Source organism: Chiloscyllium plagiosum, unplaced genomic scaffold (genome assembly GCF_037043375.1).
Source record: "Chiloscyllium plagiosum isolate Xiang-an unplaced genomic scaffold, Cpla_swu_hap1 HiC_scaffold_51, whole genome shotgun sequence".
Lineage (NCBI taxonomy): Eukaryota > Metazoa > Chordata > Chondrichthyes > Orectolobiformes > Hemiscylliidae > Chiloscyllium > Chiloscyllium plagiosum.
The window spans coordinates 37,077,431-37,149,519 of record NW_028270189.1 but is presented as its reverse complement, the minus strand read 5'-3'; the positions used below and the strand labels follow the sequence as shown (position 1 = coordinate 37,149,519).

The window sequence follows — 72,089 nt, the reverse complement described above, 5'->3', positions numbered from 1 at the left end:
TACCTCTGCTTAAACTCTGCTCCTCCTTATTAACCTCTCTATCACCCAATTTGCTGAATCTATATTCCTCACGTCAGAAATCAGGTCGTGGAAACGAATGTCTCAGTGAAACCCAATGACAGCCCATATGTCCTGTGTGTGTGAATGGGGATTTGATAGACAACACCCTCCAGCCCACACTTTTCATTCACTTTCCAGAGACAGGGCTCAAGTAGCTTCCTGGGGACTACAACTCCCACAATCCCTGAGGCAGGGACCACACGTGAGTGGGGAAACCCGGCACTGTCCATGTACAGAATGTGGGTGGGCTTTGGAGCATGTGCTTTGGGGTACCTAGCGGAAAGTACTTCACACTGTGATTGGCTGGAGGAGTAACATATCAGCTTTTAGTATTGATCTGCCGGGGAGTTAAGGTGTCACCACACCCACGTGGGACCAAGTTCCATCCCCAATGCCTCATAATGCTGGGAATCGACCAATGGGAAACCAAGGAGGATCTAACCCATTCTCCCAGACTGAAGGTTCCTCTTCTGTCCAGGATCTGCCACCTCCCTGTCTGTTTCCTTTTGTTTCATTCTGCTGTTACATTATTGACTTGCAGCAACTGAAGGGAAAGGAAGTGAACCCAGAAAGGGTGCAGAGTCTAACCAGGGACGGGAAGTGGTGGCATGGATCTGTTTATCAGTTACTCCATGAGAATGGGGAGGGTGTACATTAGGGGGTAGCAGAGTCAGAATGGAGGGAGAGAGTAAGTGGGCTGCAGGGTTACAGCTTTAGGGAAAGACTGGGAAAAAGATATTCCAGAGAAACTAAAATTGCCTGTTCTGAATTTCTAACCTGTACATATTCCTTTATATAGGGTGCTAGATTGTGAAGATTCACAGACTGAAATCTCAAAATCATGTGCAGACCGTGATTAAGTTAATCAGCATTTGACGAACCAAAGACTGAGAGTCAATCGGCCAAAATCCTGCAACACTCTCCCTCACAGCATTGTCGGTCTATCTGCGCCAAATGAACTGCAAATGGTTCGAGACAGCAGTTCACTACCATCTTGTCAAGGGTAACTAGAGATGGGGAATAAATGCTGGCTGAGCCAGTGATGCCCATATCCTGGAAATGGTTTCTATCTCTATTTACTGAAACCTGATTGTTACTGCAGGATGATGATGGATGATGAGTGCATGCATCACATTACCCCTGCCTACACCCACACAGTAACACCGCAACGGCACTGGAACAAAAGGCAATGAAGCTAAAGGAGGACTTAGATATAGTTCTTAAAGGTAAAGGCATCAAAGGGGATTGGAGCACAGCAGGAACAGGAGACTGAGCTGGATGGTCAGCTGTTTCCCATTGAATGGTGGCGCAGGATTGAAAAGCCGAAAGCCCCCCTCCTGCCCCTATCTCCCAGGTCTGTATGTAACCATGGAACCCGGGTAGGAAGGAGTGGGCAGGACAGGGACTCTCCAGGAGATTGCACTTCCACATCAGTTTTCAGTGAGGGATGGTTTGATGGACTTTGTTTAACATTTGTCTTTAATGCAAAGTTTGTAAATTTGGTTTTAAAACATGTACGAGTTTATTCCACGATAAATGAAACAAAAAGAAAAGAAACAAAACGATCTGAATATAACAGTTTTAAAATTTCAACGCCGTATAAAACAAAATCCCGACGACTCCCGGACACCATCACTTTCCAGTTTCTCAAACTCCAGGAGATATTCCCCCCCCGTCGGAACCTTTGGTTTGATTTAACTGCTTTTCAGTTCTCGTTGTGTGAGCTGTGGAGTTTTCTTTTTTCCCCATTTCTCCGACCCAGAAGTGTTATCACAGCAACCTTCCCACCATCAAAATCATCATTTCGCCATAAAAGCAGTAAACCACCTGAATAACCAATTGAATATTTATAAACAAAGCCCATTATGGGCAAAGCAAACCACTACAAGTGGCAGAGTGGGAAAGGACGTAATCAAAGTAGAGTTGGAGGTGAGGGGGCAGCGCTGGAGATAAAGGGGTGCCCACCTCTATCTAAAGGCATCAAGAGCACTGATACACACCACATGCTCCTTCTCCAAGGACACCCTGCTGTGTAGCCTTTATCCTCAATCATAGAGTAGAATCCCTACAGTGTGGAAGGAGAGCATTGGCCCATCAAATCCCACCAACCATCCGAAGAGCATCCCACCCAGAGCAATCCAGAGTAACACTGCATTTCCCATGGCTGATCCACTAGTCTACACAATCCTCGACACTATGGGCAATTTAGCACGACCGATCCACCTAACCTGCACATCTTTAGTCTGTGGGAGGAAACCAGGGCACCGGGAGGGGACCCACACTATCATGGGGAGAATGTGGGAACTCCACACAGGCCGTTGGCCAACCCTGGACTCCGACCTTATACCTGATGTTGTGAAGCAGCAGTGCTACAATCACAATTTAAATCAAAATAGATGGCCCCTTCTCATTGTCACATTGCTGTTTGTGGAGACTCACTGCCCAGATAGACATCTCAAAGTTCAGAAAGTGGCAATATAAATTCAGTCAACTCCAGCCCAGTTAATGTGATTAACAACCACAACATCAATACTCCAACAGTGTCATCATGAACACAGTCCAGTCCTGACTCTGATGGACAGTAACATCAGAATCAGAGTCCTGCAGTGATGTGTGAACTCTACCCCACACGGAGCAGGTGGATGACCACTTCCCTGTGTCCACTCACTGGGCTCTCAGTCGTGTTGAAGACTCAGCAAATCCCTTGTCACGCAGTGACGATCCTACCCAGTGTGAACGCGCTGGGGTCTCAGGGGACAGGATGAATAATTGAATCCTCTCTTCCACACTGAGCATCTGAATGGCCTCTCCCCTGTGTGGGCTCGCTGGGGTCTCAGGGGGTGGGATGAATCACTGAATCCCCTCTCACACACTGATCATCTGAATGGCCTGTCCCGTGTGGGCTCAGTGGTGTCTCGGGGGGTGATGCATTTGAGTGAATCTCTCCCCACACGCTGGGAGCAAGTGAATGGCCTTTCCCCAGAGTGAGCTCTCTGGGGTCACTGCAGGTAGTGCATTTGAGTGAATGTCTCCCCACACTGTGAGAAAGTGAATGGCCTTTCCCCAGAGTGAGCTCGGTGTTTCAGCATTTCAGAGGACCTAGTGTATCCTTTCCCACACACTGAGCAGGTGAATGGCCTCTCCCCAGTGGGAATGCACCGATGTCTCTGCAGGTGAGAGATTTGAATGAATTATTTCTCACACATGGAGCAGGTGAAGGGTCGATATCCTCTGTGCCCTCTCTGGTGCCTCAGCAGATTGTAAGATTGAGTAAATCCCTTCCCATACGTGGGGCAGGTGAATGGCCTCTCCCCAGTGTGACTGTGTCAGTGTGTGTCCTGCTGGGAGGGGTAAGCGAATTCCTTCCCACAGTCCCCACATTTACATACCCTAGCCCTGGTCCCGTCCCATTGGTGTCTTCGCAAATCACATGACCGGTTAAATATTCAACTGCATGCAGAGCAGAGGAATTATTTCTCTGGGCTAGGCATGCTGCTTTCCCTTTCCATATTACCGATAAGGATCAGGACCTGCGGAATTGGACGACTCTGCAGTTGATGTGATGTTAAAGCTGAGTTTCCCATGTGGAACTTTCTCTCTGTAAAAAAAAAGTTTCTCCATATCATTAATACAACTCCCAACACCAGCTCTCCCTTCAGTTCTCCTGAATTTCTAATTTTGGACTAATGCAATGACCTCAGTAATGTGCCTTTCTCTCACTTGTTTCTGAAAGTAAATTAGGACCATTTTGAATAACTTTACAAGAAGGACCCACACCTATTCTATCATGTACGAGTTCTAATCCATGGGAAGTTTGTTGCCAGCTCCGATGACAGTCATAATGCTCCGACCACTTCACCGGAGCCAGTGCAAGTTAATTCTAACAATTATCAATAGATTTTATCTAAACAGGATGCCCCCACAATGGACACTCAATGCCCGTAAGTTGTCATTTTTCTTAAAGCCGCTCATGTGTCCGGCAATCTGGCAATACAATTGAAGATATTTTATACAGTAACCTTACAGTCTCAATTGCCAGTTCCAGTCCATGAAGCAGCCAGTAACATGCCGCAGTGAATTGAATTCTAACAGCAGCATTGCCCTGGCAGGAGAGATTGCAGAGCATGAAACTGTCTTCTCTGGAGTATCTAAAATGAAACACTTGAAATGAACAAAATTCTTCAGGAGCTCGATGGAATAAATACAGCAAGGATGTGCTCCCTGGCTGGTGTGTCTGGAATGAAATAAGCGCTAACGGTGTTATCTTTACCCAGCACCCCCTTCAGCTGCATAAATGTTTAGGATTTAGTTGCTGCTCTTATTCCATGCTCTTGATCACCCCTGTTTGTAACTGCTGTAATGTTGGTGGCTGTGCAAATTGATAACATTTGATTCAATCCATCCCAAAACCTTTCTGTATCTGTGTCTCACTTTTGTTCACCAAGACCCTCATTCAATCTGACCTCTTTGCAAACCCTGCCCTGATATTTCCTTAGAGGGCTCAGAATTAATTGTTCACAGAATTATTACTGTGCAAAAGGAGGCTGATTGGCTTATCAGTTCTCCAAAGGATCACCTCACTGAATGCTATTCTTCTGCCTTTACCCCATAAACCTTCCCATTCATCCTCTTCCAATGACTGTTCAATTCTATCCTCTTCATTGTACCTGACTCCACCACACTCTTTGGTAGTGCATTCCTGACCATAAACGTTCTCTGCATGAAAACATTTTGTCTCATGTCCCATGTGCTTCTTTTGTCAATCCCTTTACAGCGGTGCCTCCTCATTATTGATTCTTTCATGCATGTGAACAGTTTGTCTTGATCCACTCTCACTAGATCCCTTTTGGAGATATCTTTACCCACCATACCCTGGGATAGTGTCTACATCTCTCCCGGTCACAGGAGAGCAGTGCGAGACCATTCAGGTGCTCTCATTCTGGGATTGGGTTCAGGACATTATTCAGCCTCACTGTACTCCAGTGAATACACAACAGGGAGAGGCCATTCACCTGCTCTCAGTGTGGGAAGAAATTCACTCAGATATCCAGCTTGATGAAACACCGGCGAGTTCACAGGTAACCACAGTGATCGGATTTATTTTGTTTGTTCATGGGATCATGGCATCACTTCCTGGGGCAGCATTTGTCATCCATTCTAACTGCACAGAAGATGGTTCAGAGGCAACCCCATTATTCAGGGTCTGGATTCACATGCCGGCTGGACCAGGTCAGAAGTAACAGTTTCCTAGACTCAGTGACATTAAGAGTTGATTTATGATCTATTATCCTATTTTGGAAATGGTAATGAATAATGTTTGCAGTTGAATTAAAAGTGCAAGACCAAAATGGGTTTTAGCGCTGAAAATGTGTTGCTGGAAAAGCGCAGCAGGTCAGGCAGCATCCAAGGAACAGGAGAATCGACGTTTCGGGCATGAGCCCTTCTTCATTCCTGAAGAAGGGCTCATGCCCGAAACGTCGATTCTCCTGCTCCTTGGATGCTGCCTGACCTGCTGTGCTTTTCCAGCAACACATTTTCAGCTCTGATCTCCAGCATTTGCAGTCCTCACTTTTTCCAAAATGGGTTTTATTCTAATTGAGCATGCCCTCCTGTTTGCTCAGTTGTTATTGACAATCTCATCCCCCTCTCACAGACAACCTGTTCCAGATAGTGTTACAGAAAAGGAAGAATGGTCAGCTGCAGCTGGTCACCTGACCCCAAAGGTTCACTCTCCACAGATGCTACCAAATCTGCTGAATTTCTCCAGCAATTTCTGTTTTTGTGTCTGATTTACCAGCATTTGCAGATCGTTAGTTTTTCAATGTTGATCTTGTCTGTTGCAGAGGAGTTTATTGATGAGTTTGGAGAGTTTTGAACATTGCAAGTTAGGCCAGAAATCAGCCATGATCTATTGAATGGCAGAGCAGGGTTGAGGGGTTGAATAGCCTCCTCCTGTTCCAATGAAATTTGCCCATCTGCAGCTTTCGGCAACATTTCCCCTCACTGCTCACTTCACTTCCATGTCTAACACACTGTTACTGACTGAACAAACCTGTGTTTGAGCTAAACCTGCTAATGTTCAGTGGCTCCCTCTCCTGCCATCCGGGTTTAACTCTCATCATGGAATGTTGTCTCGTATTACTGCGGGAATGCCCACAAAGGACCCAACCTGGAGTCTGTATCCCCTGGGATCCACAAACCCGGTTTATTTCCTTCTTCCTATTTCATTCTGGCTATTGAACTCTCGGTTTCAATCCAATCTCCTGTCATGCTCTTCAACATGCCCATGTGGGTGGGCTATAGGCAGCTGGGATTTAATGATGGGAAATGGGGATTAGGCAGAAGCACGAGAAGAGGCGACAGCAAAGACAGTTCTCATTGTAACGGCAGAGTTTCTCCATGACCCAGTGAGTGGTGAGGCACCTGAGATTGTGGGGGAGGAAGATTCAATCAGGGATTTGGGAAAACACTCAGATACTGACCTGTCCACCTGATTGTTAACTCAGATAGATAGACAGAAAGAAAGATGCACATTTAGGTAGCAACTTTGATGACCTGGGGCATTGAACCATGCTCCAGACCCAATGATCTCCACATCAAATCTCTGAACACAAAAACACAAAGCTTCCTACTTGTAAAAGGCTGTCTCTCAGCCTCCTCTTTTCTTGAGAAAAGAGTTTTGAGCTGTTCAGCATTTCCTGGTGTTTATAATCTCTATGCTCCTGTAAGTTTCGTGACTGAACTTTTATTTTCCTGTTCCTGTGAGTGACGGCAGCAGCAGAAACAGGTCCTGACCTGTGAGTGGTTTTGGTTGGAATATTTGTATTTACAAATTCATTCTCAGCCTCACCTACAGTGAGAAATTGATGTAAACAGAAGGAAAGGAGTGAGTGAGCACCCACAGGAACACAAAGGCAGCATGTGTACCTGAGCTGAATGAACCGGGCATCAGGAAAATGTGATGACAATCACAACTCGTTCGAATCCCTGAGGTGCAGAAAGAGGCTACTCAGCTCATCGAGTCAGCAATGACCTGCTCTCCCACCCTATCCCTATTACCCCACATTTACCATGGCTAACCCAACCCACCTAACCTGCACACTCCAGACCATGTTAGCACAGCCAATAGAGCAAAACTGCACATCTTGGGAGAGTCACAAATTACATCAAAATGCTTGGAATTGTGGATGAATTCTCACAAATACTTGACTGATGCAAATACTGTGTTTTCGAAAATAAAATCTGGGGGAAACTGCAGCCAGAAAGATTTCTGATTATCTCTGGAGGAAGAGAATTCAAAACTCGTGCCATTGACCCAGGGGACACAGTGAAGTCACAGAGACTTGGGAACCATCAGAAATGTAACAGGTTGTGAGGAAGGTGGAGGTGAGACAAAGACAAAAAGACAGTCTGTCACACGGGAGAAGGCAGGAGAGATTAAACAGCAGAAATGGTATTGCCTCAAGGCCACGGGGAATGGAGTTAGGGCTGGGAAACAAATAAGGAAACAAGGTATGCAGCTGTCAATGAAAACAAAAACAGAAAAAAAAGGCCGAATTCAGAGTCTGAAATTATTGCTCATTGGTGAGTACAGAATACTGTAAAGCCTGGGTAGTTCTATTACAGCCATCACAGGCAAGGACTGATTTGGGATAGTCAACATGGCGTTGTGCATTGGAAATCTTGTCTCACAAACTGGATTGAGTTTTTTGAAGAAGTAACAAAGAGGATTGATGAGAGCAGAGCAATAGATGTGATCTATATGGACTTCAGTAAGGCATTCGATAAGGTTGCCCATGGGAGACTAATTAGCAAGGTTAGATTTCATGGAATACAGGGAGAACTAACCATTTGGATATAGAACTGGCTCAAAGGTAGAAGACAGAGGGTGGTGGTGGAGGGTTGATTTTCAGACTGGAGGCCTCTGACCAGTGGAGTGCCACAGGAATCGGTGTTGATTCCTCTACTTTTTGTTATTTACATAAATGATTTGGGTGCGAGCATAAGAGGTACAATTAGTAAGTTTGCAGATAAGAGCAACATTGGAGGTGTAGTGGAGAGCGAAGAGGGTTACCTCAGATTACAGCAGGATATGGACCAGATGGGCCAATGGGCTGAGAAGTAGTGATGGAGTCAGATAAATGCGAGGTGCTGCATTTTGGGAAAGCAATTCTGAGCAGGACTTATTCACTTAATGATAAGGTCCTAGGGAGTGTTGCTGAACAAAGAGACCTTGGAGTGCAGGTTAATAGCTCCTTGAAAGTGGAGTCGCAGGTAGATAGGATAGTGAAGAAGACTTTTGGTATGCTTTCCTTTCTTGGTCAGAGTATTGAGTACAGGAGTTAGGAGGTCATATTGTGGCTGTACAGGACATTGGTTAGACCACTGTTAGAATATTGTGTGTAATTCTGGTTGCCTTCCTATCGGAAAGATGTTGTGAAACTTGAAAGGGTTCAGAAAAGATTTACAAGGATGTTGCCAGGGTTGGAGGATTTTAGCTATAGGGAGAGGCTGAACAGGCTGGGTCTGTATTCCATGGATTGTCGGAGGCTGAGGGTTGACCTTCCAGGTGTTTACAAAATTATGAGGGGCATGGATAGGATAAATAGACAAAGTCTTTTCCCTGGGGTTGGGGAGTCCAGAACTAGAGGGCATAGGTTTAGGGTGAGAGGGGAAAGATATAAAAGAGACCTAAGGGGCAACTTTTTTATGCAGAGGGTGGTATGTGCATGGAATGAGCTGCCAGAGGAAGTGTTAGAAGCTGGTACAATTGCAACACTTAAATGCATTTGGATGGGTATATGAATAGGAAAGGTTTGGTGGGACTCGATTGGGTTGGGTTATCTGGTCAGCACAGACGAGTTGGACCCAAGGGTCTGTTTCCATGCTGGACATCTCTATGTCTCTATGACTGTATGTATAGAGAGAGGGCCAGCATTGGGTGGGATGACCCACCGCCCTGTAAAGTCCAGAAGGCCGTGTCTATGGCACCGCCTGGCATCAAAACTCAAACTTGGACAGACAGGAGGGGGCAACAAAGGGAACTGACAGAAACTAAACCTGAACTGTTTACCTGGCTGAATGACAGATGTTGGTGAATGAACACCCAGCCTGATAGAGAAATGGTAATAATGGGTCTTATTGGGAGAATATGGATGAATTAATTGAAGTACACAATCTCACTGATGAGGATGTCAGGCTAAAACCTTTCAGGCCAAGATGCCCTGACGTGTACAGCAGAATCTGTCCCTGCAATGAGAGGGTGGGGGTGTGAGCCGATCAGTGGCTTCAGGCATTTACAGATATTACAGGGACACACTGGGGAGGGGACAGGCTGAATGGGCTAAAATAACCTTAGTGACTCAGGGCCGCAAGGGTAATATCAACGATCGTACAGAGAGGAAGCTTGAGGTGTATAAGGACCACGGGGGATTACCAAACCTCAACCTGTGGTGATGAAATGTGTTTGATGTATTTAAAAGATGACATGGGACCCCATGTAATTGTAATTATAAACATGGGACTCCCAGTGGGAGATAATTCTAAACAAATTCTGAATTGGGCCATGAGAGCTGAGGCAAACTCAGAAACACAAGGGAATAGCTGCAGTACAGGGAGAGGAACCAGACTCGCAATGTTGCAAGGGAAGCAGAAAAGCGCATATAGACAAGGAACGTAGGCAGAGAGAGGGAGATAGGTGTTCACATTGTGTGTGGCCTGTGTCCACGTGTGCACATGCATAGCCCATGAATATTTATTGACACGCTGTTAGGGCTCGACCAACACATGATGTTAACACAGGCGCATCTATATCAGTTACTGATATGGATTTACCCCTCACCCTTTCAATTACTAAAATGAGAGCAGTCGGAGTGGGAACTGAGGAAGCTGGATGAAGCTGGAGGAAGCTATCCTGATGTAGATCAGGAATATAACAAAATACATTCAGATATGGGAGTGTGAAACTGAGGAAAGGACCATTCTGGGAGTTGCCATTTTAGAACAATTAGGAGCAACTATTGATGTAGAGACCTGGACTATAACATAGGGACGCTCCAGCCAGTAATGGGACAGGAAGAAAATAAGAGGCGACATCACCAAAGTAGCTGAATTGCAGGGAGAGTGGGACAGTCAGGGAATCTTGGGAGTTACAGCTAGGACCCACTCAGCGGTGTGGGTAACCCAAACAGGAATGTGGGTTATTATCTGTAGATCCTGTAAAGATTGAGGGCCCTCTCACTCCCCACACAAACAGAATCCCATTAAAGCTGGGGCTGAGGAGGCAGTAATTGTGACAGTAACAGATTGAGAGAAGTAGAGAATCATCAGACTGACAGTATCCCTTACTAATTGACAGAAGCCGGATAGCTGTCTGAGGAAACAGTGCACCTTGATCCAGTTACCTCAGGGATCCCACAATATTCCAGTATATCCCACCGGTATATGGCTGATGGAGTTAGTCAAATTGATCTTACCAACACCTTATCACCTCAGTTGGTGAGATAGAACATCTCTGGATATTAAACAGAGTATTGGGTCAGGTCATCCAGGCTGGGCTTAAAATTAACTCACAGAGAGTGCAACTGGGGAGGTAGGGATATCATACTGGGGAGATCAAATCATGAAGCGTGAGGGGACAGTCCCAGCAGAACCAAAAACTATGATATTAAAACTGTCCACCCGCACACCGTGAAGGGCGTAAGGCAAACCTTAGGATTGTTTAACTACTGTGGGAATTTTGTAAGTAATATCCAGAATTGGTAGAGCCATCTAAAGCCCTGAAAGAAGCACTGGATGAGCCAGGGGACAGGGAGGAAACATGTACACAGCATGCCTTTGACATTGTTCATGACCATGTGTTGGCCTGGGCTCAGTGAGGGTACATCACCCTCTGGGGGCCACATAAATCATGAGGAACAGGTCAGAGACTTAGTGGAAACAGCTAAATTTCCCAGTGAAGCAACAATGATGAAGATTAGAGCTCACAAAAGTAGAAACTCCACACCAACAGAGCAGTGAGTATGCGTGTAAGGCAGGTAAAATACTGACTGAAACAGTGCAGACATTTGGGGAAGTGGCAGTGACAGTAGCTACAGAAGCGAGAAAGGAAAGTTTAAAGACATTCTTAGAAACAGTCACAGAACTGGAGAAACAGGAACAGGAAAAGGATGGGGCAATAATAGGACACGACAGAGTCTGGATGATCCAGCAGTGCCACTACACTGTATAAGACAAACATTATTAAAAACATATCATAGGCTGAACCATATTGGGCAGGATACATGCAATATCAGATGACCTACTACCGGGGTGACCTGGAACAGGGAGAGGTTTTGTCGAAGGTGTGTAGTCTGTACACTGTGTGAGCCAGAGAAAGCAATCAGGGTAAAGTGGATCGAGCAGCTGAGACCCAGAAGGACATGGGAATAATTAAGATGGATTTTACATACACCTCCATCCCAAGCCCAGGGAAGGAAATCCTGCTGGATCTTAATAAATAGGTTTACGCAGTGAGTGAAAGCATTCCCCTGCAGATTCTGACCAAGGGACACATAGTTAAACACATCTGTTCCCTGTTTGATACTGAACAGAAATCCCATCTCCCACACCACCCCCAGTGCTCAGGTACAGCAGAAGGAATGAAGCAGACACAGACAGCTAGTATGACTAAGGCCTTTACAGAGACAGGCAGGGATGGGTTAGAGTACTCCCCATCATCCCAATGAAACTGAGGGCAACCCCAGCAAAGGAAACAGGACTGTTTACCTTTGAATTAGTGACTGAATGGACTATGCAGCTACCAGAGGGCGTGGCAGTGGGAGGGCTCGAGATGTGCAATGGTAAGGATAGGGTTAAACAATTTGTGAAAGAACTGGATAAGCAACTGCATGAGCTGAGAGGGGAAGTTGCAGAACGGTAGAGAATCAGAAACTGGAAAAGGGAGCAGAGAAACCTCCAAGCTGACATCCCAAACCCAGGAGATTGGGTCAGGGGGGATATATTACCGGAACGTATGAAGGAAATGCAGCAGAATGCTGGATTTGGTTGGGGGAGCCAGAGAGGGAACTCTCCCATCATGCGTTAGTAAGCTCTGAATAAACATTGGTCATGCTGCACAGCACAGAACTGAAGGCTCCTCTTTGATATTTCTCCCAACAACAGTTGTGCTGGGGCAAGTTGCCGGCTGGAGGTCTGTGGCTAGTGCTGTTCCACAAGGATCAGAACTGGGACATCTGTTGTTTGTAATGTATATAAATGATTAGTTTGAAAATGTAAACGATTTAATTAGCAAGTTTGTCGATGGTACATGGTACATGAAGAATGTTGTCAAAGGATACAGCAAGGAAGAGGGCAGGTGGAAGGTTATGTGGAGAAATTGCAGACAGATTTTAATTCAGATAAGTGTGAGGTGATACATTTTGGGAGGCTCATTGTAAGAGGAATGTGTACACTAAACGGAAGGGCCCTGAGCAGCATTGGGATACAGAGGGATCTTCAGGTGCAAGTTCACAGCTCCCTGAATGTGGTGAAGAAGGTGGATGGCAGGCTTGCCTTCTGCTGGATTAGTGGTGCTGGAAGAGCACAGCAGTTCAGGCAGCATCCGAGGAACAGTAAAATCGAAGTTTCGGGCAAAAGCCCTTCATCAGGAATAAAGCTTTCTTCTGTCAGGGGAGTGAATATAAAACTGGCATTAGGCCACCTTTGGAGTATTTTGTGCTGTTTGGATTACCACATTATAATGAGGATGTGGAGGCTTTGGAGAGAGTGGAAACAGGTTTACCAGGATGTTGCCTGGATTGGGAGAGGTTGGAAAATCTTGAATTGCTGTCTTTGGAAAGTCAGTGGCTGCGGAATAATCCGAGAGGCACAGACAGAGTGAATAATCTGAATCTTTTTCCATGGTGGAAATGATAAATTCTCGAGGCCATAGATTTTAGGGGAGAGGGGGCAAGTTCAAAGGAAATGAAAACCGAAAGAACAGCAGATGCTGTAAACCAGAAGTTTCTGGAAAAAAACTCAGCAGTTCTATCAGCACCTGTGAAGGGAAATCAGAGTTAACGTTTCTGTTGAAGTGTGACCAGAACCGAAACATTAACTGAGTTTTCTTCACAGATGCTGCATGACCTGGTGAGCATTTCCAACAACATCTTTGCAAGTTTAAAGGAAGCTGTGTCAGACAAGTTTCTTGAGCAGAAGGTGGTGAGTGACTAGAATGTACTCTCCTGGGAGTCGGTAAAAGCAGAAACAATCGCAACGTTCAAGAGGCATTTGGACAGGCACATAAGCGGGCATGGGTTGTCAGGGATATGGATCATATACAGGGAGATTGAATTAGTTTGGAATAGCATCATGATCCGCACAGACATAGTGGGCTGATTATTCCGGTGCTGTGCTGTTCTGTTTTCCAGGCGGTAGAATGTATGGAGTGACAGTTAATATTTTGAATGGAATATGTCTCTTCTTTAGAACATACAGTAAGTTGATGCATTTTGAGAGAAGCAATGTAGAAAGGGAATATATAATTTGAATGGCACAGAAACAGAGAGCGTGACAGCAGGAATGGGGAACAAAGTGTACAAATCATTAAGGGAGAGAGAACATAAATTGTTTTGAGGAAAACATATGGGATGCTCCGCTTCATTAATGGGGGAATGATAACAAACTCACGGAAAAAATGTGGTTTGGAGATGCCGGTGTTGGACTGGGGTGTACAAATTTAAAATTCACACAACACCAGGTTATAGTCCAATATATGGGCGGCACGGTGGCACAGTGGTTAGCACTGTTGCCTCACAGCGCCGGAGACCCGGGTTCAATTCCCGCCTCAGGCGACTGACTGTGTGGAGTTTGCACATTCTCCCCGTGTCTGCGTGGGTTTCCTCCGGGTGCTCCGGTTTCCTCCCACAATCCAAAGATGTGCAGGTCAGGTGAATTGGCTAAATTGCTCGTAGTGTTAGGTAAGGGGTAAATGTAGGGGTATGGGTGGGTTGCGCTTCGGCGGGTTGGTGTGGACTTGTTGGGCCGAAGGGCCTGTTTCCACACTGTAATCTAATCTAATCTAATAAACCTGATGAAGGAGCGTCGCACTGAAAGCTAGTGTGCTTCCAATTAAAGCTGTTGGACTATAACCTGGTGTTGTGTGATTTTTAACTTTATACATGGAAAAGATGCTAACCCTTGACAAAGCTCTAGTTAGGTCACAGACAATCATTGCATCCAATTCTGGTCAACAGATTTCTGATCAGAATGAGGAAGTTAAAATACCACAGAGGGGCCAGTTCCATAATTTGCTTCTCTTTCAGGACATGTGGATTCCACCATATCCCCAGACAGACGAATTGGCCCTTGCCAGACAAGACTGAGAGTCCTGGGTACAAGCCTGTTAAACTGCCTCCCGGTCCATTGTCTTACATCCCCTCCATATGAGCATAGGTAAGTGAATGCCCCATTAACTGAAGGAAGAACCCTTCTGCCTTAATCTCTTCCCATCAACACATAAACATGAACAATACGATAATCAGTTTCTGTAATCCATCACACATTATCACAGGACATCGTCATTCATCAAGCTTTGTAAGGTCATAATTACCTACTTTAAACTATCTATTGACAATCTCCCATGTGACTGATATGCCTTTGTCTAATTCCTATTAAATATACTGTCTCTGTGGGTAAGGCAGAGATTCAGGAAGAACAGCCTCTGCAAGTAGACACTCAGCTACTTTAGAGATGCTTTGAAACTCTCGCCGGCTGTCCAATAATAAAGCTACTGCCGTTGTGCAGAAAACTTGCGTCGTCTGGATTTGTGGAACAAAACAGACATCAACAATGAAGGATATGAGTGATCTTCAGAGTATAGAGTACAGACTTACTGGAGTAGTTCACTGATGAAGAAAATGCTGTCACTGGATTGATTTGAAGAAATTGCTATTTTCTTTGAAGTGAAGATGTAGAATATATTTTTGATAGAGCGTATAAGATTACAACAGACCTAGATATAGCAGACAAAAATATCTGTATTCGATAGGTGATGGCATAAGAATTAAGATCAGATGTAAGGTTTTGAGACAGCGGGAGTTGAAAAATGTGGTGCTGGAAAAACACAGCAGGCCAGGCAGCATCCGAGGAGCAGGAGAATCAATGTTTTGGGCATAAGCCCTTCTGCAGGAATGATACTAGTGCGCCAAGCGGGCTGAGATAAAAGGTAGGGGTGAGGGAATTTGGGGAGGGGTGCTGGGAATACGATAGGTGGAAGGAGGTGAGGGTGACGGTGATAGGCCGGAGAGGGGGTGGGGTCGGAGAGGTCGGGAAGAAGATTGCAGGTCAAGAAGGCGGTGCTGAATCCGAGGCTTGGGACTGAGATAAGGTGGGGGGAGGGGAAATGAGGAAGCTGGAGAAATCTACATTCATCCCTCGGGTTGGAGGATGCCTAGGCGGAAGATGAGGTGCTCTTCCTCCAGGCGTCATGTGGCCAGGGTGTGACGATGGAGGAGGGCAAGGACCTGCATGTAATTGGTGGAGTGGGAGGGGGAGTTAAAGTGTTCCGCTACGGGGCGGTTGGGTGGGTTGGTGTGGGTGTCCCAGAGGTATTCCCTGAAATGTTCTGCAAGTAGGCGGCCTGTCTCCCCAATGTAGAGGAGACCACATCGGGTGCAGCGGATACAGTAAATGATGTGTGTGGAGGTGCAGGTGAATTTGCGATGGATATAGAAGGATCCATTGGGGCCTTGGAGGGAGGTGAGGGGGGAGGTGTGGGCGCAAGTTTTGCACTTCTTGTGGTTGCAGGGGAAGGTGCCGGGAGTGGAGGTTGGGTTGGTGGGGGTTGTGGATCTGACGAGGGAGTCGCGGAGGGAGTGGTCTCTCCTGAATGCTGATAGGAGTGGAGAGGGAAATATATCCCTGGTGGTGGGGTCTGTCTGGAAGTGGCAGAAATTACGAAGAATGATACGATGTATCTGGAGGTTGGTGGGATGGAAGGTGAGGACCAGTGGGGTTCTGTCCTGGTGACGATTGGAGGGGTGGGGTTCAAGGGCAGAGGAGCGGGAAGTGGAGGAGATGCAGTGGAGAGCATCATCGACCACATCGGAGGGGAAATTGTGGTCTTTGAAGAAGGAGGCAATTTGAGTTGTTCAGTATTCGAATTAGTCCTCCTGGGAGCAGATGCAGTGGAGACGAAGGAATTGGAAATATGTGATGGCGTTTTTACAGGGGACAGGGTGGGAGGGGGTGTAATCTAGGTAGCTGTGGGAGTCGGTCAGTTTATAGTAAATGTCCGTGTTGAGTCAGTCACCCAAGATAGAAATGGAGAGGTCTAGGAAGGGGAGGGAGGAGTCTGAGACAGTGCAGGTGAATTTGAGGTCGGGGTGGAAGGTGTTAGTAAAGTGGATGAACTGTTCAACCTCCTCGTGGGAGCACGAGGTAGCGCCGATACAGTCATCGATGTAGCAGAGGAAAAGGTGGGGGGTGGTGCCAGTGTAGCTGCGGAAGATGGACTGTTCCATATATCTGACGAAGAGGCAGGTATAGCTGGGGCCCATGCGGGTGCCCATGGCTACTCCTTTGGTTTGGAGGAAGTGGGAGGTTTGGAAGGAGAAGTTGTTAAGAGTGAGGACCCAGTTCAGTCAGTCGAAGGAGGGTATCAGTGGAATGGTAGTGATTGGGTCGGCGGGAAAGGAAGAAGTGGAGCGCTTGAAGGCCTTCATGATGGGGGATGGAGGTGTATAACAACTGGATGTCCATGGTGAAGATAAGGCGTTGGGGGCCGGAGAAGCGAAAATCATGGAGGAGGTGGAGGGCTTGGGTGGTGTCCCAAATGTAGGTGGGGAGTTCTTGGACTAAGGGGGACACGACCGTGTCGAGGTAGGCAGAAATGGGTTCAGTGGGGCAGGAGCAGGCTGAGACAATGGGTCAGCCGGGGCAGTCACGTTTGTGGATTTTGGGCAGGAGGTAGAAACGGGCGGTGCGGGGTTGTGGGACTATGAGGTTGGAGGCGGTGGATGGGAGGTCCCCTGAGGTGATGAGGTTATGGATGGTCTGGGAGATGATGGTTTGGTGGTGGGAGGTGGTGGGGTCATGGTCGAGGGGACAGTAGGAGAAGGTGTCCGTGAGCTGGCGTTTAGCCTCAGCGGTGTAAAGATCAGTGCGCCAAACTACCACTGCGCCTCCCCAATCTCACCATCAAACCAACAAAAACCTCCACCCCCGTCCGCTCCAACACCAAACTCACCATCAAACTGGCAAAAACGCCACCCCCACTTTGAGACAGTGGGAGATGAGCCATTGTTTCTGCTGTCTGTATTGGCTGGAAATATGCAGAACATACTGCCTATTATGGTAGTGCAGGCAGAGGAGAAGATGAATAATTGATAAAAACAATTATATCCGATCTGAGGGAAGTAAACTTGCAGAGTTTGGGGGAAGTATAGGGAGCGAGAATATGGGATTCTGCTACAGAGAGCCAGCTTGGATTTGATGGGCCTCTCTCTGTGCTATAATGCATTTTATTTGGACTTGCTTAACTTGCTCTGGTCACCAATTAAATTGTCATTGAGGTAAATCTGCTCAGGGTTCCTACACAGACTAATACAGGCTGTCCCTCCACAGCAGGAGATAATGTTTACTGTTTTATACTGGGTTCGGGGGTGGGGGAGGGGAGGGGGTGTGACGGTGTGTATAACAGTCTGCCAGCATTTGTCTGAAATGGCAAAACACCAGTGAAGCCACACTAGGGACCGACTCTGGAAATGTGGGGAATGCCAGAAAGGAATTCTTTACCCATCCCACCTGGAAATTGGCCAAACCAGTCAGACTGGGGAGAAGCTGTTCACCTGCTCTGCTGCTCTGTGAGTGTGTGGTTGGGGGTGGGGGGGGGGGGGGGGGGGGGGGAGGGTGGGTGGGAAGGGATTCACTCAGGCATCCATCCTGCTGAGACACCAGTCAATTTACTCATAACCACAAGTTGAAGGATTTTTTTTCTCTTGTTCACACCAAGTAATGAACAATGGTTTTGGCAGTTCATAAAGTTTTGCACATAGAGAACTTAGCTTCGGAAATGTTCACAACATCGTTGAACATGCAGATTCACACTGGGTAGAGACTTTTATTTTCCTTTATTCATTGCAGGAGTTGGATGTTGATGGGCTATTGACATCCATCTCAGAACCATGTATCATGGGGTTTGTTTCTGATGCCTTGTTATCTATTGGGGATAAAAACAGTTTCAATTAGCTTTCTGTTAAATGCATGGCAATCAAGTCAATCCCATAACTCTCAGGCAGATTAGTTTCTTTTGAAGGACTCTCCATCTCCCCAACCTCTTCCATCCTCACCCCCAACAGCACAATAATCTCACAGAGTCTCTTTGTGACTCTGAATGAGACAATCTGATCAGCTGCTTCTTTCCATACTCCTATGTCGGGTTGGATCTTAAACTCCCCTTGCTGCAGTTGTGATCCTGCATCATTGTACAGAGTTGCTTGTATTTCATGTCTTGGCCTTTCAGTGATCATGATACTGCATGTAGCTTCTTGTGTATGGGGCCGACAGTGTAAGAGTTTAGCTCTCTCCTTCCACCAACAGCAGTAAAATTGTACTCCAACAAAACTTACAGTAAAAGCAGCATGAATACCCAAAAATGAGGTGTTAACCTGATGAAGTTACCAAAGAGGACTACTTGTGTTCCTAACAGCAGAAGCAGCAAGTGATAGACAGAGTGAAGCAATCCGGGAAACAACAGAACAGATCGAAGCTCTGCAGTCCAGCCATGGACTGTTGTCAATGAAGTCAGAGCACAGCTGGAGTTCTGAGGACAGTTCTCTTCAAGATATTAACCAACAAGAATGTCAGACTGGATTAATTATCATAAAACTCAAGTCCTTTTGATATTCATATATTTACAATCAGTGTTCAATTCACCAAATGTAGCTGAAGGTAAAGATAATCTTCAAGTGATTGTAACAGTGGAGACATCTGAATACTTGATCAGCAAATTAAAGCCTGTTGTGTTTAGATAGTAATAATTTTAAAGATATTTTTAAAAAGTAAGGTGACTTGAGTATAATGGAAGTAGTTGATTGGTGTGTAGCTGATAATCTTGTTTTAATCTGAAGTTAATTTAGGATTAGTTAACAAATAAACACATGGTAGGGAATCCCAGGCTCATGGAGTGCACATCCAGTTCCATGTGGGAAAACCAGGACACTTCTTGTCTGAGCGACAACCACAAGAACACGGAGGTGACGTGGGAAAGGTCAGGAACACTCGTTTGACCACAGCTAAAGTACTGCACACACTTCTGATCCCCACATTCCAGGGTTGATGTGATCACACCAGAGAGGGTACAGAGGAGATTGATCAGAATGTTTCTCCGATTGGAAAATTTCTGCTCTGAGGAAAGGTTGGGTAGGCTGGGGATGATTTCCGAGGAGGATGAGCTGAGATTTAATTGAAGTGATAAAATGCTGAAGAATACAGATCGAGTGGATAGGGAGGAGCTATTCATTAGCAGAGAGGTCAGAAACTGGAGGTTTTAGATTGAAACTAATTCTCAGAAAGAAGGGGAGGGGAGACTTCATTTCACTCGGAGATGCTGAGTCACTGATGGGGTGGCAGAGGCAGTAACCAGCATCACATTAGGACAAAAGGTTATGGATGTAACTGAGATGCTGGAACATGCAGGGCTGCGGACTAAAGTCTGCAGAATGGGATCAATGTGATTTATTTGACATTTCTCCAGCATATTCAACTCAAGTCGAATTTGAGAATTTATTAGCATCATCAGACTTGATATCCAAATGTCGGAATAAATTTATCAGAAAGTTACAGCACAGATCGCAGCCACTTGGCCCATCCTGTATGTGTTGGTTGTAATAGAACTATCCAGGCTTTACAGCATTCTATACTCACCATTGACAGCAACAATTTCAGACTGTGATCTCTGCCCTCTATGTTCTTATTATCTGTTTTTCAATGTATTTCTTTGACAGCTGCACACCTTGTTTCCTAGTTTCAATCCCAGCCTGAACACTATTCCCTGTGGCCTTGAGGGACTACCATTTCTGCTGTTTAATCTCTCCTGCCTTCCCCTGTGTGACAGACTGTCTGTTTGTCCTTGTCTCACCTCCTCCTTGCTCACAACCTGTTACATTTCTGATGGTTCCCAGACCTCTGTGACTTCACTGTGTCCCCTTGGGTCAATGGCACGAGTTTTGAATTCTCTTCCTCCAGAGATAATTGGAAATCTTTCTGGTTGCAGTTTCTCCCAGATTTTATTTTTAAAAACAGAGCATTTGTATCAGAGTCAAATATTCGTGAGACATCATCCACAATTCTGAGCATTTGGATGTAATCTGTGACCCTCCCACAGATGTGCAGGTTTGCTCTATTGGCTGTGCTAACATGGCCTGTAGTGTGCAGGTTTAGCGGGTTGGGTTAGCCATGGTAAATGAGAGGTTATGGAGGGAGGGTGGGAGAGCAGTTCATTGCAGGCTTGATGGACTGAATAGCCTCTTTCTGCACCTACGGGATTCTGTGACTCTAACTAGCTGTGATTGTCGTCATGTTTTCCTCATGCCCGGTTCATTCAGTTCAGGTACACATACTGCCTTTGTGTTTCTGTGGGTTCTCACTCAATCCTTTCCTTCTGTTTTATAGCAATTTCACACTGTACATGAGGGTGAAAATGCATTTTTAAATACAAATACTCCAATCGAAACCCGCACAGGTCAGGAGCTGTTTCTGCTGCTGGCATCACTCACAAGGAACAGGAAAATAAAGGTTCAGTCACAAATCTTATAGGAACATAGAGGTTATAATCACCAGGAAAGTCTTAACAGCTTAAAACTCTTTTCTCAAGAGGAGGCTGAGAGACAACCTGGTACAAGTAGGAAGCGTTGTGCCTGTGTTTTCAGAGATTTGTGGTTGAAATCATTGGGATAGAAGCATGCGTTATTGCCCCAGGTCATCAAAGGTGCTATCTAAATGTGCATCTTTCTTTCTGTCTTTCTGTCTGAGTTGACAATCAGATGGGTTGGTCAGTGTCTGAGTGTTTTCCCTCTTCATGTCACTGAGTCTCGGAAACTGTGTTAATTCTGACCTTGACCAGCCTACATGTGAATCCAGACCCTGAATAATGGGGTTGACCCTGGACCATCTTCTTGGCAGTCAGAATGATTGACAAATGCTGCCCCAGCAAGTGTTGCCATGATCCCATGAACAAACAAAATAAATCCAATCGCTGTGGTTACTTGTGAACTCGCCGGTGTTTCATCAAGCTGGATATCTGAGTGAACTGCTTCCCACACTCAGAGCAGGTGAATGGTCTCTCCCCAGTGTGCATTCGCTGGAGTACAGTGAGGCTGGATGGTGTCCTGAACCCAGACCCACAGTGAAAGCTACTGAATGGTCTCCTGTAACCAGGAGAGATGATATTCACCATCCCGAGGGATACTGGGTAAAGACACCTCCAAAAGGGATCTATTGAAAGTGGACCAGGAGAAACTGCTCTCTTTCATGAAAGAATCAATAATGAGGAGGCACCGATGTCAAGGGATTGACAAAAGAAGCACATGTAACATGATACAAAGTGTTTTCATGCAGAGACAGTTTATGGTCAGGAATGCACTGCCAAAGAGTACAATGGGAGCCAGGTATAATGAAGAGAATAGAATTGAACAGAACAGTTATTGGAAGAGGACGAATGGGAAGGTTTATGGGGTAAAGGTAGAAGAATAGCATTCGGTGAGGTGATCCTTTGGAGAGCTGATGAGCCAATCAGCCTCCTTTTGTGCAGTAACAATTCTGTGGACATTTAATTCTGAGCCCTCTAAGAAAATATCAGGGCAGGGTTTGTAAAGAGGTCAGATTGAATGAGGGTCTTGGTGAACAAAAGCGAGACACAGATACAGAGAGGTTTTAGGATAGATTGAATCAAATGTTACCAATTTGCACGGCAACCAACATTACAGCAGTTACAAATGGGATTCAATAAGAGAGTGGAATTAGAGCAGCAAATAAATCTTGAACATTTATGCAGCTAAAGGGGATGCTGGGTAAAGACACCGCAGTTAGTGCTTATTTCATTCAAGACATATCAGCCAGGGTGCACATCGTCCTATATCTATCCTATTGAGCTCTTGAAGAATTTTGTTCATTTCAAGTGTTTCATATTTCAGTCCTCCAGAGAAGACAGCTTCATGATCCTCAATCTCTCCTGACAGGACAAAGCTGCTAATAGAATTCAATTCACTGGGGAATGTTACTGACTGCTTCATGGATTGGAATTGGCAACTAAGACTGTAAGGTTACTGTGTAAACTATCTTCAATTGTATTGCCAGATTGCCAGACACATGTGGGGCTTTAAGAAAAATAACAACTTACAGGCATTGAGTGTCAGAGCGCCCACTGTTGTGTGGGCATCCTGTTTAGATACGATCTATTGATAATTGTTAGAATCAACTTATACAGACTCCATAGAAGTGGTCAGAACATTATAACGGTCATCGAAGCTGGTAACACATTTCCCATGGGTTAAAGGTCGTATATGATAGAGTAGGAACGAGTTTGGCTAGTAAAGTCCAGTTATTCAAAATCATCCTAATTTACTTTCAGAAACAAGTGAGAGAAAGCCACATTATTGCATTAGTCCAAATTTAGAATTTCAGGAGAACTAAAGGGAGAGCTGGTGTTGGGAGCTGTAGTAATGAAGGAGATAAATTTGTTTTACAGAGAGAGTTCACAGATGGGAAACTCAGCTTTAACATCACATTTAATACACCCAATTCCGCAGGTCCTGAACATTATACATAATACGGAAGGGGAAAGCAGCATTCCCAGCCCAGAGAAACCATTCGTGTTGTGCATGTGGTTGAGGATTTAACTGGTCATGTGATTTGGGAAGACACCAATGTGATAGGACCAGGGCAAGGTTGTGTAAATGTGGGGATTGTGGGAAGGAATTCACTTACCCCTCCCAGCGGGACACTCACTGACACAGTCACACTGGGAAGAGGCTGGTCACCTGCCCCATGTATGGGAAGGGATTTACTCACTCTTGCAATCTGCTGAGGCACCAGAGAGGTCACAGAGGATTTAGACTCTTCACCTGCTCCATGTGTTAGAAAGGATTCATTCAAATCTCTCTCCTGCAGAGACATCAGTGCGTTCCCACCGGGGAGAGGCCATTCACCTGCTCCATGTGTTAGAAAGGATTCATTCAAATCTCTCTCCTGCAGAGACATCAGTGCGTTCCCACCGGGGAGAGGCCATTCACCTGCTCCATGTGTGGGAAAGGATTCGCCCAGTCTTCTGATCTGCTGAGACCCCAGTGAGCCCACTCTGGGGAAAGGCCATTCAGATGCTCAGTGTGTGAAAAGGGTTTCAGTGATTCATCCCTCCTGCTGATACACCAGAGGGTTCACACTGGGTAGGAGTTGTTTACCTCTCAGTGTGACAAGGGATTTGCTGCATCTTCAACATGACAGAGACCAGCGAGTGCACACAGGGAAGTGGTCATCCCTCTGCTCCGTGTGGGGTAGAGTTCACACATCACTGCAGGACTCTGATTCTGCAGTTACTGTTAATCAGAGTCAGGAGTGGACCTTGTACACGATGACACTGTTGGAATATTGATGTTGTTGTGGTGTTAACCACATTAACTGGGCTGGAGTTGACTGAATTTATATTGCCACTTTCTGAAGCTCAGGATGTCTCTCTGAGCACAAGGCTACACAAACAGCAATGTGACAATGAGCAGGGATCATCTGTTTTGATTTATATTGGGATTGAAGCACCTCTGCTTCAAAGCACCAGGTACAAGGTCAGAGGCCAGCCTTGGTCAACGGCCTGTGTGGAGTTTCCACATTCTCCCCACGATAGTGTGGGTCCTCTGGTTTCCTCCCACAGTCAAAAGATGTGCAGGTTATGTGGATCAGTCGTGCTACATTGCCCATGGTGTCCAGGACTGTGCAGACTAGGTGGATCAGCCATGCGAAATGCAGTGTTACAGGGATGGAGTGCAGTGCGTGGGATGTTCTTCAGATGGTCGGTGGGATTTGATGGGCCAATGCTCTCCTTCCACACTGTTGGGATTCTGTTCTATGATTGAGGATAAACGTTACACAGCAGGGTGTCCCTGGAGAAGGAGCATGTGGTGTGTATCAATGCTCTCAATGCCTTTAGATAGAGGTGGGCACCGCAGGGGATATGTGCTTTATCTCTGTCGCTGCCCCCTCCCTACAACTCTGCCTTGATTTAGTCCCTTCTCACTTTGTCACTTGTAATGGTTTGCTTTGCCTGTAAGGGGTCTTGTTTGGAAATATTCAATTGGTTACACGGGTGGCTTCCTGCTGGTAACAAAAAGCAAAATGGAGTAATGATGATGTTGATGGTGGGAAGGTTGCACAGCTGTGAGAGATAACATTCCTGGGTAGGAGAAATGGGGGGGAAAAAGAACACTTCACAGCTCACAGAACGAGAACTGAAAAGCAGTTAAATCAAACCAAAGGTTCTGACAGGGAGGGAATATTTCCTTGGAGTTTGAGCAACTGGGAAGTGATGGTGTCCGGGAATAGACAGGATTTTGTTTTACAGGGCGTTTGAAATTTTAAAAACTTATATTCAGATCGTTTCGATTCTTTTACTTTTATTCTGGGATAAACTTGAACACAAGGTTTGCAAATTTATTTTTTTTAAATGTAAAAGACAAATATTAAATAAAATCTATCAAACCCTCTCTCACTGAAAACTGATGTGGAGGTGCAATCTCCAGGAGAATCCCTGCCCTGCCTACTTCTTCCTACTCGGGCTCCATGGCTATATACATACCTGGGAGATAGCAAGAAGCAGCTATTCGGCTTTTCAATCCTGCTCCACCAACCAATGGGAACCAGCTGACCATCCATCACCTGTTCCTGCTGTGTCCCAATCCCCTTAGATATAGTTCTTCGAGGTAAATTCATCGAAGTCCTCCTTTGGCTTCACCACCTTTTGTTTCAGTGACGTTGCTGTGTTACTGTGTGGGTGTAGGCAGGGGTAATGTGATGGTGCTGCCTCCTGGAGGATGCACTCAGCATCCCTCATCATCCTGCAGTAACATCAACCGCGCTTCAGCAACTAGAGAGAGAACCCATTTCCAGGATATGGGCATCACTGGCTCAGCCAGCATTTATACCCCATCTCTAGTTACCCTTGAGAAGATGGTAGTGAGCTGCTGTCTTGAACCATTCACAGTCCATTTGGTGCAGATAGACCGACAATGCTGGGAGGGAGAGTGTTGCACGATTTTGGCCGAGTGAGTCTCAGTCTTTGGTTCTTCAAATGCTGGTTAACGTAATCACGATCTGCACATGATTTTGAGATTTCAGTCTGCAAATCTTCACCATCTAGCACCCTGTATAAAGGAATATGTACAGGTTAGAAATTCAGAACAGACAATTCTAATTTCTCCTGAATATTTTTCCCCTTTCTTCCCCCAAAGCTGTAACCCTGCAGCCCACTTACTCTCTCCCACTGTTCTGCCTCTGCTACCCCCTAATGTACACCCTCCCCATTCTCATGGAGTTGCTGATAAACAGATCCATGCCACCACTTCCCGTCCCTGGTTAGACTCTGCACCCTTTCTGGGTTCACTTCCTTTCCCTTCAGTTGCTGCAAGTCAGTAATGTAACAGCAGAATGAAACAAAAGGAAACAGACAGGGAGGTGGCAGATCCTGGACAGAAGAGGAACCTTCAGTCTGGGAGAAGGTGTCAGATCCTTCCTCGTTTCCCATAGGTCGATTCCCAGCATTACAACGAGTTGGGGATGAACTTGGTTCCACGTGGGTGTGATGGCACATTGACCCCCTCCCCCCAACCGATCAATACTATAAGTAGATGCGTCCCTTCTACAGCCAGTCGGTGTGAAATGCTTTCTGCTAGTTACCCAAAACAAATGCTCCAAAACACGCCCACATTCCATACATGTACAATGCCGGGTTTCCCCACACGTGTGGTCCCTGCCTCAGGGATTGTGGGAGTTGTTGTCCCCATGAAGCCTCTGGAAAGTGAATGAAAATTGTGGGCTGGAGGGTGTTGGATCCCCATTCAGACACACAGGACATGTGGGCTGTCACTGGGTTTTACTGAGACATCTGCTTAGACAACCCGAGTTCTGACGTAAGGAATATACGTTCAGCCAATTGCGGGGTGGGGAGGTTAATAAGGGGCAGCAAATTTTAAGAGAGGTGGCTCAGTGGCTAGCACTGCTGCCTCACAGCGTCAGAGAGCCGGGTTTGATTCCAGCCTTCGGCGACTGTGTGGAGTTTACACATTCTCCCTCTGGCTGCGTGGGTTTCCTCTGGGTGCTCCGGTGTCTTTCCACAGTCCAAAGATGTGCAGGTTTGCTGGATTGGCCATGCTAAATTGCCCACAGGGTCCACGCATGTGCCAGTTAGACAATTAACAACAGGAAATGCAGGGTTACAGGGAATGGATGGGTCTAAATGGGATGCTGACTATAGGGTTGGTGTGGACTCGATGGATGAACACCCTGTTTCTGCACTATAGGGACTCTATTCTATTCTCATGAAGAAGAATGTACCTGTCTCCATGTGTTCTGAATCTGTGGAATTCCCTATTCAAAATGCAGTGGATGCCAGGGCAATGAGCAAACTTAATGAAAAGATACAGATGTTTCATTTGCAATGATTTGAAGGGTGAGAGCGCGCAGGCGGGAAAATCCAGCTGAGAGCGAGGTGAGCTCAATCATCATTGTATTAAATGGTGGAGCTGGTTCGAAGGGCTGCATTGCCTCTCCTGTGCCCAGTGCTTATCTTCTTACGGTAATAACTGGAAAGCTGAATCCAAAAATCACCACCTTCACAAAATGCAGGATACTCAGGTGGATTAGCGTTCCAAACTTAGATAGTGAGGAAGCGAGTAGGAGATAATGATTTTGCAATTTTAAACTGAGGGGACACAGTGATTTATGGTGTTCGACTGTGTAGGACATTCACAGCGTCCAGAATACTCTGTTGGGAATATCTATCCTATACTTTACTACAAAGCCAAGGTCTCTGACAATGAAACCCAAAACACCGCCTCCCCACGTAACCTGATAAAAGACCTGAGAAGTCTGGTTGAATTTAGAACACAAAATGGAAAGCGGGAAGATTAAATCCAATCCAGATCCTGTGCTTAAACAAAGGAGACTACAATATGATGAAGCAGGAGTTGGCTAATGTAGACTGGAAGCAAAGACTTTAGGGTGGGACAGTTGACGGACAGTGGAGGAATATCAAAGCAATTTTTCAAAGTGCTCAGTAAAAACATGTATCAGTGAAAAGGAAGGACTGTCGGAAAAGGAGTAATCTGCCATGGGTGTCTAAGGAAATAATGGAGTCTGTCAAATTGAAATTGAAGGCATACAAATTGGTAAAGACCAAGGAGAAACCAGGAGATTAGAAAAACTTCAAAGATTAACAGAAAGCTTGATGGGATTACGGATAAAATGTAATGAGTAGCTATCTCCAGGGCCAGAATAGCAGTTTACACTGCTGGAGGGGAACCTATTGTGTGGGGAACATATGGCCTCTGTAATTGTTGAAGCACTTAACTGTTACCATAGAGATAATCCTGATCAAGTTAAAAATCACAGCACACTCCAAAAACTTGTATTTCCAAATAAACCTGTTGGACTATAACCTGGTGTTGTGTGGTTTTTAACTTTGTCCATCCCACCCCAACCCTGGCTCCTCCACATCAGAATCCTGACAGACAGCCCCACTGAAACTGAACTGCCTGTCAGATACCTGACTGAGCCACAGGGGTGTGGGGGAGGGGTGTATGGTTTAACCACAAAGTGCTGAACTGAACAAGACTTTTTAACTGCTGTTGCCATGGAGATAATCCTGAGAGATAGTCTCTATTCAAAGTCACAAACCACAAAGGTAGAAAAATGGGAGGCGTACACCGGACAGGCGGGGAGTTACCTGATGTTGTCTGAAGGCATTTTGCACGTAACTACCATGTCTCATCAATAAAGACTCTAAAGAAGACCTCTCAGAGTTCTGTGCCCAGTTATTCCTACCCAGCAGGGTTCAGGAATATGAGTACACAGCAGTCAGTCTTCACAGTGGAGGATACGAAGAACATGCCGGTAATTGATAAGGAGACTGAGGAAGGTGAGGACCTATAAATAACCGTTATCATGAAAGAGTTAGAGCTGGGCAAGCTAATGGAGCTAAAGGTAGACAAGTCTCTTTGCACTGATAGAATACATCCCAAGATACCAACAGAGTTAGGGGGAGAAATAGCAAATGCACCTAGTCATAGAATCCTACAGCAGAGACAGGCCTTTTGGCCCATGCCGATCAGAATGTCCATCCACGCGAACCCCATTTCCCTGCACTTTGCTCATCTGCTTCTGAAACTTTCCTATCCATGTATTTGTCCAAATGTCTTTTACATGTTGTTATCAGACCCGCCTCAACCACTTCCACTGGCAGCTCATTCCATATACATACCACCCTCTGTGTAGAACAGTTGCCCCTCAGGTTCCCTTTTATTCTTTCTCCTCTAACCTTAAACTGATACCCTCCAGTCCTTAGTTCCCTGGGAAAAAGACTGAGTGCATTCACCTTACCCAGGCCTCTCATGATCTCATACACTTCTTTAATATATTCCCCCTCTGTTTCCTCTGCTCTAAACAAAAAGGTCCTCGCTTATCCAACCTCTCCCTATAACTCAGACCCCTGAGACCTGGCATTATTCTTGTAAATTTCTTCTGCACCTTTCCAGTTTAATAACTGAAACCTACACTGCATCCATCACATTTCACGCGTTTTCCCCACGGCATTGGAACCGACGTGACAACACCAATGGATTACAATCCATGATCGATAATTCACTCCGTTACAACAATCCCATTTTCATAGCTTTTTCCATGATGCAGGAATCCTTTTGTCTTTCTGGTTTCATGGTTTTGTATGAGGATAATTAACCAATCTGGGGTTTAACTGCTCCTGGGAAATGTGCCATGATTTTTTAGACTTTCAAAAACCAAATGAAATCTCTCTCTACAGTCATCACACTAACACGGACTTTGCTGTCTCAGTACTTTTTCCAGCCACACTGACATTTGAAATATTCGTCTCTGGACAGAATGCACACCTTTCCTTCCAGATGAAAAGGCCAATGATATCCAGATCGGCACAGATCCAGTGACTATCAAAACTGAACATGAAGTTCAATGTGTATTTCTCAACTACAAATTCCCCCTTTCAGTACTCTACAACAGAGAAAACAAAGTGCTGGAGATCCTCAGCAGGTCTGGCAGCATCTGAAATGGTGACAGATGTAGGAAACATTGCAGCCTTGAAGAAGTGTTTCGATGATCACACCAGGCATGTGTGCTTGATGACCGGTATGGAGAAGATGGGGGCATTGTGTTCAACAGTTTTATACCAGAGACTCTGACCCCATTTTATTGCGTGTTTCTCTGAGATTCCCTCTTTTCAGAAGCAGGCAGGAGTGGGAAGCAGTGGAGAATGTAAATGATGTGTAACCTTCCTAGTGAGAGGATTCGAGTACCGGAGCAGGGATCCCTTTCTGGAAGGGCCTTGGTGAGACCACACCTGGAGTACTGTGTGTACCTTTGTTCCCCTTTCCCAAGGAAGGCTCTCCTGGTTACTGAGAGAGAGTAAAGGAGGGTCACAAGCCTGAGTCCTGGGATGTGTAGATAGTTAAGGGCTGCAGATGCTGGAAGTCAGAGTTTATACAATGTGGATCTGGGGAAGTGCAGCAGGTCAAGCAGCATCAGAGGGGCAGGAAAGTTGATGTTTTGGTCAGGACAGTTTGTCAGTCCGGATGAATAGTCCTGACCCGAAACATCAACTTTCCATCCCCATCGTATCCATGCTGGTCATCAAGCGCCTATTTATTCTAGTCCCACGTTCTGGCACTCCGTGTAACATCTTGGTGTGATCATCTAAACACTTCTTCAAGGCTGCAATGTTTCCTGCATCTGTCACCATTTCAGATGCTGACAGACTTGCTGAGGATGTCCAGCAATTTATGTTCTTATTGTAGATTTCCACCATTTTGCTGAAGCACATAGAGTCATAGACATGTAAACAGCTCCATATTTTGTTGACTCACATTTCTGAGATGGCAGGACTGATGGCTGAAGAGGGACTCAATCCTCGTTTAATCCTCCTTTTCTTTGGCTTTCTGAGCTGCTGACTACATCACTAATATTCTACCTCCCATTCCCTGACCCGAATCTGACCCATCTAAGCCGACACTTGATTTCCCAACCCCCTGCCAGACTAGTTAAAACCTCACCAATGGAACTGCAAAAGCCCCCATCAGATTTGTCTCAGCTCTGCCCAGGGGTAACCGGTCAGGCTGGTATAGGTCCCACCTAATCCGAAACAGTCCCAGTGCCTGAAGAATCTAAACCCTTCTCTGGTACACCATTTCCCCAGCCACACATCCAGCTGATCTACCCTCTTATTCCTGCTCTCACTAGCACATGGCACTGGGAGTAAGTCTGACATTATTACATTTCAGGAGCTACATTTTAATGCATCTCTGCTCTCCCTATATCTAGCTTTCAGGCCCTCATCCCTCTGTTTAGCGATGTCGTTGGTATCTGTGTGTTCTACCACCACGGGCTGTTTAACCTCCAGCTCCAGAAAGTCCTGCAGCCGCTCCATGATATCGCGGATCCTAGCTTTATGGAGGTAACATACCATCCTGGATTCACGTCTATGGTCACAGCAGTGCCCGCCCTAACACCGAGCACTGAATCTCCTGTCACTATAGCCGTGTTTCCTCTCTTTCCTCCCGCTCTGTGCAGCGGAGCTCTCTGTGGTGGCATGACCCTGGCTGGTGCTGATTTCCCGAGAAGCTACCCCACCCATTCCCGCCCTTACAGAATCCCAAGCGGGATACAGTATCTGTATGAGATGTGGATGACCACTGGGGACTCCTGCACCCCCTTCCTGAGCCTTTTACTTGATCTGATGGTCACCCATTCCCTTTCTGCCTGTGTAGCCCTCACCTGCAGTGTGACTAACTCACTAAATGTGCTGTCCATAACATTCTCAGACGCTCCACAGTGAGTCCACTCACAGCTCCAGGTCTGAAAAGCAGTTTCCCAGTAACTGCAGATGGACACACTTGCAGCACACATAGCCGTCAGACACACTGGAAGCGTCCCTTATTTCCCACATTGTACAAGAGGACCACACCACGGGTCTGAGGTCTCCTATCACAACATCTCTCTACATTCATCTCGTAACTCCCATTAAGAAAATTCAAACGAGTGAGCAACCTTCCTTCACTTCAAACATGTACATTATAATTTTAAAAATCTTTACTTCAGCAGATATGTCATACTTTAAAACCTTAAATACTCTGCAGGTATCACTGACAAATTGGCTGTTCCCATTGGGACCACGTGAATTACTGAATGGCCTGAACTAAAACTGAGTTTCAGCTTCACCTTCTCCCTGTCTCACCTCACTATTTACACCCAACTCCAAAACATTCTCATTGAGCCAAACAGCACTCTCAGTACAGCCTTGTCATTTTCATTGTCTGCTCACACCTACACTGCCCTCAGCCTCCTGTACTGTTCCAATGCATCTCAATGGGAGCTCAGGAACAGCATCTCATCTTTCAATTCAGCCCTTTGTAACCCCTGAGTCAACATGGACTTCAGCAGTTTCTGAATGAACAGACAGTTGTCAGAATCTGGAATGTTCCACCTGAAATAGTGCTGGAATTTGAGTCCACAAGGAATTTCAATGAGAAGCTTGCAGGGAATTGGAAGTAGGGAGTGAACAGGTTAACATCATGAAGTGGGTGATTGGGACTAAATCTGGCATTTGGATAAATCTGTGCTCTCTCTCAGGCCAATACCTCCTTCCACAGCTGCAGGGCCAAGAAATGAACACATACCCAAAGGGTGATCTGACCATGAACTTGAATATCTTTCTGCTTTTTGCTTGACAAAACTATTGGTGATATTTTCCCAGACTGAACAGACAAACCTTTCTCATTCCACAGTTAAATGCCAATGATATTCAGATCCTGATGACTCCGCTGACGGTAGAAACTTGTTTTTGAGATCCCAGTCTCAATTATTCTCAATTAATATCCTAGAAAATGAATTTGCAAAACAAAGCTCACAATCAGTGCAAGGTGAATAGTGAAGGCGAACACTTCTCTTGGTATGTGTTTGATGTGTAAACGCTCATCTTCAAATCGCCCCCCCCCCCCCCCCCCCCAAAATGAGGACATGTGCATGCGCCTTGCTGTACCCTGCCCCAAATATAGATGGCGGCCATAACCCAGGATCTCTCATTGCCTGAGGCCCACAGCTGTTTTCCCCTTTGCTGCAAATGTGGGACCAAGGTTTTCTAATTCAGATTAACGACCTGCACAGAGTATGACTAAACCCTCCCAGTCTACACTGATACACTGTGCTGCCACTCTCCCCTTTCCACCTCCTGCAAACACCAAGGGTCATCACGGGTTCTGTGACCCTTCAGCAGAACCGAAGACAGCTGGGAAAAGTAGAATCCCGACAGCGTGGAAACGGGCTCTTCGGCCCAACAATTCCACACCCACCCTCCGAAGTTCATCCCACCCAGACCCACTCCCCTCCCTATTACTCTCCATTTCCCCGGACTAATGCACATCCCTGAACACTACGGGAAACTTAGCTGGGCCAATTCACCGAACCTGCACATCTTTGGACTACAGGAGATAGGGGTTAAAGAGTAAATAATAGGTGGGGACAGAGCGCAAAGAGAGATAGGAACATTTGGAAAGACAAAGGAGTGAATAACAATCTGGTGGGAGGGTGGAAAGCTGTTAGTGGAGGAGACAGGAACCTGGTAGCATCTCAGTAGCGGTGGTGAAAATGGTGACTGATGAGTTACATTGTGGCTGCAAAAAGGTCCCGGAGCTTCAAGTTGCCTGTCACTTTAACACACAAGACTGTTCCCTGTCCAACATCTCTGTCTCATGCTTACTGCGGTGTTCCAGTGAAGCTTGATACAAGCTGGCAGAACACTCCAGAACATACCAAATGGTCTCCTATTTCAAGGACTGCAATTTCCCCTCCCATGTGGTCAACAATGCCCTCCAGTGTATCTCCTCCCCTTCCCACACCACTGCCCTTGAACCCCACTCTTCCAACCCCAAAAAGGATGGGATCCCCCCACTCCTCACCTTCCACCCAGATACAACACATCATCCTCTGCCATTTCCACCACCTACAATCAGACCCCACTAGAGATATGTTTCCCTCCCCTCCCCTTTCAGCATTCCACAGAGACCATTCCCTCTGTGACTTCCTCGTTAGATCCACGCTCCCCACCAACCCATCCTCCACTCCCAGCACCTTCGCTTGCCACTGCATGTGGAGTAAAACCTGTGCCCACACCTCCCCCTCACCTCCATCCAAGGCACCAAAGGATCCTCCCACATCCAGCAGAGAATTCCCTGCCCACCCAAACACCTCAACTATTGTGTCCTTTGCTCTCAATGTGGTCTCCTCTACACTGGGGAGTCAGGACGCCAACTTGTGGAATATTTCAGGGAATATTTCTGGGGCACATGCACCAACCAACCCCACCGCCCTGTGGCCGACCACTTCAGCTACATCCCCTCAGCCGCCACGCTGCCAAGGACATGCAAGTCCTGGGTGTCCTCCACCCCCAAATCCAAGCCACCCGACGCCTGGAGGAAGAACACCTCATCTTCCACCTTGGAACCTTTCAACCACACGGCATCAAGGTTTCCTCATCTCCTCTCCCCCACCTTATCACAGATTCAACCCTCCAACTCGGCACTGGCCTCCTGAACTGTCCCACCTCTCCATCTTCCTTCCCAATTATCCATTCCACCCTCTCACCACTACCCCATCTACATCTACCTAGTCTCTTCGTAGCTCCCTTCCCCCCCAACCCCAAACACCCCTCCCCATTTATCTCTCAGCCCTCTTCTCCCACCTCCCACATTTCTGATGAAGTGCTTACATGCCCAATATGTCAATTCACCTGCTCCTTGGATGCTGCCTCACCTTCTGTGCTTTTCCAGCACCACAAGCTGGAAGAACAACACCTCATCTCCCAGTCGGGAACCCTACAATCCTCTGGCTTCAACATCAAATTCAATAATTTTAGGTCCTGAACTCTCCCACGTCCTAGTGTCTTTGCCCCTTACCCCACACACCAGGCCTTGTTATTACATAGCCTGGCATTACACACTACCTATGGTTAGCCACTAACAGTCCCCATAAACAGCTATTCACCCTCCCCCTCAGATCATTATCCACTCTTTTTGTCCAATTGTTCTTATCTCTCTCTTTGGACTCTATTCCCCCCCTATCATTTACTCCTAAACCCCTACCTTCTGCATAAAAAACAACATTTTTTCTCAGTAGCATCAGTTCCTGAGGATGTGTCACCGAATCCAAATTGCGAACCGATTTCACTTCACAGATGCTGCCAGATCTGCTGAGCTTTTCCAGTACTTTCAGTTGTTATTTGTGATTTACAGCATCCACAGTTCTTTCAATTCGGAGTATCTAATTCAGGTCTAGCAGACTCAAACAGTGTTTATCAACCTTCCCAGTCCACACCACCTCCATCTCTCTCCCAGTCTCTGCTGTCTCTCCCACTCCCTTCACACTCACCGAGTCCCCCCTCACAGTGACACTGCGCCTGCAAAGCTGATGGTCATGTGTTGGCCTGCTGGACCCACCCCTCATTCACTCCCATTGGCTGGAGGATCACGCCAACTCTCCTATTGGTCTGAAGCTGTGTCAGTCAGCCAGGCCCCATTGTGACCTGAGTGGTGGGATCCTCCCAGGTGCATCAGAGGCTGAGGGGTGACCTCACAGAGGTTTATAAAATCAGGAGGGGTATGGGTAGGATAAATAGACAAGGTCGTTTCCCTGGGGTCGGGGAGTCCAGAATGAGAGGGCATAGGTTTAAGACGAGAGGGGAAGAATTTAAAATGGATCAGAGGGGCAATTTTATTTCCCACCGAGGTTGGTGCTTGTATGGAATCTTCTGTCGGGAAGGGGAGGATGTTGGTACAATTATACCATTTGGCATCTGGATGGGTATATGAATAGGAAGGGTGTATGTGCCAAGTGTTGGCAAATGGGACTTAGATTAGGTTGGGATATCTGGTCAGCATGGACCAGTTTAACCAAAGGGTTTATTTTCATGCTGTACACCTCTACGGCTCTGCCCTGTGATGAGCTTCATCATTCACAGTGAATGAGGCAGCATCACAGAGCACAGGGGCTGGGAGCTATTCAGCCCATTGGGGCTGTACTCTCTCCCTCTGGAGATAGTGCCAGTCAATTCCAACTCACCTCCCACTTGGACACAGCCTTCCAAATCCTTCCTTAAAAAGTTAAATTTCAAACTTGTTTTGACAATAGCTACTGAATCTGCATTCAGCTGTCTTTCAAACTGTTCCAGATGCTCAGAACTTAGTGAGTAAAATAATCTTCACATTTTTAACCTGCATTATTTGCCAGTTACCTGAAAGTAGTTACTAAAAATTGTGACGTTAAAAATTTCTCACTCTGTCTCTCTATAAATGAAATATCCTGGAAACAAATCAACTCCTGGTCAAAATCACTGCTTATCCTTCTCAGCTCCAAGGAGAATTGTCTGACCTTCTGCTAACTCTCCATAAAAGAGAAACCCATCTTAATTTTAATTTATTAGTGTCGTAGAGATGTACAACACAGAAACAAACCCTTCAGTCCAAATTGTCCATGCCGACCAGATATCCTAAATTAATCTCGTCCCATATGCCAGCACTTGGCCCATAGCCTTCTAAACCTTTCCCAATCACATATCCAATGAGATCCATTTTAAATGTTGTAACTATACCAGCCTCCACACTTTCTCTGGCAGCTTATTCCATACACGTATCACGTTCAGCTTGAAACTCTGCCCCTAATATCCCTTTTCAATCTTTTCCTCACGCCTGTGCTTTCTAGTTTTGGACTCACCTAAACAGGAATAAGACCCTGGCTGTTTACCCTATCCATGCCCCTCACGATTTTATCAACCTCTATGGTCACCCCTCAGCATCCGATTCTCCAGTGAAAACAGCCTCAGCCTATTCAGCCTCTCCCTATAGCTCAATCTCTCAACCCTGGAAACATCTTTGCACATCTTTTCTGAATCCTTTCAAGTTTCACAATATCATTCCGATAGTGGGGAGACCAGGACTGAAAGCAGAATTCCAGAAGTGACTGAATCAATGTCCTGTACAGCCGCAAAATGACATCACAACTCCTGTACTCAATGCACTGACCGATAAAGGCAAGAATACTAAACACCTTCTTCACTACCCTGCCTATGATTCCACTTTCAAGGAACTATGAACCTGTACTCCAAGATCTCTTAGTTCAGCAACACTGCCCAGGACCTTCCCATTAAGTGTAGAAGTCCGGCCCTGATTTGCTTTTCCAAAATGCAGAACCTCACATTTATCAAAATTAAACTTCATCTGCCACTCCTCAGCCCATTTGATCGGAGTCTCATTGTACTCTGAGGTAACTTTACTGTCCACTGCACCTCAAATTTTGGTGTCTACTGTAAACCTACTAACCATAGCTCCTATATTCACATGGAAATCATTGATATAAATGACAAAAAGCAGTGGACCCAACACCCAGCCTGACAGCATTTTGCTCACCACAGGTTTCCAGTCCTAAAAGCACCCTCCACCAAGACACTGACTGCTCAGCAAGGTTAGAGCTCATGGAATACAGGGAGAACTAGCCAATTGGGATCCAGAACTCGCTCAAAGGCAGAAGACAGAGGGTGGTGGTGGAGGATTGATTTTCAGACTGGAGGCCTGTGACCAGTGGAGTGCCACAAGGGTCGGTGCTGGATCCACTACTTTTCGTCATTTATATGAATGACTTGGATGTGAACATAGCAGGCATAGTTAGTGAGATGACACCAAAGTTGGAGGTGTAGTGAACAGTGAAAACAATTACCTCAGAGTACAACGGGATCTTGATCAGATGAGTGAATGAGCTGAGGATTGGCATTTGGGGAAATCAAATCTTAGCAGGACTTATACACTTAATGGTAAGGTCCTGAGGAGTGTTACTGAACAAAGAGACCTTGGAGTGCGGGTTCATAGCTCCTTGAAAGTGTAGCCACAGGTAGATAGGATAGTGAAGGCGGCATATGGTTAGAACATTAAGTATAGGAGTTGGGAGGTCATGTTGTGGCTGTACAGAGCATTGGTGAGGCCACTATTGGAATATTGCGTACAAATCTGGTCTCCTTCCTATCGGAAGGATGTTGTGAAACTTGAAAGGGTTCAGAAAAGATTTACAAGAAAGTTACCAGGATTGGAGGATTTGAGCTCAACTGGGGGTTGAATAGATTTTGAATAGACTGGGGCTATTTTCCCTGGAGCGTCGGAAGCTGAGAGGTGAGCTTATAGAGGTACATAAAATCATGAGGGGCATGGATAGGATAAATAGACAAAGTCTCTTCCCTGGGGTGGTGGATCCCAGCACTAGAGGGCATAGGTTTAGGGTGAGAGGGGAAAGACTTTAAAGAGACTTGTGGGGCAACGTTTTCACAAAGGGTGGTACGTGTATGGAATGAGTTGCCAGAGGAAGTGGTGGAGGTTGGACGAATGCAACATTTATAAGGCATCTTGATGGGTATATGAATAGGAAGGATATGAGCCGGGTGCAGGCAGGTGGGACTACATTGCGTTGGGATATCTGGTCAGCATGGTCAACTGGTTGGACCGAAGGGTCTCTGCTTCTGTGTTGTACATCTATGACTCTTTGATCTTCCAAACAATTTTGTATCCAAATAGCTAGTTCCGCCTGTATTCTATGGTGTTGAACTTGCTAACCAGCCTGTTATGTGGAACCTTGTGTCTTTCTCAAGTCCAAGTTAATGACTTCCATGCACAAAGCCATGCTGACTCTCCCTAATCTTTTCTTGCCTTTCCAATGACATGTAAATTCTGTCCCTGAGAATCCCTTCCAACAACTTGCCTGCCACTGACTTCAGGCTCACCGGTCTATAGTTCCCTGGCTTTTCCTTACTACCTTTCTCAAATAATGATTTGGAGATGCCAGTGCTGGACTGGGGTGTACAAAGTTAGAAATCACACAACACCAGGTTATAGTCCAAACGGTTTAATTGGAAGCACACTTCCAAATAAACCTGTTTGACTATAACCTGGTGTGTGATTTTTAACTTTCTCAAATAATGGCACCCATCTTCCAGCACCTTGTCTGTGGCAATTGATGATACAAATATCTCAGCGAGGGGCCCAGCAATCACTTCCCTGGCTTCCCACAAAGTTCTGGGATACACCTGCTCAGATTCCTGGGATTTATCCACCTTTCTGTTTTTTAAGACCTCCTCCACTGTAATATGAACAATTGCCAAATTATCACTATTTATTTCTCCAAACTCTCTAGCTTCCATATCATTTTTCAGTAAAAACTGATGTGAAATACTTACAGAATCTCTCCCACCGCCTGCGGTTCCATAGACAGCCTTACTGATTTTTGAGGGTTGCTATTCTCTGCCTGGTTACTCTTTTGTCCAGCCATCCCTTTCCCTGGAAATAACCTCCCGCAAACAAATTTTGCAAGTTCTTACCTTGTGCCATCGAAATTGTCCAATTTAGAAGGCTACCTATTAGATCTGGTCTATTATTTTCTGTAACTATTTTAAAGCTAGTAGAACTATCAGAGAATCCAGACAGCGTGGAAGCGGGCCATTCAGCCCATCACATCCACACTGAACATCAGAGCCTTCTACCCTACCCCTATAACGTTGCAATTCCAATGAGCAATCCACCTGGCCAGCACATCCCTGAACACTATGGACAATTCAGCCTGGATAACCCAACCATCCTACACATCTTTGGACTGTGGGAGGAAACCAGAGCAACCAGACGAAACCCAAGCAGACAACCACAACAAGGCGATCATCCCTTTCTTATTTCCCAATTCTATCCAAGTAACTTCACTGGAAATACTCCCAATATCCTCCCTGAGCACAACCATAAAGGTATCCCTAATCCAAAACGCCATTCTGCCTCCTCTCGTTCCCCCTTTCTATCCTTCCCATTGCACCCTAGAACATTAAGCTGCCAGTCCTATCCATCACTGAGCCACGTTTCTGTAATATCCATGATATCCCAGTCCCATGTTCAAAACCATATCCTCAGCTCATCTGCCTTCCCTGACGGGCCTCTTGCACTGAAATAAATGCAGTGAAACTGCTCTGTCCCACCTCGTTCTGTGCCTTGCCCTTGCCTGCCTTGACTGTCTAACTTCTCAACTGTACCAGCCTCAGACATACCTCTTCTCTCACTATTTCTTTAGGTTTACCCCCCACTCCCTCACTGGTTTAATGCCTCCTGAGTAGCACTAGCAAATCTCTCTGCCTGGATATTAGACACCTTCCAATTCAGGTACAATCCATCCTTCTTATGCACGTCAATTCTACCCCAGCAGAGATTCCAATGATCCAAACATGGCAATCCTTCTCCCCTGCACCAGATCCTTAGCCACACATTCATCTGCTCTATCCTGCTGTTCCTACTCTCACTAGCATGAGGCACAATGAGTAATCCAGATATTACTATCCACGAAGACCTACTTTTTATCCTCCAGGATAATTTGCTATATTCTCTCGTCAGAACCTCATCCTTTCCTCTTCCGATGTCATTGGTACTGATGTATAATGAGCTCCCACTGATCATACTCCCTTTTGAGAATACTCTGCTCCCTCTCCGAGACATCCTTGTCCCTGGCACCAGGGAGGTACCACCCATTCTGATGTCTCACTGTCAGCTGCAGAAACGGCAGTCTGTGCCCTATACCAGAGAATCTCCTATCACCATCGATCACCAGGAACCTCATATACCTCACATTACATTGGAGCCAGTCTCTGTACCAGTACCTTGCTTGTCAGTGCGATATGCCCCTGAGAGGGTGACCTCCGACGCTTTCCGAAACAGTGTACTTGTTTGAGATCAATCAGCCGGGCCCCATTGTGAGGTAAGTGGTGGGATCCTCTCTCTCTCTGCCCTGTGATGAGCTTCATCATTCACAGTGAATGGGGAAGTATCACAGAGCACAGGGGCTGGGGCTATTCAGCCCATTGGGACTGTACTCTCTCCCTCTGGAGATGCTGCAAATCTGTCCCAACTCCCCTCTCACTTGCCCAAAGCCCACTAAGTCCTTCCTTAAAAAGTAAAATAAATCTGTTTGAGAACACCTGCTGAATCTGTGTCCAGCTGCCGTTCAGCCTATTCCAGGTGCGCAGAACTTACTGAATGAAATAATGTTCCCATTTTCACTCTGCATTATTTGCCAGTTACCTGAAAGTAGTTACGAAAAATTGTGATCGTGCTAACAATTCCTCTCTCTCTGCAAATTAATTGTTTGGAAACAAATCTGCACCTGGTCCAAATCACTGCTTAACCGTCTCAGCTCCAAGGACAATTATCTGTGCTTCTGCTCGCTCTCCACAAAAGAGGAACGCATCTTAATTTATTAGTGTCATAGAGATGGACAGCACAGAAACAGACCTTCGGTCCAATTCGTTCATGCCGACTCGGAATCCTAAACTACTGGAGTCCCATTTGCCAGCTATTGGGCCCTATCCCTCAAAACCCATCCCATTCACGGATGCCTTTCAAATGTTGTAATTGTATCAGTCTCCACTACTTCATCTGGCAGCTCATTCCACACACACACCACACTCAGCTTGAAAACGTTGCCCCTTCGATCCCTTTTAAATCTTTGCCCTCTCAACTTAAGCCCATATGCTCTTGTTTTGGACCCACCTCACCTGGGGGGGAAAGACCCTGGCTGTTTACCGTATCCATGCCCCTCATGATTTATAAATCTCCATAAACTCACCTCTGTCTTTGACTCTTCAGGGAAAATAGCCCCAGTCTCTCCCTGTAGCCCAAATCCTTCAACCCTGGCAATGTTTTTGCAAATCTTGTCTGACTCCTTTCAAATTTCATAACATCCTTCCCAGAACATGGATATTCGAACTGAAAGCAGAATTCCTGAAATGGCTTAATCAATGTCCTGTCAAGCCACAATATGACGTCCCAGCTTCCGTATTCAATGCATTGACTAATAAATATAAGCATACCAAACACCACCTTCACTAGTCTGCCTACCTGCGACTCTACTTTCAAGGAACAATGAACCTGAACTCCAAGGTCTCTTTGTTCAGCAACACTCCCCAGGACTTTACCATTAAGTGCATAAGTCCTGTCCTGATTTGCCTTTCCAAAATACAACAGCTCACATTTATCTAAATTGAACTCAGTCTGCCATTTTTCGTTCCAATGGCCCATCTAATCAAGATCCTGTTGTATTCTGAACTAACTTTCTACACTGCCCACTACACCTCCAATTTTGGTGCCTTCCGACCATATCTCATATATTCACATCCAAGTCATTTATTGAAGGCCCCAATATCCATTGCTGCAGCACACTGCTGCTCACAGGCCTCCAGTCCACAAAACAACCCTACATCACCACTCTCTGTCTCCTACCTTCAAGCCAGTTTTGTATCTAAATGGCTTGTTCTCCCAGCATTCCATGTTATCTAACCTTGCTAACCAGTCTGCTTTGTGGAACCTTGTTCAATTCCCATGGAGACAACGTTCACAGGCTGCCATCAATCATCTTTGTCACTTCTTCAAGAAAAAAAATACTCAAGTTAGTGAGACACGATTTTGCACAAACAAAGCCACTTTAACTCTCCCTAATCATTTCCAAATACACGTTTATCCTGTCCCTCAGAATCCCTTCCAACAACCTTGCCTGCCACTGACTTCAGGCTCACTGTTCTCTTGTTCCATGGCCTCTCCTTACCACCTTTTAAAAATAATGGCACCTCACCTGTCGCTATCAATGATACAAATATCTCAGGAGAGGCCCAACAATCTTAAAGGAGGACAGAGGGGGTTAGGGAGGATATTCTAGAGGTTTGTGTCCTTGGCAGCTCCAATCGCGGAGTGATATAGGTGGGGAATAGCTGTCAATGGAGACAATTAGTGGTTAATCGTGGGTAGTGTGTAATGGCAGGCAATGTGATAACAATGTGTGTGAGTTAAGGGTTGGAGGGGTGGGGTTCAAGGGCAGTGGTGTGGGAAGTAGAGGATATACACTGGAGGGCATTGGGGTTGACCACATGAAAGGGGAAATTGCAGTCCTTGAAATATGGTCCATTTGGTATGTTCTGGAGTGTTCTGCCAGCTTGCATCAAGCTTCACTGGATCACTGCACCTAAGCATGAGACAGATGTTGGCCAAGGAACACGCTCATGTGTTAAAGTGGCAGGCAACCGGGAGCTCAGGATCTTTTTTGGCCTGAGAGGGAGCACAGATTGATCCAAATTGCACTTCATTTCTTTGTAGGAACTGTCAGATTTAGTCCCAATCACCCAATTCATAATGTTAACCTGTAAACTCCTTATGGACTCAAATCCTAGCACCTTTTCAGGTGGAATGTTCCAGATTCTGATAACTCTGTTCATTGAGAAAAATGATCCCTTTTAAATCTTTTCCCTCTCATCTTAAGTCTGTGTCCTCTAGTTCTGAACCCACAGAACCCAGGAAAAACTCCCTGACTGCTCACCTTATCCAGGTCTATCATGATTTTATAAACATTTATAAGGTCACCTCTCAGTCTCTAAATCTCCAGGGAAAATAGTCCCAGCCTATTCAGCATTTCCCAATAGCTCAACCCGTCCAACCCTGGCAAAGTCCTTGCAAACCTTTTCTGAAACCTTTGAAGTTTCACAACATCATTCCGAGAACAGGGAGATTGGAACTGAAAACAGAATCCCAGAAGAGCATTAATCAATGTCCTGTACAACCACAATATGACGTCACAACAGCTGCATTCAATGCATTGACCAATAACGGGGAGTGTACCAAACACTGCATTCACGACCCCGCCTACCTGTGACTCGACTTTCAAGGAACTATGAACCTGGACTCCAAGGTCTCTTTATTCAGCAACACTCCCCAGGACTTTACCATTAAGTGTACAGGTCCTGCCCTGACTTGCCTTTCCGAAATCCAACAGCTCACATTTGTCTAAATTGAACTCCATCTGCCATTCCTTGCGCCATTGACCCATCTGATCAAGATCCTGTTGTATTCTGAACTAACCTTCTTCACTGTCCGCTACACCTCCAATTTTGGTGCCTTCTGTAAACCTACTGACCATACCTTACACATTCACATCCAAGTCAATTATTTAAGGACCCAATATCGATCCTTGTAGCACACTGCTGCCCACAGGCCTCCAGTCCGCAAAGCAACCCTCCATCACCACCCTCTGTCTCCTACCTTCAAGTCAGTTTTGTATCCAAATGGCTTGCTCTCCCTGCATTCCGTGTTATCTAACCCTGCTAACCAGTCTGCTTTGTGGAACCTTGTTGAATGTCCACATAAACAACATTCACCGCCTGGCTTCATCAATTTTCTTTGTCACTTCAAAACATTCAGTTAAGTTAGTGAGACACAATCGTGCATGTACAAAGCCACACTGACTCTCCCTAATCATTCCTTACCTTTCCTAATAGATGGATATCCTGTCCCTCAGAATCCCTTCCAACAACTTGCCTGCCACTGACTTCAGGCTCACTGTTCTCTTGTTCCATGGCCTCTCCTTACCACCTTTTTAAAATAATGGCACCTCACCTGTCGCTACCAACGATACAAATATCTCAGGAGAGGCCCAACAATCACTTCTAGCTTTCCAGAAAGTTCTGGGATACACCTGATCAGGTCCCAGGACTTTATCAACCTTGCTGCCATTTAGGATATCCAGTACCACCTCCTCTGTAACAGGGACACTTTTCAAGTTCTCTCTGTTTATTTCTCCAAACTCTCGAGTTTCTATATCCTTCTCCAGTAAAAACTGACATGAAATATTTGCATATCTTTCCCACTCCCTGTGGTTCCATAGACAGCCTTGTTGATCTTTAAGGGGTCCTATTCTCTGGTCCAGTTAATCTTTTGTCTGTGATATATTTGTTTAATCTCTTTGGATTCTACTTAAACCATTGCCTGAAGCTATTTCATGTCTTCTTTTTGCTCTCTTGATTTCCCTCAAGTATGAAAGGGTGATCCTGTACTCCCAATTCCTCTGCCATATCTGCTCCCAGGAGGAGCAATTCCACCCCAGGACATCTGAGAAAGGCCTCCTACTTCAAGGACCACAATTTCCCTCTCACTTGATCAACAATGCCCTCCAATGCGTACCCTCCACTTCCTGCACCTCCACCTTTATCCCACCACTTCAACCACAATAAGATTATAACCCTGCAATCTTCACCTTCCACCCCACTAATCTCCAGATACAGTGCATTAACCTCTGTTATTTATGCTATCTAAAGTCGGATCCCACCACCACAGACATATTTCCCTCTCCACCCCTATCTGCGTTCCACAGAGACCATTCCCTCAGCAACACCCTTGTTAGGCCCACCCCCTCCCACCAACCCATGCTCCACACCCTTGACCCTCCCTTGCCGCCACGGGAGATGTAAAACTTGCGGCCACACCTCCCTCTGACCTCTGTCCAAGACCTGAAAAGGATCTTTTCACATCAGGCAGTGATTTCTCTGCACATCCCAAAACCTCATCTACTGCATCTGGACACTATGGGAAATTTAACATGGTTCATCCAACTAACCTACACATCTTTGGACTGTGGGAGCAAACTGGAACACACGAAGGAAACCCTCACAGACACTGGGGAGAACGTGCCAACTCCAACACAGAGTGGCCCGAGGCTGGAATCAAACCCAGGTCCCTGGTGCTGAGGAAGCAGCGCTAACCACTAAGCCACAAGATCTTTGGTGCTGATGTGCTGCCCCACTGATAACTCACTCACCGTGCCTCATTTTCTAAGTGGCAGTGATGAGGGAGTGAAATTATCGCTAGACTGTTAATCCCGAGAACCAGATAACGTTCTGGGGACACGGGAATCCCATCACGGCAGATTTTGGAACGTGAATTCATTAAATATCTGGAAAAATTAATTTTGTGACGACAATGAATCCATTGTCAATTGTTGGGAAATCCCATCTGGTTCACTCATGACCTTTAGGGAAGGAAAATGCCATCCTTACCTGGTCTGGTCTGCATGTGACTCCAGACCTATAGCAATGTGGTTGATTCTTAACTGCCCTCTGGTTAAACGAAGCAATAAATGCTGGCCGAGCCAGTGACAGCCTCATCCTGTGAATGAATAAAGAAAACAGGTCAGGTCTTGTTCCTTCTCTAGTAGGTACATCCTACAAACTGAATCTGAAACGTTCTCGTACACACTGAACAAATACCTTTCCATCCAAGCCCTGAACACTACAGCATTCCGAGGCCATGTTGGTAAAGTTAAAACCACTTATCATTGCATCCATATTATTCTTACAGATAACTGAGGTCTCCTGGTAAAATTGTGTCTCAATTCCCCGCTGACTATTGGGAGAGAGTCTATAATACAATCCCAGTAAGATGGTTATCCCTTCCTTATTTCTCAGTACCACCCAAGTAACTTGCCTGGATGTACTCCCAGGAATATCCTCCCGAAGCCCAGCTGTAATGTTATCCCTAATCAAAGACGCCACTCCCCCTGTACTGTTGCCCCCTTTCTATCGCATCTACACCCTGGAATATTAAACTGCTCGTCCTATCCATCCCTGAGTGATGCCTCTGTAATTGCTATAATATCCCAGTGCCATGTTCAAAACCATACCCTGAGCCCATCTGCCTGACCTGTCAGGCCTCTTGCACTGAAATAAATTCAGTGTAATTGGTCCGTCCCACTTTATTCTGTGGCTTGCTCTTGCCTGCCTTGACAGTCTAATCTGAACAGTACCAGCCTCGGACATACCTCTTTCTCACTATCTCTTTAGGTTTATCCCAACTCCCTCACTGGTTTAATGCCTCCCGAGTGGAACGAGCAAATCTCCCTGCTCATCAGGACCCCATACTTTCCCCTTCCTATGCCATTGGTACCAATGTACAATGTCCTCCCACTGGCTATTCTCCCCTTTGAGAATATTCTGCACCCTCTCCAAGGCATTCTTGACCCTAGCATCAGGGAGGCACCACCCCATTCTGATGTCTCACTGTCAGCTGCAGAAATGGCAGACTGTGCCCCTGACTAGAGAGTCCCCTATCACCATCGTTTGCGTGGAACTGGATATACCTTACATTATGTTAGAGCCAGTCTCAGTTGCAGTAACTTGGCAGTCAGTGCTATATTCCCCTGAAAGTCTATTACCCCCTACATTTTCCAAAACAGTACACTTGTTTGAGCTGGGGATAACCACTGGATATTCCTGCAGTACTTGCCTACCCCTCCTAGCTTTCCTGGAGGTAACCCACCTACCTGACTGTATCTGCAGTATCCTCCAATCCTGAGACTGCCACCTATCACACCCTTGGGCCCTGTCAATTCCTCACTGCCTTTAATCACTCCTTCACCAATCCATGTGATCTGATAGGATTTGCAAAGACACTTCCTGCTGACACAATCATCAGGATCATTGAAACTCTCTCTAATCTCCCACATCCGACAGAAACAGCACACCACTCTACAACAGGCCATCTCTCCGCCTTAACAATCTACAGACCAAGACAAAGGCACAGTCTTACTGCTCGAAAAATACTGCCCGAGAATAACTTAATGCTTACGCTTTATATTTTAAACATTTAAACAACAGACCGAAAGACATGAAAAAGAAACCTTCACCTTTCTCACTATTAATATAATAAAACCGTCTAAAATTAATGTTTCAAGAGACTGAAAGCCACTGAGCTGATCCCGGCTGTGAGCAGCTCAGAGAGCGAGGTCTCTCGGAGGGCAGCTGTGAAATGTCACTGTTTGTTTCTCTTTTCTCCAAGCTGCATTTCCAGAGAGGTTTATACCTTCACAACCAGTCAGCTGGGAGAGGTCACTGCTCGGTTTTATTCACTGGAGGTTGTCTTTGCTGCCCAGACCAGAATTTATTGGCCACCTTTATGTGTCTTGGAGAAAGTGGTGGTGAACGGCCTCCCTGAAATGCTGCAGTCCATGTACACCACAGTGATGTTTGGACAACAATCCCCCACTAGACCCACATCCCTCTCTGTCTCTGTAATCCCCCTCCGGCTTCAGAAATTGCATGTGTGTAATTTTACCTCAAATTGTACACGGAGAATGATGGAGCTTTTTTAAAAATAATACATTGCTAAAAAGGGAGGCAATGGCCAGATGATATTCTTGCTAGACGAGTAATATGAGCAATGTTCCGAGGATTAGGGTTAGATGGTAGCATCATGGCTGATGGTGGCATCTGATATCAATAAAATCTCGAATGAAAAGGCTAATGATGACCATGAAACTATTATCGACTGTTAGGAAAAAACCCATCTGGTTCACTAATGCCCTTTAGGGAAGGAAATTGTCATCCTCACCCGGTCTGGCCAACATGTGACTCCAGACCCACAGCAATGTGGTTAACTCTCAACTGCCCTCAGGGTAAACATCCACATCTGAGTGAATAAACAATTTATATTTAAATCGCAGAGGAAAGCTTTTTTAAAAACAAAATTGTGTTTTCAAACTTTAAAAAAAAATCACCTTGGTCGGATGGCACTATAGACGCTGCAATAATCAGGGAGAATATAAGGAACAAATATACAGAGAGATCTCCGATATACAGTCACAACAATAAGGTTATAGTAGTAGGTGATTACGATAGTGTGAAAGGTTTGGTTGGCAAGGAATGTGTTAAATGAGTTCAAGAAATGTTCTTTATCAATATTTAAATGTTCCTATCAGGAAGCAAGCAACACCTGACCTTTTCTTGTCTGATCAGACAGGGCAAGTGACTGAAGTGATAGGACGGGAACAGTTTGGGGGAGAGGAAATTGTGGGCACCATGGAGAAATAGTTGTATAATCGATAACTACAGGTGAGCTGCCTGATGACTGGAGAGTGGCTAATGTTGTACCTTTGTTAATGAAGGGGTATAAGGAGCAGCCCAGGAACTGTAGACCTCAGTGGTGGGTAAGCCGTTGGAGGCGATTCAGAAGGATAGGATTTGCATGTATTTGGAGAGTTATAGGGACACTCAACATGGTTACTTAACAGGGTGTCTCACAGACTTGATTGAGATTTTTAAGGTAGTCACCAAGAAGATCGATGAGGGCAGAGTGGCAGACATTGTTTATTTGGACTTTAGTAAAGCCTTTAAAAAGATTGTGCAGGGGAGACGAAGTTGTAAAGTTCGATCCCATGGGATTCAGCAAGAGCTTGCCAACTGGATACAAAATTTGCTTAACAATAGGAGACAGTAATAGTGGAGGGTTGTTTTTCACACTGGAGGCCCGTGACCAGCAGTGTTCTCCAGGAATCGGTGCTGGGTCCATTTTTGTTTGTCATGTGTGTAGATGGTTTGAATTAGAATACACAAAGCATGGTTTGTTTGTGGGTGACATCAAAAACTGTTAAGGTAGACAGTAACAAAAGGTTATCCACGAATACAGAGGGATCCTGATCAATTGGGTGAATGGGCTGAAATGTGGCAGATGGAATTTAATTTGAATAAATGTAAGATATTATATTTTATAAAACAAAATCTCCTTTAGCCTCATTAATTAATTACACTAATTAAAAGTAAGGCCTTGAGTAGTGATGTGGAACAAAGAAACCGAGGGGTTCAGGTCTTTGCAGTTTGTGTCACATGTAGACAGGGTGGTTAAGTGGGTGTTTAGCACGCTTACCTTCATTGCTCAGACCTTTAGGTATAGGAGTTGGGACACTATCATGAGGTTATACATGATGTTGGTGAGGCCTCTTCACTGTGTTCAGTTCTGGTCCCCCTGTTAGAGGAAGGATGTCATTAAATTGGAAAAGGTTCAGAAGATGTTTCCCAGGATGTTGCCATGAACGGAGGGATTGTTTTAGAAGGAGAGGATGGATAGGCTGGGATGTCTGTCACCGGAGAGCAGGAGGTTGAGGGGTGACCTTATTAGAGGTTTATAAAATCATGGAGTGTGTAGACAAGATGAATGGCTGCATGGGAGGGGGATTCAAGACACCGGTGCATACAGTTTGAGAAGAGATGACAAAGATTTTAAAAAGACATGAGTTTTTCTATTTTTGCACTTATGGGTTGAACTTCCAGAGGAAGTGGTAGCTGTGAATACAATTACAATACTTAAAAGATATTTGGATAAGTACATAAATAGGAAATATTTGGAGGGATATAGGCCAAGCAGAGGCAGGTGTGATTAGTTTAGGTGGAATTATAGTCGACATGGATTGGTTAGACCACAGGGTCCATTTCCATGATATATAACTTTGAAACTCTAACTCTCGGTGTCTTCGTGTTCACAACTCTCCCTATCACTGTCACCTCATGAAGCTTCACAACTCTTCCTTATCTCTGCTATCATAAGCATCTCTGTAACATCCTCCAATCACACAATCCTCCCTATCTCTGTAATCTCGATCCCCACAAATCTCTCTGCTAAGTGCCTTTCTGTAATTCCAGCCTTGAGGATAGCCCATTTTTAACTCAGATTCCTGCACCCTGAGCTCCAGAATTTCCTACTAAACCTCTCTGCTCATTTGCCTCCCCAAAACATTAACCAATCATCTATCATCTATTCTAATATCAAAAAGGTATGAGATGATCGCAGTGGGTCTGTGTGCTTGATGACCAATATGGAGAAGATGGGGGCATTGTGTTCAACAGTTTTATACCAGAGACTCTGACCCCATTTTATTCCGTGTTTCTCAGTGATTCCCTCTTTTTGAAGCAGACATGAGTGAGAAGCAGTGGAGAATGTAAATGATACATGGTCTGCATAGTGAGAGGATTCCACCACCACTGGCTGTTTACCCTCCAGCTCCACAATGTCCAATAACCTATCCATGCTATCGCGGATCCTGGCACCAGGGAGGTAACATACTATCCTGGATTCATGTCTGTGGCCACAGAAGTGCCTATCTGTACCTCTGACTATTGAATCCCCGTTACTCTCTTTCCTCCGTTCGGTGCAGAATCCGAAGCGGGATACAGTATCTGTTTGATAATGGGATGATCACTGGGAACTCCTGCATTTCCTTCCTGAGCCTTTTACTTGATCTGATAGTCATCCATTCCCTTTCCTAACTCACTGAACGTGCTGTCCATAACATCCTCAGTATTGCAGATGCTCCACAGTGAGTCCACTCACAGCTTCAGATCTGAAAAGCAGTTTCCCAGTAACTGCAGATGGGCACACTTCCTGCACATATTGTCGCCAGGGACACTGGAAGCATCCCTTATTTCCCACATTGTGCAAGAGGAGAACACCGCGGATCTGAGGTCTCCTGTAACAATGTCTCTCTAGATTCAGCTAGTTCTCCCATCACGAGAACTTAAATGAGCTAGCAACCTTTCTTCACTTCAAGCATGTCCATTATAATCTAAATCCCCGACCTTTACTTAAGCTGACATGTTATACTTTAAAACCTGTTACAAAATATTCAGCAGGTATCTCATAAAAATTGGCTATTCCCATTGGGAGCATATGAATTTCTGAACGGCCTGAACTAAACCTGAGTTTCAGCATCACCTTCTCCCTGTCTCACCTCACTGTTTTCACCCAATTCCAAAACACACTCACTGAGCCAAGCAGCACTCTCAGTGCAGCCCTGTCATTTTCAGTTGTCAGAATCTGGAACATTCCACCTGAAAAGATGCTGGAATTTTAGTTCATAAGGAATTTGAGTCCATAAGGAATTTTAGTGGGTAGTTTGCAGAGAACTGAAAATAAGGAGTTTACAGGTTAACATTACGAAGTGGGTGATTGGGGGACTAAATCTGACAGTTGCTGCAAAGAGATGAGGTGCAATTTGGATAAATCTGTGCTCCCTCTCAGGGCAATATCTCCTTCCTCAGCTGCAGGGCCCAGAACAGAGCACACACCCAAAGGGTGATCCAGCCACAAATTTGTCCATCTCTCTGATTTTTGCTTGACAAAAGTATTGAAGATATTTTCTCACAGACAGAACAGACAAACCTTTCTGTTTTCACAGTTAAATGCCAATTATATTCAGGTCCTGATGTCTCTGCTGACTGTAAAAACCTGTTTCTGAGATCCCAGTCTCAATTAATATCCCATAAAATGAATTCACACAACAACACTCACAGTCAGTGCAGGATGAATAGTAAAGACAAATATTTATCTTGCACCTAACCTACACATCTCTGAAAACTCTGGGCAATTTAGCTCCCAGTGCAATGGCAAAGGAGATAGGGGTTAAAGAGTGAATAATAGGTGGGGACAGAGCCCAAAGGAACATTTGGAAAGAAAAAGGACTGGATAGCGATTTGGCTGGGAGTGCGCATAGCTGTTAATGGAGGGAACAGGAACTGGTGTCTGGCAGCATCTCAGTGGATGTGATGGAAATGGTGGCTGATGTACGTTCTGCCGCAAAAAAGACCCTGAGCTTCCAGTTGCCTGCCACTTCAACACACGAGCCTGTTCCCTGGGCAACATCCCTGTCTCATGCTTACTGCAATGTTCCAGTGAAGCTTGATACAAACTGGCAGAACACTCCAGAACATACCAAATGGCTCCGTATTTCAATTACAGCAATTTCCCCTCCCATGTGGTCAACAATACCCTCCACCGTATCTCCTCTACTTCCCACACCTCCACCCTTGAACCCAACTACTTCAACTGCAACAAGGATAGAATCCCCCAAGTCCTCACATTCCACCCAGGTACAACACATCATCCTCCACCATTTCCACCACCTACAATCAGACCCCATCAGAGATATATTTCCCTCCCCAGTCCTTTCAGCATTCCTCAGAGACCATTCTCTCTGTGACTTCCTTGTTCGATCCACGCTCCCCACGAACCCATCCTCCACTCCCAGGCACCTTCGCTCGCCATTGCAAGAGGTGGAAAACCTGTGCCCACACCTTCCCCTCACCTCCATCCAAGACACCAAAGGATCCTTCCACATTCAGCAGAGATAGTTCTTACATTCAAACACCTCACCTATTGAGTCCTTTGCTCTCGATGTGGTCTCCTCTACAGTGGGGAGACAGGATGCCAACTTGCGGAATATTTCAGGGAACATTTCTGGAACACATGTACCAACCAACCCCACTGCCCTGTGGCCGACACAATCAACGGACCCTCCCACTCCGCCAAGGACATGCAGGTTCTGGGCTGCCTCCATCGCCAAATCAAGCCACCCGAAGCTTGGAGGAATAACACCTCATCGTCCGCCTTGGGACCCTTCAACCACACAGCATCAATGTTTCCTCATCTCCCCTCACCCCACCTTATCCTAGCTCCAACCCTCCAACTCGGCACTGGCCTCTTGAACTGACCCACCTGTCCATCTTCCTTCCCCATTATCCACTCCACCGTCTCACCATTACCTCCCACCTGCATCTACCTATTGCCTTCCTAGATCCCTTCCCCCCCAGCCCTACACACCCCCTCCTATTTATCTCTCAGCACTCTTTCCCACACCGCACATTCCTGATGAAGGGCATATACTAAAACGGCAATTCTCCAGCTACTTGGATGCTGCCTGACCTGCTGTGCGTTTCCAGTGCCACATGTTAACGAAGCTGGAAGAACAAAACCTCATCACTCACTCGGGGACCCTTCAGCCCTTTGGCCTCAATATCAAATTCAATAATTTTAGATCCTGAACTCTCCCACGTCCTAGCATCCTAGCCCCCTACACCCCACACACCAGGCCTTGTTATTACATAGCCTGCTATTACACACTATCTGTGATGAGCCACCAACAGTCCCCATGAACAGCTATTCACTCTCCCCCAGCCAGATCGATATACACTCCTTTGTCCACTGTCTCCTATCTCTCTCTTTGCACTCTATTCCCAATCATTTACTCTTTTACCTATACCTTCTGCATATAAACCAACATTTTTCCCTCAGTCACATCAGTTCTGAGGAAGGTTCATAGGTTCAGAAATGTTAACTCTGACTTGTCTTCACAGATGCTGCCAGACCTGCTGAGCTTTTCCAGCACTTTCTGGTTGTTGTTTATCATTTCCATCATCCACAATTTTTTCTGGTTTTTATTTAGCGGGAGCTTGTAATTCATGTCAAGCAGCCTACAGCGTGTGTTTATAAACCGCCCCAGTACCCACAAACTCCATTTTTCTCCCAGTCTATGCCACTCCCTTCACACTCACTGAGTCCCCCCTCACAGTGACACTGCGCCTGCACAGCTCATGGTCACGTGCTGGCCTGCTGGCCACACCCCTCATTCACTTCTATTGGCTGGAGGATCACGCCAACTCTCCTATTGGTCTGCAGCTGCTGTCAATCACCTGGGCCCCATTGTGTCATGTTGGTGGGATCCTCCCATAAGTGTTGGAGGCTGAAGGGTGACCTCATTGAGTTTTATAAAATCATGAGGGGCATGAATGGGATAAATAGACAGGTCCAGAACGAGAGGTTTAAGTTGACAGGGAAAATATTTAAAAGGGACCTAACGGGCTTCTGTCAATCAGAGGTTGCTACATGCATTGAATTTTCGGTCAGGACACGTGGTGGAGCCTGGTACAATTACCCCATCTGAATGGGTATATGAATAGAAAGGGTATAGAGGGATATATGCCAAGTGCTGGCAAATAGGACTTGATTAGGTTAAGACATCTGGTCAGCATGGACGAGTTTGACAGAAGGGTCTGTTTCTGTGCAGTACATCTCTATGGCTCGATGGCTCTGCGGTGGGATGAGCTTCATCATTCACAGCGAATGGGGCATTATCACAGGGTATAGGGGCTGGGGGCTAGTCAGCCTATTGGGGCTGTACTCTCTCCCTCTGCAGATGCTGCAAATCTGTCCCAACTGTCCATAGCCTTCCAAATCTTTCCTTAAAAAGTTGAATTCCACATTTGTTTTGACACTAACTGTTGAATCTGCATTCAGCTCTTGTTCAAACTGTTCCAGATGCTCAGAACTGACTCAGTAAAATAATCTTCTCATTTTTACCTTGCATTATTTGCCAGTTACATGAATGCAGTTACTAAAAATTGTGACAAACTTTCTACTTTCCCTCTCTGTCAACTAAATATCCTGGAGACAAATCTGCTCCTGGTCGAAATCACGACAGGGGGAGGTTGAATAGGCTGGGGCTGTTTTCCCTGGCGTGTCGGAGGCTGAGGAGTGACCTCACAGAGAAACATAAAATCATGAACGGCATGGACAGGATAAATAAGATAAATAGACAAAGTCTCCTCCCTGGAGTGGGGGCTTCCAGAACTAGAGGGCATAGGTTTAGGGTGGAGGGGAAAGATATAAAAGAGACCTGAGGGGCAACGTTTACACACAGAGGGTGGTACGTGTGTGGAATGAGTGGCCAGAGGAAGTGGTGGAGGCGAGTACAATTGTAACATTCATAGGTATATGAATAGGAAAGATTTGGGGGGATATGGGCCAGGTGCTGGCAGGTGGGACTAGATTGGGCTGGAATATCTGGTTGGCATGGATGGGTTGGACCGAAGGGTCTGTTTCTGTGCTGTATGTCTCTGTGATGAATTTTATCCAAATAGCTAGTTCTCCCCGTATTCTATGATGTTGAACTTGCTAACCAGTCTGTTGTTATGTGGAACATTGTGTCTTCCTGAAGTCCGAGTTAACGATGTCCATGCACAAAGCCATGCTGATTCTCCCCAATTATTTGCCTTTCCAATTACATGCAAATCCTGTCCCTTAGAATCCCTTCCAACAACTTGCCTGCCACTGACTACAGGCTCACTGGTCTATAGTTCCCTGGCTTTTCCTTACCAACTTTCTCAAATAATGGCACACATCTTCCAGCACCTCACCTGTGGTTATTGATGACACAAATATCTCAGGGAGGGGCCCAAGAATCACTTCCCTAGCTTCCCACAAATTTCTGGGATACATCTGATCAGGTCCCAGGGATTTATCCACCTTTATCCATTTTAAGACATTCAGGGTATCCTCCTCTGTAACATGGACACTTGCCAAGTTATCACTATTTATTTGTGCAAATTCTCTAGCTTCCACATCGTTTTTCAGTAAAAACCAATGTGTAATATTCATATAGAATCTTTCCAAACTCCTGGGGTTCCATAGTCAGTCTTGTTGGTCTTTGAGGGTCCCTATTCTCTGCCTGGTCACTCTTTGTCCTTAGTGTATTTCTAGAATCTATTTGGATTCTCCTTAAATCTATTTCCCAAAGCCATCGCTTGTCCCCTTTTTCCCCTCCTGGTTTCCCTCAAGTATTCTCCTACTGTCTCTATACTCCTCCAGGGATCCACTCAAACCCAGCTGTCTGTACCTGCCATATCCCTCCTTCATTTTCTTGACCAGAGCCTCAATTTCTCTCGACAGGCAGCATTCTCTACGCTTCCCAGCCTTGGCCTTAACAGGAATATACTGTCTGTGTACTCTCATTGTCTCATTTTTACAGGTCTATGGAGGCAATGGCAGATGTGGACAGAGAATCAATCATTCTCAGTAAAGAAAGTGTTGGGAAAGGTAACAGCCTAAAGGTAAAAGGGGTGCCTGGCCGTGATGGAATGCATCCCAGGGGCAAAAAGAGATGGCCGGGAAAATAGCAAATGTGTTCATGATAATTCGCGAAAATTTGCTGGACTCTGGGACGTATCTGACAGATTGGAAAGCTGCAAATGTGATGCCACTATTTAAAAAAAAAACACCCATTAGTTTAACTTCTGTAGTGGGGAAAATGCTTGAACCTGTCAAGGAAGTAGTAGCGAGTTATCTGGGCAGAAACTATCCCATTGAGCAGACACAGCATGGATTCATGAAAGGCAGCTCATGTTTAACACATTTAGTTGAACTATTTGAGGACATCACAAATACGTTGGACAAGGGTGACCCGGTGGATGTGGTGTATCTGGATTTCCAGAAAGTAATCGACAAGTTGCCACATGAAAGGCTGCTGTATAAGATAAAGGCTGCACGGCATTATGGGTAATGTATTAGCAGGGATACAGGATGGGTTAACCAACAAAAAGTAAAGAATGGGGATAAATGTGAGTTTGGATTAGTGTTGGCACTACAACTGTTTACAATTTACACAAATGTTTTGGAGTTGAGGACCAAGTGTACGGTGTCAGAGTTCAGATTTGATACAAAGATGAGGTAGAGCAATGTGTGCAGAGGCCACCGTAAGTCTGCACAGGGATACAGATAGGTTGAGTCAGTGGGTAAGGATCTGGCAGATGGAGTTCAATGTTGGGAAATGTGGGGTCATCCATTTTGGTCGAACTAACAGCAAACTGGATGATGAAATAGTGAAAACCTTCAGCATGCTGCTGTGCAGAGGGAGCTGTGTGTCCTTGTGCATGAATCACAGGAAGTTGGTTTGCAGGTGCAGCAGGTAATTAAGGCAGTGAACGGAATATTGTCCTTCATTGCTAGAGGGATGGTTATGCTGCAGCTGTACAGGCCACACCTGGAGTACTGGGTACAGGTTTGATCACCTTACTTCAGCAAGGATGTACTAGCACTGGAGGGGGTGCAGAGGAGGGTCACTAGTTTGGGCCTGGAGTTGAGAGGGTTGGTCTATGTGGAGAGATTGAGAAATCTGGTTCTATACTCATTGTAATTTAGAAGAATGGGAGGTTGGATGGGGTAAAAAAAACAAAATTATGAAGGGAGTAAGTAAGATAGAAGCAGGGAGTTTATTTTCACCAGGGGTGGGTGAAACTAGAGAACATAGCATCAAAATAAGGTGGAGCAGATTTAGGACTGAGTTCAGGAGTAACTTCTTCAGCTAAAGGGTTGTGAATCTGTGGAATTCCCTGCTGAGTGAAGCAGCTGAGCTATCAACTTTATTTGCCTTTAAGGAACAGGAAAGGAATTAAGGGTTATGGTGAGAGAGCAGGAATGTGGAGCTGAGGCCATGAAAAGATCAACCCTGACCTTATTGAATGGCAGAGCAGGTTTGAGGGGTCAGATGAAAGTTTTTGCCTTGTGCCATCAAAATTGACCTTTGAAAAGTTAAGTTTCGAAATTGGATAATCTGGTCTATTATTTTCTGTAACTATTTTAAAACTAGTAGAATTATCAGAGAATCCCAGAATCCCAACAGTGTGGAATGAGACCATTCGGCCCATCACATCGATACTGACGCTCAGAGCCTCCTAACCTCCCCCTGTAACGTTGCATTTTCCAGGGCCACCCAACCGACACATCCCTGAACACTACGGGCAATTCAGCCTGGATAATCCAATCTACCCTGCACATCTTTGGACTGTGGGAGGAAACCAGAGAACCCGGATGAAATCCACGCAGACAACCCCAATAAGGTGATCATCCCTTTCTTATTTCCCAGTTCCACCCAAAGAACTTCACTGGGCGTACTCCCATGAATATCCTCCCTAAGCACAAACATAATGCTATCCCTAATCAAAAATGCTACTCTCCCTCCTCTCTTGGCCCTGTTTCTATTCTTCCTATAGCATCTATACTCTGAAACATTAAGCTGCCAGTCCTATCCATCCCTGAGTCACGTTTCTGTAATACCCATGATATCCCAGTGCCATGTTCAAAACCATACCCTAAGCCCATCTGCCTTCCCTGTCAGGCCTCTTGCATTGAAATAAATGCAGTGTAACTGCTCAGTCTGACCTCATTCTCTGCTTTGCCCTTGCCTGCCTTGACTATTTGACCTCAGAACTGTACTAGCCTCAGACATACCTCTTTTCTCACTATCTATTTGCAATCACACTCACTCCCTCACTGGTTTAATCCCTCCTGAGTAGCATTAACAAATCTCCCTGCCTCGATATTAGACACATTCCAAATCAGGTACAATCCATCCTTCTTATGCAGGTCAACTCTACTCCAGAGGAGATCACAATGATGCAAAAACGTGAATCCTTTTTCCACTGCACCAGTCCTTAGCCACTCATTGAGCACCTCCTCCTCCTCTGTAATATGGACATTTTTCAAGATGTCACCATTTATTTCCCCACATTTTATATCTCCCATGTACTTCTTCACAGTAAACACTAATGCAAAGTACTTGTTTCCCTATCTCGCCCATTGCCTGAAGCCCCACACAAAGACTGCCTTGCTGATCTCTATTTTCTCCTAGTTAGCCTTTTGTTCTTAAATGGATTTATAAAAGCCCTTTGGATTATCCTTAACCCTATTCGCCAAAGCTATCTCACGTCCCCTTTTTGCCTCCTGATTTCCCTCTTAATTATACTCCTACTGCCTTTATACTTGAAAATGTTTTGGATTGGAATAAATGCTAAATATTACATCTTGATAAAACAAACCAGGGTAGGACTGACACTCAATAAAAGTAGGACCTTGAGTAGTGATATGGGAACGAAGAGACAGAGGGCTTCACGTCTTTGAAGTTTGTGTTACATGTCGACAGGGTGGTTAAGGTGCTTAGCACACTTACCTTCATTGTTCAGACCTTTGAGTACAGGAGTTGGGACGTTATGTTGAGGATGTACAGGACGTTGGGGAGGCCTCTTCTGGAATACTCTGTCCAGTTCTGGTTGTGCTTTTATAGGAAGGATATTATTAAATCGGAGCAGGTTCAGGAGAGATTTACCAGCATGTTGCCATGAATGGAGGGATTGTATTCTAAGGAGAGGCTGGATAGGCTGGGAATTTTTTCCACTGCAGTGCACGAGGTTGAGGGGTGACCTTATTAGAGGTTTAGAAAATCAGAAAGAGCGTAGATAAGGTGAATAGCCGGGGGAGAGGGGGATTCAAAACTCGGGTGCATTCATTTTGAGAAGAAATGAGAAAGGTTTGAGAAAAGACATTAGGGTTTTAAAAAATATATATACGTGTGGAATGAATTTCCAGAGGAAGTGGTAGCTGTGAATACAATTACAATATTTAAAATACATTCAGATCAGTATATAAATAGGAAATATTTGGATGGATGTGGACCAAGCGGAGGCAGGTACAATTAGTTCAGTTTGGAATTATGGTTGGCATGGACTGGTTGGACCACAGGGCCTGTTTCCTTGCTGTATAACATTATTACGCTAATCCTCACTAACTCTAAATTCCTCCATCCTCAACTCTCCTGATCACTGTCACCTCATCCAGCCTCACAACTCTTCCTTATTTATATAATTCCTCACCAGCCACAGAACGCTCCCTATCTCATGTCCTCCAGTTTCTCAAATCTCTGCGATATGTGCCTTTCTTTAGTTCCAGCCTTGAGGTTGCCCTCATTCACTCCGATTGGTTGGAAGACAAACTGGTACGGCCTGGTCCTCCAGTACTGCCCTCTGCCTCCTATTGGCCCTAGCTGACATCAATCATCGGGGCCCATTGTGAGGCGAGTGGTGGGATCCTCCCTCTCTCTGCCCTGGGATGAGCTTCAGCATTCACACTCAATGGGGCAGTATCACAGAGCACAGGGTCTGGGGCTATTCAGCCCATTGGGGCTGTACTCTCTCCCTCTGGATATTCTACAAATCTGTCCCAATTCCCTTCCCATTTGCCCATAACCCCCCAAATCTTCCCTTAAAAAGTAAAATTCCAAGTCTGTTTATGAATAACTGCTGAGTCTGTGTCCAGCTGCAATTCAGACTGTTCCAGATACTCAGAACTTACTGAATAAAATAACATTCACATATTCACATTATTTGCCAATTACCTGAAAATAGTTATTAAAATTGTGACATTGTTAACAATTCCCCTGTCTCTGCAGATTAGATATCCTAGAAACAAATTTGCACCTGGTCAAAATCACTGCTTAACCCTCTCGGCTCCAAGGACAATTATCTGTGCTTCTGCTAGCTCTCCACAAAAGAGGAACACATCTTATTTTCATTTATTAGTGTCATAGAGATGTACAGCACAGAAATAGACCTTTGGTCCAATTTAGAACATAGAACATAGAACACAGCGCAGTACAGGCCCTTTGGCCCTCGATGTTGCGCCGATCCAAGCCCACCTAACCTATACTAACCCACTATCCTCCATATACCTATCCAATGCCCGCTTAAATGCCCTTAAAGAGGGAGAGTCCACCACTGCTACTGGCAGGGCATTCCATGAACTTACGACTCGCTGAGTGAAGAACCTACCCCTAACTTCAGTCCTATATCTACCCCCCCTTAATTTAAAGCTATGTCCCCTTGTAATACCCGACTCCATACGCGGGAAAAGGTTCACACTGTCAACCCTATCTAACCCCCTAATCATCTGTACACCTCAATCAAGTCACCCCTAAACCTTCTTTTCTCTAATGAAAACAGCCCCAAGTGTCTCAGTCTTTCCTCATACGATCTTCCTTCCATACCAGGCAACATCCTGGTAAACCTCCTCTGCACCCGTTCCAGTGCCTCCACATCCTTCCTAGAGTATGGCGACCAAAACTGCACACAATATTCCAGATGCGGCCGCACCAGAGTCTTATGCAACTGCATCATGACCTCAGTACTCCGGAACTCAATTCCTCTACCAATAAAAGCCAGTACGCCAAATGCCTTCCTCACCGCACTATTTACCTGGGTGGCAACTTTCAGAGATCTGTGTACATGGACACCAAGATCCCTCTGCTCATCCACACTACCAAGTATCCGACCATTAGCCCAGTACCCCATCTTTTTGTTATTCTTCCCAAAGTGAATCACCTCACACTTAGCTACATTGAATTCCATTTGCCACCTTTCTGCCCAGCTCTGCAGCTTCTCTATATCCTGCTGTAACCTGCCACATCCTTCCTCACTGTCAACAACTCCTCCGACTTTCGTATCATCCGCAAACTTGCTCACCCAACCTTCCAACCCCTCTTCCAGGTCATTTATAAAAATGACAAACAGCAATGGTCCCAAAACAGATCCTTGCGGAACACCGCTAGTGACGGCACTCCATGAAGAAACTTAGCCATCAACTACTACCCTCTGTCTTCTTCCATCCAGCCAATTCCTAATCCAAACCTCCAACTCACCCTCAATGCCATATCTCCGTATTTTCTGCAGTAGCCTACCATGGGGAACCTTATCAAACGCCTTACTAAAATCCATATATACCACATCTACCGCTTTCCCCTCATCAACCTCCTTCGTCACCTTTTCAAAGAATTCAATAAGGTTTGTGAGGCACGACCTGCCCTTCACAAAACCATGCTGACTATCCTTGATCACATTATTCCTATCCAGATGTGCATAAATCCTATCCCTTACAATTCTCTCTAAGACTTTGCCCACAACAGAAGTGAGACTCACCGGCCTATAGTTACTAGGGTTATCCCTACTCCCCTTTTTGAACAAGGGAACCACATTTGCTATCCTCCAGTCTTCTGGCACTACTCCTGTAGACAAAGAGGACATAAAAATCAAGGCCAATGGCTCTGCAATCTCCTCCCTTGCCTCCCATAGAATCCTAGGATAAATGCCATCAGGCCCAGGGGACTTATCTATTTTCACCTTTTCCAGGATTTCCAACACCTCTTCTCTACATACCTCAAAGCCATCCATTCTACTTATTTGTGACTCAGTATTCAGATCGACGACAATGCCCTGTTCCTGAGTAAATACTGAAGAAAAGTATTCATTCAGTGTCTCCCCAATCTCTTCCGCCACCACACGCAACTTCCCACTACTATCCTTGACTGGACCTATTCCTACCCTAGTCATTCTTTTATTCCTAACATACCTATAGAAAGCCTTAGGGTTTTCCCTAATCCTACCGACTAAGGACCTTTCATGTCCCCTCCTTGCTGCTCTTAGCTCTCTCTTCAGGTCCTTCCTGGCTACCCTATAACTCTCAATCGCCCCAATTGAACCTTCACGTCTCATCTTGAGATAGGCCGCCCTCTTCCATTTAACAAGGGATTCCAATTCCTTATTAAACCACGGCTCCCTCGCACGACCCTTTCCTCCCTGCCTGACAGGTACATAATTATCAAGGACACTCAATAGTTGCTCCTTGAACAAGCTCCACATATCATTTACACTCTTGCCTTGGAGTCTACTTTTCCAAGCCACACATCCTAAGTCATGCCTCACCGCATCATAATTTCCCTGACCCCAGCTATAACTCTTGCCCTGTAGTACACACTTATCCCTCTCCATCACGAGAGTAAAAATCACCGAATTATGGTCACTATCCCCAAAGTGCTCACCTACCTCTAATTCTAACACCTGGCCTGGTTCGTTACCCAGAACCAAATCCAGTATGGCCTCACCTCTTGTTGGCCTGTCTACATATTGTGTCAGGAAACTCTCCTGCACACATTGAACAAAAAATTTGTCCATGCCAACTAGGAATCCTCAACAAATGGAGCCCCATTTGCCAGCTATAGGTCCGTATCATTGGAAACTCTTCCTATTCATGTACCCAATCGGATGTTTTTCAAATGTTGTAATTGTATCAGCCTCCACTACTTCATCTGGCAGCTCATTCCACACATACACCACACACAGCTTGAAAACTTTGCCCCTTAGATCCGTTTTTTTATCTTTGCCCTCTCAACGTAAGCCCATGTGATCTTATCTTAAACCCACCTAACCTGGGGGAGAAAGACACCGGCTGCTCACCTTATTCATGCCCTTCATGATTTTATAAATCTCCATGAAGTCACCTCTCAGTCTTTGACTCTCCAGGGAAATTAACCCTGGCCTATTCAGCCTCTGCCTGTTGCCCAAATCCTCCAACCTTAACAAAGTCTTTGTTAATCTTGTCTGAACTCTTTCAAGATTCACAACATCCTTTCGAGACCAGGGAATTTCGAACTTAAAACATAATTCCTGAAATGGCTTAATCAATGTCCTGTCCAACCACAATTTGACGTCCCAGCTTCTGTACTCAATGCATTGACCAATAAATATAAGCATACCAAACCCCACCTTCACTAGTCTTCCTACTTGCGACTCTACTTTCAAGGAACAATGAACCTGCACTCCATGGTCTCTATGTCCAGCAACATTCCCAAGGACTTTACCATTAAGTGTACAAGTCCTGCCCTGATTTGCCTTTCCAAAATCCAACAGCTTACATTTGTCTAAATTGAACCCAGTCTGCCATTCCTCGCTCCAATGGCCCATCTGGTCAAGATACTGTTGCATTCTGAACTAACCTTCTTCATTGTCCACTACACCTCCAATTTTGGTGTCTTCTGTAAACCCACTGACCATATCTCATATTCACATCCAAGTCATTTATTTCAGGACCCAATATCCATTCTGCAGGACAATGCTGCTCACAGGCCTCCAGTCCGTAAAGCAACCCTCCATCACCACCCTCTGCCTCCTCCCTTCAAGCCAGTTTTGTATCCAAATGGCTGTTTCTCCCGCCATTTCATGTTGTTATCTAACCTTGCTAACCAGTCTGCTTTGTGGAACATCGTTCAGTGTCCATATAGACAACGTCCACAGTCTGCCTTCATCAATCATCTTTGTCACATCTTCAAAAAAACTCAATCAAGTTAGAGAGAGAGAATTTCCCACACACAAAGCCATGTTAACTATCCCTAATCAATCCTTGTCTTTCCAAATACATGTAAATCCTGTCCCTCAGAATCCCTTCCAACAACTTACCTACCACTGACGTTAGGTGGACTGTTCTCTTGTTCCCTGGCATTTCCTAACCACCTTTTTTAAATAATGGCACCCAACTTCCAGCACCTCACCTGTCACAAACAATGATATAAATACCTCAGGGAGGGGCACTGCCATCACCTTCCTAGCTTTCCACAAATTTCTGGGATACACCTGATCAGGTCCCAGGGATTTATCAACTTTACTACTGTTTAAGACATCCAGTACTTCCCCCTCTGTAATATGGACACTTTTCAAGTTATCACTATTTATTTCTCCAAACTCTCTAGAATAGAATAGCATAGTATTTCTCCCACCTCCTGTTGTTCCATAGATGGCCTTGTTGATCTTTAAGGGGTCCTATTCTCTGTCCGGTTATTATTTTATCCTTAATGTAATGTAGAATCTCTTTGGATTCTCCTTAAACTATTTCCTTGAGATATTTCAAGTCCCCGTTTTGCTCTCCTGATTACCCTCGAGTATATTCCTGTAAAAACGTGATTCTGTCCTCCCAATTACTCCGCCACTGCCATATCTGCTCCCAGAAGAAGCAATTTCACTCCAGGACATCCCAGAAAGGTTTCCTCTTTCAAGGACTGGATTTCCCTCCCACTTGATCAACAATGCACTCCAACGCATATCCTCCACTTCCTGTACCTCCGCCTTCCCCCCACCCCTCCAACCACAATAAGAATATAATCCCCCGGTCCTCACCTGCCACCTACTAATCACCATTAACCTCTGCTATGTCCGCTACCTACAGTCAGACCCCACCACCAGGGATATATCTCCCTCCCCAGCCCTTTCTATCTTCCACAGAGACCATGGGATCTTTGGTGCTGATGTGCTGCCCTACGGATACCTCAGTCACTCACCCTGCCAAATGGCCTAGTGAGATTATCACTAGATGGATAATCCAGACACCCAGAAAACGTTCTGGGGCCCAGGGTTTGGATCCCGTCACGGCAGACAGTGGAATGTGAATTCAATAAAAATTTGGAATTAAGAATCTATTAAAGACCATGAATCCATTGTTGATTATTGCGAAAAAAAAACATGAGATTAGCTAATATCCTTCAGGGAAGGAATCTGCCACATCCTTACCTGGTTTGGCCTACATACGACTCCAGACCCACAGCAATGTGGTTGACTCTTTACTGCCCTTTGAGCCCAGCCAGTGACACCCTCATCCTGTGAATGAATAACAAAGAAGGTCAAGTCTTGTACACAACCATACTATTCTTACAGAGAAGTGATCTCTTAGTAAATTTGCTTCTCAACTCCCTGCTGACTATTGGGGAAGGGGGAGGGGGGGTAAATAGTACCATCCCAATAATGAGATCATCCCTTATTTCTCATTACCACCTGTATAGCCTGCTTGGATGTACTCACAGGAATACCCTCTTGAAGCCCAGCTGTAATGTTATCCCTAATCAAAATTACCTCTCCCCTTGCTCTGTTGCCCCCTTTCTATCTTTGCTATAGCATCTATACACTGGAACATTAAGCTGCTGGTCCTATCCATCATTAAGTCATGCCTCTGTAATTGCTATAATATCCCAGTGCGATATTCAAAACCATACCCTGAGCTCCTCTACCCGACCTATCGGGCCTCCCGCATTGAAATAAATGCAGTGTAACTGCTCATTCTGTGCCTTGCCCTTGTCTTCCTTGACTGTTTGACATCTGAACTGTACCAGTGTCAGACTTAGCTCTTCCCTCACTCTCTCTCTGGGTTTACCCACATTCCTTCACTGGTTTAATGCCTCCTGAATAGCACTAGCAACTCTTCCTTTCCAGTGCAGGTACAATCCATCCTTCTGATGGAGGTCAATTCTACCCTACAAGAGATTCCAATGATCCAACAATATGAACTCTTCTCTTCCGATATCATTAATACCAATAAACAACAGCCTCCCCTCAAAATGGTTATTCTCCCCTTTAAGAATATTCTGCTCCCTCTCTGAGACATCCTTATACAAAAATTACACATTTGAATAATAAACCTTACACTCATCAGGTCATCATAAAAGGATTACATGACACATTGAAGGTTTGGGGAGACCTTTTGAGAGAATGCGATGATTCAAAGGAGAATTTTTAAGCAGCAAATGGGATTGATCTGGAACACAACACTCACTCACACGCAATGCGAATATCCAGGTCCTGATATATACTGAGTAATTCAATCAGAGTTTAGCAGAACATTTACTGAGATTACCATCTGAATGTCCACCTGTAATATCCTGTAATACAAGTTTATAAAATCTGTCACTATCAGTTCAAGTTAGAAACTCACACCATCCCCTCCTCGTGGCCCAGGATTACTGTACATATTACCCTTGAGGTCAACAGCAGTCAACTCAGGGGGAAATCTGTGGGTTTCTGGGAGATTCCAACTTGAGATCTCATGTGACTGAACACAGCAGTTCTTTGACACATTGGAGAAAATGATCCAAGCGTCAGTGAGATATGGGGAACAAGAATTACTTTCTTTTCTTTCATTCCGTGCTGCCGCTCTGCTTCATCAATAAGACTTGGGTGTGAAAGGCTAATGCCTAACGATGGGCAAGTTGTCTCCATCCTGACCAATGTGTAGGAAGATCCTCCTAATCACTCCAAAGCGTATCCCAAAAAAGATAGCAACTCTGTCTGCTTCCCACTGCCCAGTGCTCCCAGTAAATGTTTGGAAGAATGGGATGGGGGATATCTCCTAGAAAAGGCATAACTGTAAAGGTCTAAGAGGATTATGAAAAGTGAGAGATGTACAGGAGAAGGGGGCAACAAGTTGCCAGATGGGGTGTAACTTGGGAAAATGGGAAGTTGCTCATTTTGGAGGAGATAATAAAAGAACAAAGTACTATTTAAATGGTGGAAATCATAGAAAGCTGGACCACAAAGGGACCAGGGTTAATTGTTCAGGAAACACAGAAAGCTACCACATAGTTACAACAGGGAATGAGGAAGGGGAATCGAATGTTTTGTTTCAAAGGTTCTCAGTACTAGAGTTTGGAGTATATACCTGAGAGTAACGTGTGGAAGTGCTGGTGAGACCCCCATATCTGCAGTAATGAGAGCAGTTTTGGTCCCTTTAGATCAGGAAATGTGTCACTTTATTGGAGGCATTTCAGGGAAGATTCAATGAGATGATCCCTGGTTTGGAGGGATTATCTTTTAAATAAAGGCTGAAAAGGTTGGGACTCTACTCACTGGATTTGGGAGAAAGAGAGGTGATCTCATTGAGACAGATGGGATTCTTAAGGGGTTTGACAGGATAAATACTGAGAGGATGTGTCTGAGGGTAAATACTGAGAGGGGAGTCTGAAACCAGATTCTGAGTCATGGAATCAAGGGTTCTGTTTTGGATTCATCAAGATATTGTGACACCGACACGGGTAAGGGGTTTCAGTAGCAATGGAGCTGGGGTGAGGTGGAGAAAAGCAAGTTTTAAGAGATTGGGATTGTGTGGATGTCTGATCAGAAGGTCACCTTGGTGTCAGATGTAACAGCAATATTGTGAAGAGGGTCATTCTGCCTCAGAGAGTTCCCAGTGGGAGGGAGGGGCTCAGTAGAAAGGTAAAGGTGAGGCAATGGGTTTAACCGTGACAATGTTTCATTGGAGGAAATTGCAGCTATGTGATAAGCAGTTTGGTAACAGAGTAACAGTGGAGTAATGGAGAGGGATGATGGGGAGGGAGAGCTGGGCATCGTCAGTGTACATGTCAAACCTAACAGTGTTTTTGACGATATCACCTCCTGGCACTATGTACGTGAGATACAGGAGAGACCAAGGATAGATCGTTGAGGGACACCAAATGCAAGTAATACAGAAAGGAAAGGGAGAGTGGAGATGGAACAGGATTTTCCAACAACGGTGAGGTCAAATATTAGTTTTTCACAGAATGGGAGAGAAGGACATAACCAAAAAAAGACCAACAGACAGAACAAGGAACAATATCTATGAATTGGCGAAGGGGAGTAATGAGGCGGCAGTGGAGGAAAGAGAGTTTGAAAGTGAGTTTAGCGAGGTTTGGGTAAAGGGTCAAGGTGAGCTCTGATAAGGCGTGACAAGAGACTGGAGATAGATGTAGGTTTAGGACAAAAACCAGGAACACCACGTGAGGCAGTTTGGCTCAGTGGGCTAGCGGGAGGGAGAGAAGCAGCAGATCGGATTATCTCAGTCTTAGTGTCAGAGAAATTCCATGTGCTCCTCACTCGGTGTTGGAGGGGAGGATGGAGGAGACAGGATGATGGACAGTGTTTTACAAAGAAACAAAACCAGGGTTAGTGATATTCAAAACGAGTGAACAAACCTGATGTATTTAGCTTTTATCCTGAATATTAAAACAAACTACTGAAGTCCTGGTTCGAATCCCGTCTTGGCAGATGGTGGAATCTGAATTCAAGAAAAAAAATGTTAGGAATCTCCTGATCTCCATGGAACCATTGTCAATGGCGAAAAAAATCCTGCCAACCTGACAGCGGCCCAGCCAGCTACTCACTGTACTAATCACTGCAAAGTCTCAACACAGGAATGAAACTGGATGGACCAGTTGGCAACTAACAAGGCACCAGAAATTACAACCACAGAATCAGCCCTCTCGATGGTGCAACGTCCTCCTCACTAACATATGGTTTTTGGTTCCAAAATGTCGAGAGCTGTCTCACAGACTAGTCAAGGAACAGCCTGACATAGTCATACTCACGGAATCATCCCTTACAGACAATGACCAGACACCACCATCACCATCCCTCGATATCGAGAGTGTGGTGCTGGAAAAGCACAAAAGGTCAGGCAGCATCCGAGGAGAAGGATAATTGACGTTTCGAGACTCAGCCCTTCATAACCCTGACCTGCTGGGGCTTTTCCAGCACCAGACTCTTGACTCTGATCTCCAGCATCTGCAGTCTTCACTTCCTCGTGAAATCTCTGGATATGTCCTGTCCCACCGGCAGGACAGACCAGGCAGAGGTGGTGGCACCTTGGTGTACAGACAGGGAGGATTTGCCCTAGGAGTACTCAGCATTGGCTCCGGAGACCAGGAAGTCTCATGGCTCCTGCCAATTACCACGTACTGTTCTCCCTTGGCTGATGGATCAGTTCTCCTTCATGTTGAACATTTGGAGGAAGCACTGAGGGAGTAAAATGTTGTCAAACGTACTCCGTGTACAGGATTTCAATGTCCACAATCGAGACTAGCTCTGCAACAGAATTACTGACTGAGCTGGTCAGGTCCTAAAGAATATAGCTGCTCAACTGAGTTTGCAGCAGGTGGTGAGGGAACCAACAAGAGTGTAAAACATACTTGATCTCATTGATATGAATTGAGCAGCTGCAGATACATCTGGCCATGACAGTATCAGGAAGAGCGACCATCACACTTTCCTTTTGGAGACAAAGTCTTGCCTTAAAGTTGAGAAAAACCTCCATTGTGTTGAGTGGCACTATCACCGTTCTAATTGGGACAGACTTTGAAGAGATGTAGGATCTCAAACTGGGTATCTCTGAGGCACGGTGGGACATCAACAGCAGCAGAACTGTACTCCAGCACAAACTGTAATCTCATGGGTTTGTAAATCCCACTCTCACCCATCACAATGGACAGTAAAGGAGGGCATGCCATGAACAGCACCAGGCAGATCTAAAAATGAAGTGCCAACCTGGTGAAGCTATCAAACAGAATTACCTGCATATCAATCAGCATCAGCAGCAAGCAACAGAGCTCAGTGATCCAACATCCAATGGAACAGATCGGAACTCTGCAGTTCTGCCACGTCCAGTTGTGAACGGTGATGGACAATTAAACAACTCACTGGAGGAAGCATCACAGATATCCCCACCTTTACTGATGGAGAGGCCTCACACATCCATGCACCAGATAAGATGACAGCATTTGCAGCAATCTGAAGCCAGAAGTGTAAAGTGGGATGATCCATCTTAGCCTTCTCCAGTGGTTTCCAACATCACAGATGAGTTTTAAGCCAGTTCGATTAAGTTTGAATAACATCAAGAAATGGTTAAGTAGTGCAAAGTCTACGGGCCCTGCCAATATTCTGGCAATAACACTGATGGCTTGTGCTCCAGAACTTGACACCCACCAAGCCAAGTACCGCTCCAGCACTGGCATCTACCGACAATGTGGAACATTGCCCAGGGATGTTCAACACAAAAACACAGGGCAATCCAACCCAGGAAATTTCCCTCCATCAGTCCACACTCGATCAGCAGTAAAGTGATGGAAGATGTCATTAACAGGGCTACCAAGCAGCAACTGCTCAGCAACAGCCAGCTGAGCGACACTTATTTCAGGCTCCACCAGAGCCACTCAGCTCCCGATTGTGTTACCGCCCTGATTCACAACCTGACAACCAGCTGAATCCCAGAGGTGAGGTGAGTGTGATAACTCAGTCCCACTCCAACACCACTATTTCTAGCTGATTCCACCCTTGCCTCAGCTCATATACTTTCATCAACCTGGTGTTATCTCCATACTTCATTTTCCAAACACACTCAGGGCCAGCTTCCCACATTCAACCTCCCTGTAATCTCAAGAAAGTCTAAATCTCTGCTTTTTGATTCATCAAAAGGCTCCTAATTATAATCAACAGCATACAGCCATAGGGATGTACAGCAAGGAAACAGACCTTTCGGTCCAACTCGTCCATGACGACCAGATACCCCAACCCAATCTAGTCTCACCTGCCAGCACCTGGCCAATATCCCTCAACTTAAAATTCTCACACTTGATTTAATTCCTGGCTGTGATAATCCCTAGCTCCCTGCACCACACACACTTTGAGACCTCAACAACCCATTTTCTTTGAGACTCCCAAATATTTGTGAATTCATTACTTCACCTGTGTGGATGTTTCTACAGTTGCTGAAGCAGCATGGTCTGAAATTCGCAGCCAAAACCTCACAGGTCTGCTTTCCACCTTTAAGACATCCCTAAAAACCTGCTTTTTGGCAATTTGGTCATCTGACCTAATATCTCCATTTCTGGCCTTATGTCTAAAGTTGTCAATAGTATTTTTGTGAAATTATAAGCATGATAATAAAAATACAAACTATTGTTGATTTGGACATTATTTTCAAACCATCACTGTGGCTGAATGAATAATCTCAATGCCACTTACCCAACCACATTGTCGGAGCACCTTCACCACTCAAACTGCAGCTGTACAAGAAAGTCAAATATCATCCTCTCCACAAGCAACAGGGCTTTGGCATTAATCACTAGTATCTGTGGAAGGAGAAACACAGTTAATGTTTCAGGGAGTGCAAAATGGATTACAGGGAATGAAAATAGTGCAGCATTTGATAGTCAGAAATGGAAGGAAAATACACTTGCTTGTTGGAAAAAAAGAATTCTTGACTGTCAAAAATATTCAAGAAAAAAGTAATCTGATAATAGAGCAGCACATGGTCAGGGGCTGGGCCACAGTGAAAAACTCATTTACAAAGGGTCTATAAACGGAATAATACAGGACTAAACAGACCAAAAATACACCCATGGTTCGAGACTGAAGAGGCTAGATATTGACAAAGTGGTTATGAGGGAGCCCAGAGGTGATTAAGAGCAGTATTGGCTGCTATGATCACAATGACTCTTTACTGGAGAAAGGCTGCACATGCGCCTGGCTGCACCTTGCCCCCTACAAAGATGGCGGCCGCGCACGTGTCCCGAATAAAGATGGCGGCGCTCACTCAGTCCTGCAGCCGCGCTGAGGCAATTCCCCGTTTACTGCAAACACGGGACTGGGACGTTCAAATTTGTGTTTTCCGACGGGCACAATTTGTTTGTAAAACCTCTCCGCTCATAGTAACACAGTTTTCTCCCGTTTCCCTGTTTATTTCTTACCGTATCCTTTCTCTCCATAACTTGCCGAGCATTCATGACAGCTGCTCTGCACCGCGCGCGAGGGTGATCACATGGTTTGGTTTAGCTCCGCCTTTCATTCACTTTGGTTGGAGGACCAACATCCCGCTAGGTCATCCAGCTCCGCCCACCGTCCTTGCATTGGTCCGGTGCTGACATCAATCACCCGGAGTCCCTTTGGTGGCTCGAGCATGCGCAGTGTGTCATCCTTCAGCTGATATGTTGGGTAATGTGATGGGAAAGTTTACTGAGGTTAAGAATTCCCTTTGTGTGAGCTCTGCAGTAGATTTCCTTTATTCATGGAGGGAATTGCCTTCCTACTCATGACTGTATAGCTGTGATTGATGAATCAATGCCACCTGAATCAGTACATAAACACCCCATTTTCATTCCTTTTCACAACATCTGAGATCTTTAGCACATTGTATCACGCTCTTCTTTGGAAACAAAAAAAAACAGGAATCGGAGCAGGAGTAGGGCATGCATTCCCTTCAGCTTGTTCCCCCATTCTATCA

At 45.4% G+C, this 72,089-nt stretch overlaps 2 long non-coding RNA genes across 4 annotated transcripts in view; one reads left to right on the top strand and one right to left on the bottom strand.

Annotated features, from left to right (window-relative positions):
* Positions 1–1,616, top strand: part of LOC148135166 (uncharacterized) — a 4,684-nt gene extending 3,068 nt beyond the window's left edge. Inside the window, exon 3 of the long non-coding RNA XR_015755447.1 lies at positions 860–1,616. This is a non-coding gene — a long non-coding RNA (uncharacterized LOC148135166). The remainder of the gene's footprint in view (positions 1–859) is intronic.
* Positions 1,617–18,146: 16,530 nt separating this feature from the next.
* Positions 18,147–68,065, bottom strand: LOC148135165 (uncharacterized). 3 transcript variants are annotated; one of them, XR_015755516.1, is made up of 5 exons: positions 68,008–68,065; positions 64,799–64,885; positions 45,260–45,368; positions 24,884–25,448; positions 18,147–18,259 (listed from the first exon to the last, which is right to left on the bottom strand). It is a non-coding gene; the product is annotated as an uncharacterized LOC148135165 (long non-coding RNA). The 3 variants fall into 3 exon arrangements; XR_015755517.1 differs by lacking the exons at positions 64,799–64,885; positions 68,008–68,065 and adding exons at positions 47,589–47,666; positions 48,900–48,934; XR_015755515.1 differs by lacking the exons at positions 64,799–64,885; positions 68,008–68,065 and adding an exon at positions 48,900–49,016.
* Between the last annotated feature and the right edge of the window lie 4,024 nt (positions 68,066–72,089).